The sequence below is a fragment of the Oncorhynchus mykiss genome, chromosome 21 (genome assembly GCF_057628025.1).
Source record: "Oncorhynchus mykiss isolate SJ-2025 chromosome 21, ASM5762802v1, whole genome shotgun sequence".
In the NCBI taxonomy this organism is placed as follows: domain Eukaryota; kingdom Metazoa; phylum Chordata; class Actinopteri; order Salmoniformes; family Salmonidae; genus Oncorhynchus; species Oncorhynchus mykiss.
The window spans coordinates 31,107,165-31,179,253 of record NC_143042.1 but is presented as its reverse complement, the minus strand read 5'-3'; the positions used below and the strand labels follow the sequence as shown (position 1 = coordinate 31,179,253).

General features: G+C 43.4%; 3 protein-coding genes across 5 annotated transcripts in view; 1 reads left to right on the top strand and 2 right to left on the bottom strand.

Annotated features, from left to right (window-relative positions):
- Window positions 1-36,537: 36,537 nt before the first annotated feature.
- On the bottom strand, window positions 36,538-44,380 carry LOC110500301 (ras-like protein family member 11A-like). Its single transcript, XM_021577605.3, has 5 exons — window positions 43,690-44,380; window positions 42,777-42,833; window positions 39,553-39,635; window positions 37,595-37,765; window positions 36,538-37,341 (listed from the first exon to the last, which is right to left on the bottom strand). The coding sequence occupies exons 1-5, from the start codon at window positions 43,838-43,840 to the stop codon at window positions 37,039-37,041; spliced, it is 765 nt and encodes a 254-aa protein (XP_021433280.1). The 5' UTR covers window positions 43,841-44,380; the 3' UTR covers window positions 36,538-37,038.
- A 7,910-nt stretch (window positions 44,381-52,290) lies between these two features.
- usp12b (ubiquitin specific peptidase 12b) lies at window positions 52,291-70,447 on the top strand. Its single transcript, XM_021577607.3, has 10 exons — window positions 52,291-52,738; window positions 54,798-54,878; window positions 57,103-57,242; window positions 57,398-57,471; window positions 57,618-57,877; window positions 58,076-58,152; window positions 58,397-58,480; window positions 59,472-59,669; window positions 59,891-59,969; window positions 65,333-70,447. Exons 1-10 carry the CDS (start codon window positions 52,691-52,693, stop codon window positions 65,432-65,434), a joined length of 1,143 nt encoding a protein of 380 aa, XP_021433282.1. The 5' UTR covers window positions 52,291-52,690; the 3' UTR covers window positions 65,435-70,447.
- Window positions 70,448-70,733: 286 nt separating this feature from the next.
- arhgap36 (Rho GTPase activating protein 36) overlaps window positions 70,734-72,089 on the bottom strand; it is a 94,869-nt gene continuing 93,513 nt past the window's right edge. For all 3 annotated transcript variants that reach the window (XM_036957753.2, XM_036957755.2, XM_036957754.2), the window contains one exon: window positions 70,734-72,089. This exon is cut by the window's right edge and continues 206 nt beyond it. In XM_036957753.2, coding sequence (XP_036813648.1) covers window positions 71,964-72,089 — 126 coding nt within the window. In that variant the 3' untranslated portion in view covers window positions 70,734-71,963.

Here is a 72,089-nt window from a genome sequence, read left to right as displayed (position 1 = left end):
ACCCCATAACGACAAAGCAAAAACAGGTTTTTAGAAACTTCTTGGGTATGATGCTTGGGTTTCTCACATTCTTCTCTGCAGATCCTCTCAAGCTCTGTCGGGTTGTATTGGGAGCGTTGATCGGTTTCAAGTCCGGGCCTCAAGGACATTCAGAGACTTGTCCTGAAGCCACTCTTGCTTTGGCTTGACTGCGTTTCAGGTTGTTGTCCTGTTGGAAGGGGAAACTTCACCCCAGTCGGAGGTCCTGAGTGCTCCGGAGAAGGTTTTCAGAAAGACAACCATCTCCACTGAGGAACTGTAGAGCTCTGTCAGAGTGACCATCTCTAGGAAGAGTTTATTTTACACCTTTATTTAACTAGGCAAGTCAGTTAACTCTAAAGGGTCGGTTGAGCTAACGTAGGCTAATGTGATCAGCATGAGGTTGTTAAGTAACATGAAAATCTCCCAGGACATAGACATATCTGATATGGGCAGAAAGCGTACATTTTTGTTAATCTAACTGCATTGTCCAATTTACAGTAGCTATTGCAGTGAAATAATACCATGCTATTGTTTGAGGATAGTGCACAGTTAGGACCTTGAAAATGCATTAAACCAATTAGGCACATTCGGGCAGTCTTGATACACATTTTTTGAACATAAATGGAATGGTTCATTGGATCAGTCAAACGTTGCAAACACACAGATGCCATCTAGTAGCCAAAATCTAAATTGCCCCTAGGCTGGAATAATACACTACAGCCTTTCAAAGATGGAAAAAAAATGTGCATGTTTTTTTTTGTATTCTCTTTTACTATATCTAATGTGTTATATTCTGCTAAAATAATTTCACATTTCCACAAACGTCAGTCTTTCCTTTCAAATGCTATCAAGAATATGCATATCCTTGCTTCAGGTCCTTTGCTACAGGCAGTTAGATTTGTCATTTTAGGCGAAAATTAAAAGGGGCTGATCCTTAAGAGGTTTTAAGAACAAATTCTTATTTACAATGATGGCCTACCCCGGCCAAACCTGGACGATGCTGGGTCACTTGTGCGCCGCCCTATGGGACTCCCAATCACGGCCGGTTGTGATACAGCCTGGAATTGAACCAGGGTCTGTAGTGACACCTCTAGCACCGAAATGCTGTGCCTTACACCACTGCGGAGTCTAGGTGGTTCCAAACATCTTCCATTTAAGAATAATGGAGGCCACTGTGATCTTGGGGACCTTCAATGCTGCAGAAATGTTTTGGTACCCTTCGACACAATCCTGTCTCAGAGCTCTACGGACAATGCCTCATGGCTTGGTTTTTTCTCTGCCATGCACTATGAACCCTTATATAGACAGGTGTGTGCCTTTCCAAATCATGTCACAGGTGGACTCCAATCAAGTTGTAGAAACATCTCAAGGATGATCAATGGAAACAGGATGCACCGGAGCTCAATTTCGAGTCTCATAGCAAAGGGCCTGAATACTTATGTAAATAAGATATTTTTCATAAAAGTGCAAAAATTCTACAAACCTGTTTTCGCTTTGTCATTATGGGGGTATTGTGTAGATTGCTGAGGATTATTATTTTTAAAATCCTTTTTAGAATAAGGCTGTAACATAACAAAAAATTGAAGGGGGTCAAGGGGTCTGAATATTTTCCCAAGGCACTGTATTGGCAGGTTGTAGAGCTTTACGTGATACAGTGGCTTGTACTTTATACAGCAGGGCTGTCCAACCCTGCTCCTGAAGAACTACCATACTGTAGGTTTTTGCTCCAACCCCAGTTTTAACTAACCAGATTCAGCTTATCAACCAGCTAATTATTAGAATCAGATACACTAGATTAGGGTTGGAGTGAAAACCTACAGGATGGTAGCTCTCCAGGAACAGGGTTGGAGAGCAGCAGCTATATACTGTGTATAGGAAGATAATGTTAGAGATTACTTGATGCAGTAGGTCAAAATAAACAAGACAAAAACAAGCTGGGCAAATCCCATCCCAACATTTCAGCATTTTATAACATAGCATTATGTTACTAAAACCATGCTGTATGCAAACTGTGGAGTATTGCATGTATTGTGGAGCATTTCCATATGTGTGTGTATGTGTGTGTGTGTGTGTGTGCCTCCAGTGCAGATGAAGCAGCAGTTGATGAAGCAGCAGTTGATGAAGCAGCAGTTGATGAAGCAGCAGTTGATGAAGCAGCAGTTGATGAAGCAGCAGTTGATGAAGCAGCAGTTGATGAAGCAGCAGTTGATGAAGCAGCAGTTGATGAAGCAGCAGTTGGAGTCAGTCTTGGGGGAAATACTGGTAGGCGGGGGGGGGATGTCTCGACCCAGAAACCTCACCATGTCAGCAACCATATCTATCCTGTAGGGGACGGGGTTATGGTTAACATAAACAGTATTACTACAGTAGCACTAGTGCTAACCCTAACCTCATGTCTGCTCTCACGTCTAGCCTGTTGAACCATAACCTATATCATCAATACACCATCATAACCATAAACCAGGAATTGTGGATGTCTCTACCCAGGAACCTCAACCAATATTACAACAGTAATATAACTAACCCTAAACTCAACATGTCAGCCACTATGTCTATCTTGTAGGCATACAGTAGTGTTAGGGCCATACACACACCACCACCTCTAACCCACTCCTCCATTCCAACCTGTGTGTGTGGGCCTGAGGTCCCAGGTCTTCCCGTCTGTGTCCAGTACCAGATAGTCAGCCAAGCTAGCACCAGAGCTGTTGGTCCTCATGGGGTGGCTGAAGCCCTGGAAAGGAGTGGGCGTGTGTGTCATCCAGATCGGTCATAATCCATTAAGGCTGTATCAGGTATGAAGATAAGACCCAGATGCAGACAAATAACGAATTAACAATGGTTTAATCATCCAACAGGGGCAGGCAATGGACAGGTCAAGGCAGGCAGGGGTCAGTAAACCAGAGGTGGGGCAACGGTAACGGGCGGCAGGCAGACTCAGAGTCAGGACAGTCAAGGGTCAAAACCAGGAGGGCGAGAAAAAGAGCATCTGGGAAAAGCAGGCGCTGAGACAAAACCACTTGTTACTTGACAAACTGGGAACAGATGAACAGAGAACACAGGTATAAATACATAGGGGGTAATGGGGAAGATGGGCAACACCTGGAGGGGGGTGGAGACAATCACAAAGACAGGTGAAACAGATCAGGGTGTGACAGGCTGAGTCACAAATGGCACACTATTTTCCTATATAGTGCACTACTTTTCACCAGCGCCCTATTTGTATTTGTATTCATTATGGATCTCCATTAGCTGCTGCCAAGGCAGCAGATACTACTCTTCCTGTGGGTCTGGTAAAATTAAGGCAGTTACACAATTTTAAAAACATTACAACATTCATTACAGAATTCACAACACACTAAGTGTGTGCCCTCAGGCCCACACTCCACTACCACATATCTTTAACACAAAATACATGTGTGTAGAGTGTGTGTGTATGCATGTGTCTGTGCCTATGTTGGTGTTGCTTCACAGTTCCCGCTGTTCCATAAGGTGTATTATCTGTTTTAAAAAATCTGATTCTACTGCTTGCACCAGTTACCTAATGTGGAATAGAGTTCCATGTAGTCATGGCTCTATGTAGTACTGTGCGCCTCCCATAGTCTGCTCTGGACTTGAGGACTGTGAAGAGACCTCTGGTGGCATGTCTTGTGGGGTATGCATGGGTGTCTGAGCTGCGTGGGTCCTCCACCTTCTTGAGCTTGGCCAGGGTCGTTCTGACGCTACCTGGCATCGTTACCGATGGTAACCACCAGTCTCACCGGCATCCCATGACTTCTCAGAGAGTTGGCCACCTTCAGAGAGGTCAGAGGTCACAGTTCAGAGTTCCTTATTGGACAGAAGTATAAAAACATGACATGTATTCTTAGTGCCCAACACAGTAACATTCTGTTTAAAAATAAATAAAATAAATACCGAAATAAATCATCATCATCATAATGATAATCCAGAATAAAGTTGAAATGTCATAGCTAATGCAAAACTGGCTGAAAAAGTAGGTACACTTCAAGTACACATCTGGCTACCAGGCTGTTATAAAAGAGGAATGTACTCTGCTAACCTCCCTGGCAGTCTCCACCCAGCTGTCCTCTGCAGAGGCGGTGATGCCAACGTGTGCCCAGCGAAAGTGCTGCATGAGGCTGAGCAGCACTCAGGTGGGCCGGGGCATAGAGTGGGCAAAGGTAGGGTGACTCCGGCTCATAGCCAACACCCCCCCACGAGAACAACGCCTGAGAAAAGGATTGCATTGAATGAATCGGAAAGAAATAGAATGGAATAGAATGGAACAGAATATATATTACATGAATAGAATCCATCTATTACATTCACATTTACTACCACCACCGCTCACCGACATTGTCCTAGCCCATGCCCAGTAGCAATGCAGCGTCACAGTACCCAGGGTTGGCTGGCCCATGAACCCATCCAGAGCCCTGGATGTCTCACACTTCTCCTCCAGGGTGACACAATCAAAAGTTGCCGCCAGTGAGAGGGCTGTTGATACGGTCGACCACCAGCCAAGCCGCCCCGCTCGGCAGCGCCCTAACGAAGAGAGGGTCTCATGACCACAGCCCCACCACCCCGACACGGAAGCGGGCGGTATGAGCAGAGGATGGGCCAAGGGGACCAAGAGGTCCACTGACATTCCTGTCTTGCAGGAAATCACGCACAGAACGAGCAGTATGGCTGGTAGCATTGTCATGCTGGAGGGTGATGTCAGGATGAGCCTGAAGGAAGGGTACCACATGAGGGAGGAGGATGTCTTCCCTGTAACGCACAGCTTTGAGTTTGCCTGCAATGAAAACCAGCTCAGTCCAATGATGCTGTGACACACCGCCCCAGACCATGACGGACCCTCCACCTCCAAATCGATCCTGCTCCAGAGTACAGGCCTCGGTGTAACGCTCATTCCTTTGACGATAAACACGAATCCGACCATCAACCCTGGTGAGACAAAACCGCGACTCGTCAGTGAAGAGCACTTTTTGCCAGTCCTGTCTGGTCCAGTGACGGTGTGTTTGTGCCCATAGGCAACGTTGTTGCCGGTGATGTCTGGTGAGGACCTGCCTTACAACAGGCCTACAAGCCCTCAGTCCGTCCTCTCTCAGCCTATTGCGGACAGTCTGAGCACCGATGAAGGGATTGTGCGATCCTGGTGTAACTCAGGCAGTTGTTGTGCCACCCTGTGCTTGTCCCGCAGGTGTGACGTTCAGATGTACCGATCCTGTGCAGGTGTTGTTACACGTGGTCTGCCACTGTGAGGTCAATCAGCTGTCCATCTAGTCTCCCTGTAGCGCTGTCTTAGGCATCTCACAGTACAGACATTGCATTTTATTGCCCTGGCCACATTTGCAAGCCTCATGCCTCCTTGCAGCATACCTAAGGTACATTCACACAGATGAGCAGGGACCCTGGGCATTATTCTTTTGGTGTTTTTCAGTAGAAAGGCCTCTTTAGTGTCCTAAGTTTTCATAACTGTGACCATAATTGCCTACCATCTGTAAGCTGTTAATGTCTTAACGACAGGTCGACAGGTGCATGTTCATTAATTGTTTATGGTTCATTGAACACATATGGGAAACAGTGTTTAAACTCTTCACAATGAAGATCTGTGAAGTTATTTAGATTTTTACGAATTATCTTTGAAAGACAGGGTCCTGTTTATTTTTTTTGTTGAGTTTACGTATGAGATGAGTAATGCCAGATATGTAAACATTATTAAAGTGACTAGTGTTCCATTCCCTAAAGTGGCCAGTGATTCCTAGTCTATGCCTACAGGCAGCAGCCTCTAATGTGCTAGTGATGACTGTTTAACAATTGAATGGCCTTAAGATAGGATTGCTGTGGAAGGCACAGAGATGTGGTCTGATCTCAAGGAGGCTAACACACACTACAAGCTGCTATAAGCAGACTGCCACAGCAGAGTCAAAGACGATGTTTTTAACATGTAGTCCCCATCTCCCCGTCAACATAGAAACAGAAAGACAAGAAGAGAATCATTATACAAATGCATTATGAATGCATTATAAATCAATCAACCAATCAATATTTGTTCTTAATGTAAGAATATTTAGGACGAGAGTACGTAGAACTTTGAAAGTTTCTTCAAGTGCAGTCGCAAAAACCATCAAGCACTGGGATGAAACTGGCTCTCATGAGACTGGCTCTCATGAGGACCGCCACAGGAATGGAAGACCCAGAGTTACCTCTGCTACAGAGGATAAGTTTATTAGTTACCAGCCTCAGAAATTGCAGCCCAAATCAATATGAGATTTTTGGTTCCAACCGCTGTGTCTTTGTGAGACGAGGTGCGGGTGAACGGAAGATCTCTGCATGTATATTTCCCACCGTAAAGCATGGAGGAGGTGTTAATAACGTGTGGGAGTGCTTTGCTGGTGACACTGTCTGTGATTTATTGATAATTCAAGGCACACTTAACCAGCATGGCTACCACAGCATTCTGTAGCGATACGCCATCCCATCTCATTTGTTTTTCAACAGGACAATGACCCAACACCCCTCCAGGCTGTGTAAGGGCTATTTTACTAAGAAGGAGAGTGATGGAGTGCTACATCAGATGACCTGGCCTCCACAATACCCCGACCTCGACCAAATTGAGATGGAGAGCGAAGGAAAAGCAGGAAAAGCAGCCAACAAGCATTGTCATGAATATCACCAAAGGTGGCTCCCCTTCCCGTTTGGGTGGCGCTCGGCGGTCGTCGTCACCGGTCTACTAGCTGCCACCGATCCCTTTTTCCTTTTCGTTTGGTTTTGTCTAATTGTTTTCACCTGTTCCTTGTTGGGGTTTTGGGGTTGGTGTTATTTAAGTTTGATTAGCCCGCTTGTGTTTGTGTGGGCTTGTTTCTGTTATGTAAGCGGCGTCCTTTATTATTGTGGGTTTTCCGCTATCCGGTTAGATACCAATGTGTACTTAGGTGGAGTGTATTACGCCTGTGTTCGGCGTCACCTATTGTATGTTTTCGGTTGGACATTAAAGCATGTTTTTTCCCGTATCCTCTGCTCTCTGCGCCTGACTCCAACACCCATTCACTCTTTGAGCGTTACAAGCATATGTGGGAACTCGTTCAAGACTGTTGGAAAAGCATTCCAGGTGAAGCTGGTGGAGAGAATGCCAAGGGTGTGCAAAGCTGTCATCAAGGCAAAGGGTGGCTAATATAAAATATATTTAGATTTGTTTAACCCTTTTTTGTGTTATTTTCATATTTTTGATGTCTTCACTATTATTCTGCAATGTAGAAAATAGTGAAAATAAACAAAAACCCTTGAATGAGTATGTGTTCTAAAACAGGAAATGTTTTTACATTAGGCCTACCTTTAACCTTTATCTTCAACCTTATTTTGCTCTTTGTAGGTAGGCCTACTTCAGCTGACCAGACACATCTGCCCAGGTAGTGTGGGGCCGAAGTTACTTTGTAGTGTTACTTTGTACTTTGTACAAAGTTACTTTGTACTTTGTTACTTTGTAGTGGGACAAATCATGTATTTCAATCTCAACATAATAACCCTATTGTTCTACCACTGGACGTTCTGGAACAGAGCACAGCACCAAGCACATGATACGCAGGCTCTAACCTAACATTCCATCTTGTTTTTCCATGTCCAGCCTGGCCATGGAGACATTCTGATTTATTCTGTATTTTACAACTCTGGAACTCTCTTTGAAACAGATAGAAAAGAGGAAACTGTCTGTACTCAGTTGCAAGAGTTGTAAAACTCACTGCTGAGTTCCAAACTGCCTCTGGGAGTAACATCAGCACAAGAACTGTTCTTCGGGAGCTTCATGAAATGGGTTTCCATGGCCCGAGCAGCCGCACACAAGCCTAAGATCACCATGCACCATGCACAGATCACCGCCATTGGACTCTGCAGTGATGAATCACGCTTCACCATCTGGCAGTTCGATGGACGAATCTGGGTTTGGTGGATGCCAGGAGAACCCTACCAGCCCCAATGCATAGTGCTAACTGTAACGTTTGGAAGAAGAGGAATATTGGTCTGCGGCTGTTTTTAATGGTTTGGGAAATCTAACGCTACAGCATTCGCTGACTTTCTAGACCCTTTCTGTGATTACAACTTAGTGGAAACAGTTTGGGGAAGGCCCTTTCCTGTTCCAGCATGACAATGCCCCCGTGCACAAAGTGAGGTCCATACAGAAAAAGGTTGTCAAGATAGGTGTGGAAGAACTTTACTGGCCTGCACAGATCCCTGACCTCAACCCCAACGAACACCTTTGTGATGAATTGAAATGCCGACAGTGATGTTCCAACATCTAATGGAAAGCGTTCTCAGAAGAGTGGAGGTTGTTCTAGCAGCAAAGGAGGGACCAGCTCCATATTAATACCCATGATTTTGGAATGATGTTTTGGAACGAGCAGGTGTCCACATACTTTTGGTCATGTAGTGTGTCTTCTAGCCATACTAAGGGAATGGGAAAGGGAAAGGGGGATACCTAGTCAGTTCAACAGGATGCCTTCAACTGAAATGTGTCTTCAGTATTTTACCCAACCCCTCTGATTGGATTGGTGTGTGTGTGTCAGTCAGGATAGCAAAGTTAGGCTACAAAACATTGTATGACACCAGGATGCACTTAGGTCAGTGTTGTGTTTTTTTACTTTATAATTTACACCTTCAGATTTGAGAGTAAGTTGATCCTAGACCTGCTCCTATCTTTGGGCAACTTCTACCTACAGCATCCGGATTTTCAGTTATTCTTCTTGAAGCTAGAGGGCAGCACAAGATAGCAACTTCAGTGGTTCATTCTCATTGGGTAACTGTTCTTCAATGGAGTTCCCATTTGGAACTCTGAGTATAGAGTTACATTCTGGAACTCTATAATGATAGAAAACAGATTCTGATTTTGCAGGCCCTTTCCTCATTCACCCAGACTTACTTAACCAACTCACTGTGATAAGCTAGCTTGTACTATGTGGTGTTGGGAACAAACAACAAGATTTAAGTGAGTTTTGGGCTTGGCAAGCACTGTTGAACATAATCTGTAGCATCGGTTCCCTTGTTCCCCTCTCTCTTTCTTTGTCCCACCCCTCGCTCACTCTCTCTCTTCCTCACCTCCTCTCTCTCTTACCAGTTCTCTCATTCTGAAAATGTCATCATCATGAATCTGTCACGTGACAGAGAGAATGAACTGTGTGAAAAACCATTAGAGAGGGAAACAGATTGGCAGAAAAGAGTGATGTGAGTGAGTGTGGGAGAGAAAGAGAATGAAAGACAGAAAGCCGAACACCCGAGAGGTTGTATCCAAGTCCTTATTAAGGATGACAGAGGTGACATGCTCTCTCTCTCTCTCTCTCTCTCTCTCTCTCTCTCTCTCTCTCTCTCTCTCTCTCTCTCTCTCTCTCTCTCTTTCTCTTTCTCTCTCTCTCTCTCTCTCCCCCTTCCCCTGACATTAGTAACAGCAGCAGTCTGCCAATACTAACAGGTCCAGATGTTAGTAGGGAGACTGACTACCAAGGGTCTGCATCCCAAATGGCACCCTATTCTCTACGTATATAGTGCAGAACTTTTGACCAGGGCCCATAGGACTAATGTCAAAAGTAGTGCACTACACTCTAAGAAAAAATAGTTTTTTGATTACCATAGGATAACCCTTTTTGATTCCAGGTAAAACCCATTTTTGGTTCCAGGTAAAACCATTTTGGGTTCCATGTAGAACCCCAAAAAGTAGAACCCAAAACAGCTCTACTTGGAACCAAAAGGGTTCTACCTAGAACTGACAAGGATTCTTCAAAGGGTTCTCCTATGGGGACAGCCGAAGATCCCTTTTAGGTTCTAGATAGCACCTTTTTTTCTAAGAGTGTAACTATTTTTATTCTTTATCTGCATCGTTGGGAAGGGCTCGTAAACAAGCATTTCATAGTGAAGTCTACACCCGTTGTATTCGGCACATGTGACTAACATGTGACTAACAACTAACATTTTATTTGATAACATTTTCAGTCAAAGGTTGTTCCCTACATAGGGAATAGGGTGCCATTTGGGACGATACACCGAGCCACGTACTGTCAGTGATGGGTGGTTCCCGAAGACATGGCTATCTCCTAGTAAGACCATATTGAGACATCATCGCCCATTGTCCCTTGAGTCTTGTCTGATGCTGTCCACAACAGTCTGGCTCTCTTCTTAGGGAGGATGATGTTTGAACAATAATAATAATAATGGCAATGACAATCTGGACCTCAAAGATTGTAGTGTTATTTTTGAGGATATTGCTTTATTGTAATGTGGGTTCATTGTAATGATTTTGATGAGCAAGGCCACACTTCCAAGACTTTGAGCTTGAACCACAGAGTTTAAAGGGGCAATCTGCACTTTGTACATCCATTTTTGGACTTTTAAATGAATGATACATACATACCCATTGATTCTTGAAGAATATAACTTATAAATGCCTCAGGAGCTTAGTTCAACTGTCGTACCCCATCCGAACTCAAAATATAAGCTTGTTTTACACAATTGTAAACAAACACTGTAATGCCTCAAAACATGGTTAAAACTATCATTTTGAAATCATGGATGGTCACTCCTTGCACCCATAGCTCTGTCTGTGAATTTTAGTGGTTACATTTCTCCAGCCCCATGCCTCAGCCTTTTTATCAAAACAGTTGTGGGGTAGCCACTTTGTTATTGTGTGAACTGCAGATTGCATTCAGAATCGCCTACAGGCTCAAGAAAACACATTAAAACTAATTTTGTGTTGTATGAATGGTTGCAGTGATGTTTCACTGCTTCAGGACTTCTGGAGATGTTTCTCGGTCAAAGAAAGATCTATTCTTCCCCCTCAAGGAAAACATTTTTGGAGAGGATGAACGGGTAAACAAGTGCCCCTCCCTCTTTATTTTTTTCTTCCTCTCTCTGTTTGTTTTACTCGGAGATGAGGGATGTGGGGGAGGGAGGAGAGGATAGGGTCAGTTGGAGTTGGTGATTACGAAACACTCTCGAAGGAAAGAAAATATTGGCCTCAGCTGCAAAATAGCAAGTGACATCACTGATGTTTCAAAAGGCAGAATGTGTAATAAAATGCTCAAAACAATATTATGTGTGAAGTGAATTTGAAGTACCATTGAATTCACAGAAAATTGCAAATAAAAATGCGGTCGTCTTTCTTGGGTGGTAAGTGTAATATCTCTCTCTCCCTCACCCATATTGTCCATTATGTTAATGCTGGATGTCCTGATGTCCTGTGAAGCCCTGTAATAGGCCTATATGTGGATAGATAATCACTGAAGCCTGTACGTTTGAGTTTCCATAGCTGACAGATGTATTAGATGAAATATGTTTTACACACCAGATTGGTGCAGTGAAATGTTCTGTATTACAAGGTCAGCCATTGTAGTTCAGCGGCCCTGCAGCAAATTAGGGTTTTAAGTGCCTTTGCTCAAGGGTACATCGACAGCTTGTCGAGGCACTGACCGCCAGACTAGCTGCTGCCCTGATAGGACTTTTGTCAGGACCAAACAAGGTTCTCGTATGTGTGCTTAAATCACATTGCTTGCATCCCAAATGGCATTCTTTTCCCTATATAGGGCACTACTTCTGACCAGAGCCCTATGGGCTTACACGTATGTTCCCTGGCCAAAAGTTGTGCACTCTAAAGGGAATAGGCACCCATTTGAGACACATCCATTGACTCTCTCTATTTGTTTGTGGTAGCAACCAACAGACCATCCCTATTCCTCAACTCACTTTGGCACTCAGAAGCAAATTTGTCATCAGAGACTGTGGCTACATCCCAAATGCCACGGTATTCCTTATATAGCACACTTCTTTTGACCAGGCCCCATAAGACTCTGGTCAAAAGTGGTGCGCTGTAAAGGGAATAGGGTGCCACTTGGAATGCTGACTATCCCCTAACAACACAGTCATACATCACAGAGCTATTGTAGAGTTGAGTGTTGTTGAGTTCTCTTGAAAACAATTTAGAGAGACAATCTCAAATCAAATCTGATTTTATATGTTACATGCGCTGAATACAATAGGTGTAGACCTTACCGTGAAATGCTTACTTACAAGCCTTTAACCAACAATGCAGTTCAAGAAATAGAGAGAATATTTACTAAATAAACAAAAGAAAATTACATAACAATAACGAGGCTATATCGAGTCAATGTGCGGGGGTACAGGTTAGTCGAGGTAATTTGTAAAGTGACTATGCATAGATAATACACAGTAAGTAGCAGCAGTGTAAAAACTAAGGGGGGTGGTAGATAGTCATGGGGGGGTAGATAGTCAGGGTGGCCATTTGATTAATTGTTCAGCAGTCTTATGGCTTGGGGGTAGAAGCTGTTAAGGAGCCTTTTGGTCCTAGACTTGGCACTCCGGTACCGCTTGCTGTGCGATGTGCAGAGAGAACAGTCTATGACTTGGATGACGGGAGACTGACAATTTTGGGGTCTTCCTCTGACACCGCTTAGTATATAGGTCCTGGATGTCAGGAAGCTCTGCCCCAGTGATGTACTGGGCCGTACGCACTACCCTCTGTAGCGCCTTACGGTCAGATGCCGAGCAATTACCATACCAGGCCATGATGCAACCTGTCAGGATGCTCTCATTGGTTTAGCTGTAGAACGTTTTGAGGATCTGGGGACCCAGGCCAAATCTTTTCAGTCTCCAGAGGGGGAAAAGGTGTTGTTGTGACTTATTCACAACTGTCTTGGTGTGTTTGGACTATGATAGTTTGTTGATGATGTGGACACCAAGGAACTTGAAACTCTCAACCCGCTCCACTTCAGCCCCGTCAATGTTAATGGGAGCTCCTGTTCGGGGCTCCTTTTCCTATAGTCCACGACCAGCTCCTTTGTCTTGCTCACATTGAGGGAGAGGCTGTTGTCAGCAAACTTAATGATGGTGTTGGAGTCGTTGGAGTCGTACAGGAGGAGAATAAGCACGCACCCCAGTGTTGAGGATCAGCGTGTTGCATGTGTTGAGGTCTACCCTTACCACCTGGGGGTGGCCCGTCATGAAGTCCAGGATCCAGTTGCAGAGGGAGGTGTTTAGTCCCAGGGTCCTTAGCTTAGTGGCTTTGGGGGCACTATGGTGTTGCACTATGGAGTGCAATTGAGATTGCATCATCTGTGGATCTGTTGGGGCGGTATGCAAATTGGAGTGGGTCTAGGGTTTCCGGCATTATGGTGTTGATGTGAGACATGACCAGCCTTTCAAAGCACTTCATGACTACCGATGTGAGTGCTACAGGGCAGTAATAATTTAGGCAGGTTATCTTCACTTTCTTGGCCACATGGACTATGGTGGTCTGTTTGAAACATATAAGTATTACAGACTAAGTCAGGGAGAGGCTGAAAATGTCAGTGAAGACACTTGCCAAAAGGCTACCTAAGTATGATTCTCAATCAGAGACAACGATAGACAGCTGCCTCTGATTGAGAACCACACCCGGCCAAACACAAAGAAAGAGAAAACATAGAAATAACAAAACTAGAATGCCCACCCTAGGCGTGACACTGTGGGGATGACGTCATCAATACAATTATTGATGAAACCTGTGACTGAGGTGGTATACCCCTCAATTTTTTTTATTTTTTTTTACCTTCAAAAACTCACTCATTTTTATGTTTAATAAATGTATTGCATAGTGTGTGTGTGTGGCAGGCTTACAATGATGGCAAAAAACTACATTTGAGAGTGCGCTGACCCTGGTGCCTAGAGGGGGTACGCAACTGTAGGTTGAATGTTTGAAGGGGTACTGGACTATAAAAAGTTTGGGAACCACTGATCTAGGTTAAGTTTTGTGGTGATCCGTGTATGGTTAAGGTAAGGCTTTAGGAGACTGAGGTGATCATAGACCTGTGCATATACTGACAACATCTTTGATATTGTGGTATCAGATAAATCAGTCAACTGACAAAATGTGCGCACACACACACACACACACACCACACAGAGGAACAGCCCACATTCAGTTAAACCTAGCAGCTAGTCTCTGAACTACAAACGATTGCACAGAGAAGCAAATATGTCCAGACGTAATTCACACAGTAGATAAGGAAGCAAACCAGTCCAGTTGTAGTTTTTTTATGTCACAAGTAGTATGTGGATTCATTTCACAACTCTTGGTACAAAACTCCAAACTAGTCACTCTTGTAACACAGGCAGTCTTTTATTCAAAACATGTCATTGTGTGTTCATTTGGATTTCAAACATCTCTCACCACACAACCCTTGATTCAAAATATGTTTATAGTGAAATGTAAGAACATTGGTTTAATCACCAAAACACAATATAAGGATATCTTTTCAATTTAGTCGTTTTAACTGCCAGTTAATCCAATTGTAAACATTGCAAGATAATTGTTTCAAATCACCCTTAGAAGTGATGAAAGTCATATGCTCCAGTACTATAAATTACAATAGACTACACAGTTCACATTAGGCAATACACATGGATTACCCAACAAAATTGACAGAAAATCTATAATTTCCATTACATCTATCAAAGGTTGTGATCAATGAATCATTAATACAAAAAAACATTGTACTTTTCAGATAAAATTGCAACATAGATGTACTGTCTGTAATCAAATGTAACAAAATGAAATGCAACAAATGAAAGGAATGAAAATAAAACATGATGTTTAGCACACATTCATTTGCATTAAGTGTTTGAGCATTTGGCCATAAATTCTCATCCACATCACAGTGAATGTCCTCATTGTTCACGCACCGTGGGAAAAACATCTTGGCATGGCGAATCCAAGCTTGACATCGGTCTGCATTGATGTTGTCGTATGACTCATCCTTGGCCAGAAGGAGGGTGGCATGTTCATGGGGATGGTGACCGTACACCTTCCACCTCCATGCTGAAAAAAAATATTCAGTAGCTTTGAGGAAAGGAGAGTATGCTGGCAGGTATAGGGTCACGAATCGGGAATGGGCCCGAAACCTTGCCTGAACCAACTCTGCACGGTGGAACCTGACATTGTACCACACAGTGACATAGGTGACCCTTTCACCTGGACAGGCCTGCTCTATTTTAATTGAGAAACACAATGAGGTGTGCAGCGTTGTCGTCTCCAAGAAATGGCCTACATCCTACCACACCATTTTCAGAGATAGCTGTGCACATGGAGATGTTTCCCTCAAGTGGTCCAGGCACTTGGGGGGGGGGGGGTCGCCCATTGGCTGATGAGGCTCTGCCCACGATGCCGAGTTTTGGCCAGTTTGAAACCTGCTTCACTCACAAAGATATACTTGTGATGGTTCACAACAACATCAATCACCCTCTTTCTACAGTATAGTTCCAATATGATATTGTGAAGTAGCATGTGCATCAAATAGTAACGGCAATACAGTATATATTGCTGTACCTGAACATACTCGGCCCGCTGTTGTTTCACCCGGTCGTTGTTTCTTTTAAAAGGCACCAGGTAAATGTGTTTCATAGATACTTGGTGCCTCTTCAAAAGACAGGCAATTGTTGGTAGGCTGATGGATGCCACATTAGCAAAGATGTCATCGTTCTCTATCAATCAATCAGTCAAATGTATTTATAAAGCCCTTTTTACATCAGCCGATGTCACAAAGTGCTGTACAGAAACCCAGCCTAAAACCCCAAACAGCAAGCAATGCAGAAGCACGGCGGCTAGGAAAAACTCCCTAGAAAGGCAGGAACTTAGGAAGAAACCTGGAGAGGAACCATGCTCTGAGGGGTGGACAGTCCTCTTCTGGCTGTGCCAGGTGGAGATTATAACTGTTACGCCCTGATCTGTTTCACCTGTTTCTGTGATTGTCTCCACCCCCTCCAGGTGTGGCTTATTTTCCCCAGTGTATTTATCCCTGTGTTTCCTGTCTCTCTGTGCCAGTTCGTCTTGTATGTTAGTAAAGTCAATCAGCGTGGTTTTTCCCCGTACTCCTTTTGCTATTCTATTTTTGTTAGTCTTCCTGCTTTTGACCCCTGCCTGACTCTGGACTACTTTCCCGCCTGCCTGCCCTGACCTTGATTCCGCCTGCCCTTCGGTACCTTTGGGGCTCTGAACTGGTTTGGACTTTTTTGCCTGTCCACAACCATTCTCTTGCCTTACCCTGTTGGATTAATAAATATTGTAAGACTCCAACCATCTGCCTCCTGTGTCTGCATCTGGGTCTTGCCTTGTGTCATGATAATAACAGTACATGTCCAAGATGTTCAAATGTTCAAAGATGACCAACAATGGCCTGCTTTATTTCGGACAGCTGTATGTCATTCCTTTCCATCACCATTTCCACCACTGCCCACTCCTGTTGGTCGGTCAGCACACGGCCGCATGCATTTACAATATATAATTTACTGTAAATGTAATGGTAAATTCTCATTATCGAATTGACAGTTGATATTTCCAGATTGGGGTGAACTAATCCGGTAGCCTCTGCCATGTTAAGGCCTATGTTAACTACATGGTCAACAAATTTGGCACGGACTTCATTAGACACAACAGTTCCCGGCTGTCTGCCTCCCCCTCTCTGATGTCCACCTCTTTGACGGGGCCCATGCCCACCTCTTTGACGGGGCCCATGCCCACCTCTTTGACGGGGCCCATGCCCACCTCTTTGACGGGGCCCATGCCCACCTCTTTGAACACTTTGATGGGGCACATACCCACCGCTCTGACAGGCCTCTTGTCCACAAGCTTTTATTTCTTCATCTCCCTTGCTGTCTATCCTGCTCCATGTTGAAAGAAATTGCAAGTGTTCACACACTGCCTTTTATTGGCGACCAATTGTGGTAACCTCTATGTGAAATGGTTATCATGTACCATATATGTCATTTAGATGTTTATACTTTACAAACACACATTTTATTTCTGTATTTCTCCAAATCCAAATATAGTAGACAAACCAGCTTCAAATCTATAGGTTTACCAAACGGTTAAGCGATTAACCATTAAGCGCAGTTGGAATAAGTGATGGTCAAATGTATTTAAACAAATGACAAGGGAATCATATGAAAAGTATTGTGAGCATTGCATTGTGAAAGGCAATTGCTTTACATGAAAGGTATTTCTAGATTAAACCCTGATAAGGTTTGGTGAAAAAGTTACTGTGTGATTTTCTGTGTTGTACTTAGTCCATTGAAAATGTGCTTAAAGTTGTGAGAAAAAAACAGCTTTTTTGATGATCTGTTTTGATTTTTGCACTAAGAGTTGTGAAATTTGACCACATACTTGTGAAAATAGTAACAAAGCCATAAACAACTGTAATAACTCAACATCAGCAAGTTGTTTTTCAAATCAAATCAAATTGTATTTACCACACGCGCCGAATACAACAGGTGTAGAGACCTTACCGTGAAATGCTTACTTACAAGTCCTTAACCAACAATGCAGTTCAAGCAATAGAGTTAAGAAAATATTTACTGAATAAAAAAATACAATAAAAAGTAACACATAAAATAACAATAATGAGACCATATACAGGGGGTACCAGTATCGAGTCAATGTGCAGGGGTACAGGTTAGTCGAAGTAATTTGTACATGAAGGTAGGGGTAAAATGACTATGCATAGATAATAGACAGCAAGCAGCAGCATGCCAGCAGCAGCATGCCAGCAACAGCATACCAGCAACAGCATACCAGCAGCAGCATACCAGCAGCAGCATACCAGCAGCAGCATACCAGCAGCAGCATACAAGCATGCCAGCAACAGCATACCAGCAGCAGCATACCAGCAACAGCATGCCAGCAATAGCATGCCAGCAACAGCATGCCAGCAGCAGCATGCCAGCAGCAGCATACCAGCAGCAGCATACAAGCATGCCAGCAGCAGCAAACCACCATGCATCCCACTGCTGGCTTGCTTCTGAAGCTAAGCAGGGTTAGTCCTGGTTAGTCCCTGTCAACGGGGGGGGGGGGGGGGGGGGGGGGGGTTGGGGGGTGACCATTTGATTAATTGTTCAGCAGTCTTCTTGCTTGCGGGTAGAAGCTGTTAAGGAGCCTTTCGGACCTAGACTTGACGATTCTTTCTACCGCTTGCCGTGCGGTTGCAGAAAGAACACTCGGGTGACTGGAGTCTTTGACAATTTCTTGGACTAGCCTGGTATAGAGGTCCTGGATGGCAGGAAGCTTGGCCCCAGTGATGTACTGGCCATATGCACTACCGTCTGTAGTGCCTTACGGCCAGATGCCGAGCAGTTGCCATACCAGGCGGTGACGCAACCGGTCAGGATGCTCTCGATGGTGCAGCTGTAGAACATTTTGAGGATCTGGGGACCCATGCCAAATATTTTTAGTCTCATGAGGGGGAAAAGGTTTTTGTTGTGCCCTCTTCACGACTCTCTTGGTGTGTTTGGACCATGATAGTTTGTTGGTGATGTGGACACCAAGGAGCTTGAAACTGTATATTCGATACATATTGTATGTGTGATTGCTATTGCATTCTTATATGTTTCATTTAATAGACGGGTTCGGTGTTCACCGACAAAACCGATGTGTGCGCAACTTCGAGGCAAAACAGACAGGGTTGGCTTACAATCAAAGGATTATTGACAATCTGTAAACTATATTTTGTCCGCAAATGTTAATTGAAAACATAAATACATTTGAAAAGAGGGTTCCAAAAGGATTCTCCAGCTGTCTCCATACGAGAACCCTTTTTGGTTCCATATAGAACCCTCTGTGGAAAGGGTTGCTACCTGGTAGCAAAAAGTGTTCTATAAATGGTTTTCCTATGGGGAATGCCGAATAACCCTTTTTGGTTCTAGATAGCAATGGTTGGCCATAAGAGTGTAATATGGCCAACCATTCCACAGAGGGCTACATAAAACCAAAAAGTGTTCTACCTGGAACCAAAAACAGTTCTCCTATGGGGACAGCCAAAGAACCATTTTGGAATCATTTTTACTAGAGTGTAGCAAAAACATGGCATAGGTAAAAAAAAAAAAGACTTCAAAACAAGAGATGATTTCAAGAACAAGATACACAGCAGCTTCTTGTCATTGTTGCTAGTAATCTGACCGCTCAGAATCATGACAACACACAGCCTTTAGCCTCTGAGTTGCGCGTGCGTCATTGTCGTGAAGTTGTCAACCTACCCTTCTATAGGCAGTGGTTGAAAGTGGACAGTTATCTGATGAGACACTCTTATTGTCTGTCTGCTAAGTTGTGTTCCTTTATTCCTTATCTAAAACCCAGATACAGAAGTAAGCCCAAAGTCTTGTGTAGGGAAAAGTGGTGTGTGTGTGTCTGTGTGTGCATGTGTGCGTGTGTGTGTGTGTTGGGCGCTGCAGAGTTTGACTGATGGACTCACAGGTAATTCCAGACCAGCACACTGACATGAGTTCTACTCCAGGCCCATCTATCTCTCTCTCTCTCACACTTTCTTTCTTTCTTTTCTGCTGCCCTGCCCTTTCACTCTCTTTTGCTCACCACATCTCAATCGCCCTCTAGCTCTGCTTGTCCCCCTCTGCTCTGGCCTCTCTCTCACTCTCTCCCAACCCTCCTCCCCTGCCCCCTGCTCTCTATCCCTCTAACCCCCTCTCCCTTGGCCTTTCTCTCCCCCCCTCATCCATTTCCCTCTCTCATCCTAGGAGGTTAGTGTTTCTCTCTCTCTCTCTCTCTCTCTCTCTCTCTCTCTGTCTTTTGCTCTCTTGCTCTCTTTCTCTCTCCTCCTCCCCCTCTCCCCTCATCCCAGGCGGTAAGTAGCCTAGTGGTTAGAGAGTTGGACTTGTAACCGAAAGGTTGCATAATCGAATCCCTGAGCTGACAAGGTGAAAATCTGTCATTCTGCCACTGAACAAGGCAGTTAACCCACTGTTCCTAGGCTGTCATTGACAATATGAAGTTGTTCTAAACTGACTAGTTAAATAAAGGTAAAAAAAAAAAATCCCTGGCCTCCGAACCCCCACATCCTGCCTCACCTGATAACGAGGCAAAGCGTTAACAACCTCGCCCACTCTAACACACGCACACACACACTAACAAGACCAACAGCTGTTCCATGTCCAGCAACACATTTCCTTAGAAGACGTTCCACGTTCCATGTTCTAATCCCTCTCATAACGAGCTCTCTCCCACCATCTATCATGCTTTCACAGACTGATAGAGGCATACTACATATGCTAGTTTACATGCTTTATTTTTGAGTTAGCTGATAACCCCCTTTACAGTTAAAAGAGCTTGTTTTCTTTATTTACATTTAAAAAAAAAAAATCATCTCTCTAAGGATTGCGAGGAGTAGGAGGAAGTTGCCACAAGAAAGATCTAAGACTAATCTACGGTTAGAATTCAGAGAGGGTAAACAGATCCTAGATCTGCGGGGAAGTTTCTGCCCCAAGCAAGAGCGAGGCCCATCATCAGAAGACAGGAAGTGATCCATTTTAATCTGTCAAAGGGGAGTGGTCTCATTGGTTAATCTGTCAAATGGAGTGATCTCATTGTTTATGTTGTTGTCAGCGGTGTCAGTGGGACGTGAGGGACAGGAGAGAGCTGGCCAGTGAAGGATGAAGGAGGAGACCATCAACAACTGCTTATTAGGGTATAGGAAAGGAGAGGGTCATCATCACATGCATCTCTCTGAGATCCTTGAGCTTCTCTGTGTCATGTTTTGACTTTCTTTGCAGTAACTTCTGGGTATATACTGGTAAATTATCTTTAATGAATACTTTAGTCAGTGAAAGCATTGGCAATGTATCGTTTTGGATAAGATGTATCTTATTGTTGTACCATTTCAGTAATCTTTTATTTGTATAATGCTATTTATCTAGATTAAACATATATCAAAATACATGCAATGTAAGGGCTGTAAAAAACAATGTGTGTAGAATTTGTTACGGTGCGTGAATGAGGACCCAAAAGCGAATTAACGTAAACAGAACTTCTTTAATAACAAAACATAGGTAGGCTCAGATGGACCGGCAGATTCCGACAGGACAAGGTTGCAGCAAACATGACGATAGTCTGGTTCAGGCATGAAAAACACAAACAAGAATCCGACAAAGACAGGAACAGGAACAGAGAGAGATATAGAGACCTAATCAGAGGGAAAAAGGGAACAGGTGGGAAAAGGGGTGAACGAGGTAGTTTAGAGAAGACAAGGAACAGCTGGGGGAAAGAGGGGAAGAACAGGTAACCTAATAGGACCAGCAGAGGGAGACGGAGTGAAGAGAAAGGACAGGAACAAGACAATACATGACAGTACCCCCCCACTCACCGAGCGCCTCCTGGCGCACTCGAGGAGGAAACCTGGCGGCAACGGAGGAAATCATCGATCAGCGCACGGTCCAGCACGTCCCGAGAGGGAACCCAACTCCTCTCCTCAGGACCGTACCCCTCCCAATCTACTAGGTACTGATGACCACGGCCCCGAGGACGCATGTCCAAAATCCTACGGACCCTGTAGATGGGTGTGCCCTCGACAAGGATGGGGGGGGGGGGAAGACGAGCGGGGGCGCGAAGAACGGGCTTGACACAGGAGACATGGAAGACCGGGTGGACGCGACGAAGATATCGCGGAAGAAGAAGTCGCACTGCGACAGGATTAATGATCCGAGAAATACGGAACGGACCAATGAACCGCGGGGTCAACTTGCGAGAAGCGGTCTTAAGGGGAAGGTTCTGAGTGGAGAGCCAAACTCTCTGACCGCGACAATATCTAGGACTCTTAGTTCTACGCTTATTAGCAGCTCTCACAGTCTGCGCCCTATAACGGCAAAGTGCAGACCTGACCCTCTTCCAGGTGCGCTCGCAACGTTGGACAAAAGCCTGAGCGGAGGGGACGCTGGACTCGGCGAACTGAGATGAGAACAGCGGAGGCTGGTACCCGAGGCTACTCTGAAAAGGAGATAGCCCGGTCGCAGACGAAGGAAGCGAGTTGTGGGCGTATTCTGCCCAGGGGAGCTGTTCTGACCAAGACGCAGGGTTGCGAAAAGAAAGACTGCGTAAGATGCGACCAATAGTCTGATTGGCCCGTTCTGCTTGACCGTTAGACTGGGGGTGAAAGCCGGAAGAGAGACTGACGGAAGCCCCAATCAAACGGCAAAACTCCCTCCAAAATTGAGACGTGAATTGCGGACCTCTGTCCGAAACGACGTCTGACGGAAGGCCATGAATTCTGAAAACATTCTCGATGATGATTTGTGCCGTCTCTTTAGCAGAAGGAAGCTTAGCAAGGGGAATAAAATGAGCCGCCTTAGAGAACCTGTCGACAACCGTAAGAATAACAGTCTTCCCCGCTGACGAAGGCAGTCCGGTGACAAAATCTAAGGCGATGTGAGACCACGGTCGAGAGGGAATGGGAAGCGGCCTGAGACGGCCGGCAGGAGGGGAGTTACCGGACTTAGTCTGCGCGCAGACCGAACAAGCAGCCACGAAGCGACGCGTGTCATGCTCCCGGGTGGGCCACCAAAAACGCTGGCGAATGGAAGCAAGCATACCCCGAACGCCAGGATGGCCGGCTAACTTGGCAGAGTGAGCCCACTGAAGAACGGCCAGACGAGTAGGAACGGGAACAAAAAGAAGGTTCATAGGACAAGCGCGCGGCGACGGAGTTTGAGTGAGTGCTTGCTTTACCTGCCTCTCAATTCCCCAGACAGTCAACCCGACAACACGCCCCTCAGGGAGAATCCCCTCGGGGTCAGTGGAGGCTACTGAAGAACTGAAGAGACGAGATAAAGCATCAGGCTTGGTGTTCTTAGAGCCCGGACGATAAGAAATCACGAACTCGAAACGAGCGAAAAACAGCGCCCAGCGCGCCTGACGCGCATTAAGTCGTTTGGCAGAACGGATGTACTCAAGGTTCCTATGGTCAGTCCAAACGACAAAAGGAACGGTCGCCCCCTCCAACCACTGTCGCCATTCGCCTAGGGCTAAGCGGATGGCGAGCAGTTCGCGGTTTCCCACATCATAGTTACGTTCCGACGGCGACAGGCGATGAGAAAAATACGCGCAAGGGTGGACCTTGTCGTCAGAGAGGGAGCGCTGAGAAAGAATGGCTCCCACGCCCACCTCTGACGCGTCAACCTCGACAACGAACTGTCTAGTGACGTCAGGTGTAACAAGGATAGGTGCGGATGTAAAACGATTCTTGAGGAGATCAAAAGCTCCCTGGGCGGAAACGGACCACTTAAAGCACGTCTTGACAGAAGTAAGGGCTGTGAGAGGAGCTGCCACCTGACCGAAATTACGGATGAAACGACGATAGAAGTTCGCGAAGCCGAGAAAGCGCTGCAGCTCGACGCGTGACTTAGGGACGGGCCAATCAATGACAGCTTGGACCTTAGCGGCATCCATCTTAATGCCTTCAGCGGAAATAACAGAACCGAGAAATGTGACGGAGGAGGCATGAAAAGAGCACTTCTCAGCCTTCACAAAAAGACAATTCTCTAAAAGGTGCTGGAGGACACGTCGAACGTGCTGAACATGAATCTGGAGTGACGGTGAAAAAATCAGGATATCGTCAAGGTAAACGAAAACAAAGATGTTCAGCATGTCTCTCAGGACATCATTGACTAATGCCTGAAAGACAGCTGGAGCGTTAGCGAGGCCGAAAGGAAGAACCCGGTATTCAAAGTGCCCTAACGGAGTGTTAAACGCCGTCTTCCACTCGTCCCCCTCCCTGATGCGCACGAGATGGTAAGCGTTACGAAGGTCCAACTTAGTGAAAAACCTGGCTCCCTGCAGGATCTCGAAGGCTGAAGACATAAGAGGAAGCGGATAACGATTCTTCACTGTTATGTCGTTCAGCCCTCGATAATCTATGCAGGGGCGCAGGGACCCGTCCTTCTTCTTAACAAAAAAAAACCCCGCTCCGGCGGGAGAGGAGGAGGGGACTATGGTACCGGCGGCAAGAGCTACAGACAAATAATCTTCGAGAGCCTTACGTTCGGGAGCCGACAGAGAGTATAGTCTACCCCGGGGGGGAGTGGTTCCCGGAAGGAGATCAATACTACAATCATACGACCGGTGTGGGGGAAGAGAGGTGGCCCTGGACCGACTGAACACCGTGCGCAGATCGTGATATTCCTCCGGCACCCCTGTCAAATCACCAGGCTCCTCCTGTGAAGAAGAGACAGAGGAAACAGGAGGGATAGCAGACATTAAACATTTCACATGACAAGAGACGTTCCAGGAGAGGATAGAATTACTAGACCAATTAATGGAAGAATTATGACAAACTAGCCAGGGATGGCCCAAAACAACAGGTGTAAAAGGTGAACGAAAAATTAAAAAAGAAATGGTTTCGCTATGATTACCAGAAACAGTGAGGGTTAAAGGTAGCGTCTCACGCTGAATCCTGGGGAGAGGACTACCATCCAGGGCGAACAAGGCCGTGGACTCCCTTAACTGTCTGAGAGGAATGTCATGTTCCCGAGCCCAGGTCTCGTCCATAAAACAGCCCTCCGCCCCAGAGTCTATTAAGGCACTGCAGGAAGCTGACGAACCGGTCCAGCGTAGATGGACCGACAAGGTAGTGCAGGATCTTGAAGGAGAGACAGGAGTAGTAGCGCTCACCAGTAGCCCTCCGCTTACTGATGAGCTCTGGATTTTACTGGACATGAAGTGACAAAATGACCAGCAGAACCGCAATAGAGACAGAGGCGGTTGGTGATTCTCCGTTCCCTCTCCTTAGTCGAGATGCGGATACCTCCCAGCTGCATAGGCTCAGCACCCGAGCCGGCAGAGGAAGATGGTAGTGATGCGGAGAGGGGGGCAACGGAGAACGCGAGCTCCTTTCCACGAGCTCGGTGACGAAGATCAACCCGTCGCTCAATGCGAATAGCGAGTTCAATCAAGGAATCCACGCTGGAAGGAACCTCCCGGGAGAGAATCTCATCCTTTACCTCTGCGCGGAGACCCTCCAGAAAACGAGCGAGCAAAGCCGGCTCGTTCCAGCCACTGGAGGCAGCAAGAGTGCGAAACTCAATAGAGTAGTCTGTTATGGATCGATTACCTTGACATAGGGAAGACAGGGCCCTGGAAGCCTCCTCCCCAAAAACAGATCGATCAAAAACCCGTATCATCTCCTCCTTAAAGTCCTGATACTGGTTAGTACACTCAGCCCTTGCCTCCCAGATTGCCGTGCCCCACTCACGAGCCCGTCCAGTAAGGAGAGATATGACGTAGGCGACACGAGCAGTGCTCCTGGAGTAAGTGTTGGGCTGGAGAGAAAACACAATATCACACTGGGTGAGGAACGAGCGGCATTCAGTGGGCTCCCCAGAGTAACACGGCGGGTTATTGATTCTGGGCTCCGGAGATTCGAAAGCCCTGGAAGTGGCCGGTGGATCGAGGCGGAGATGGTGAACCTGTTCTGTGAGGTTGGAGACTTGGGTGGCCAGGGTCTCAACGGCATGTCGAGCAGCAGACAATTCCTGCTCGTGTCTGCCTAGCATCGCTCCCTGGATCTCGACGGCTGAGTGGAGAGGATCCGAAGTCGCTGGGTCCATTCTTGGTCGGATTCTTCTGTTACGGTGCGTGAATGAGGACCCAAAAGCGAATTAACGTAAACAGAACTTCTTTAATAACAAAACATAGGTAGGCTCAGATGGACCGGCAGATTCCGACAGGACAAGGTTGCAGCAAACATGACGATAGTCTGGTTCAGGCATGAAAAACACAAACAAGAATCCGACAAAGACAGGAACAGGAACAGAGAGAGATATAGAGACCTAATCAGAGGGAAAAGGGAACAGGTGGGAAAAGGGGTGAACGAGGTAGTTTAGAGAAGACAAGGAACAGCTGGGGGAAAGAGGGGAAGAACAGGTAACCTAATAGGACCAGCAGAGGGAGACGGAGTGAAGAGAAAGGACAGGAACAAGACAATACATGACAGAATTGGGTTGAGGTCATGGCTCTGTGCAGGCCAATCATGTTCTTATACACCAATCTCGACAAACCATTTCTGTACGGACCTCACTTTGTGCACGGAGGCATTGTCATGCTGAAACAGGAAATGGCCTTCCTCAAACTGTTGCCACAAAGTTGGAAGCACAGAATCGTCTAGAATTTCGTTGTATCCTGTAGCGTTAAGATTTCCCTTCACTGGAACTAAGGGGCTTAGCCTGAACCATGAAAAACAGTCCAACCATTATTCCTCTTCCACCAAACTTTACAGTTGGCACTATGCATTCGGGTAGCATTCTCCTGGCATCCGCAATACACAGATTCATCCATCAGACTGCCAGATGGTGAAGTGTGATTCATCACTCCAGAGAAAGCGTTTCTACTGCTCCAGAGTCCAGTGGCGGCGAGCTTTACACCACTCCAGCCGATGCTTGCAATTGTGCATGGTGATCTTAGGCTTGTGTGCAGCTGCTTGACCATGGAAACCCATTTCATGAAGCTCCCGATTAACAGTTATTGTGCTGACGTTGCTTCCAGAGAAAGTTTGGTAATCGGTAGTGAGTGTTGCAACCGAGGACAGACGATTTTTACACGCTGCGTGCTTCAACACTCTGCAGTCCCGTTCTGTGAACTTGTGTGGCCTACCACTTGACGGCTGACCGTTGTTGCTCCTAGATGATTCCACTTCTCAATAACAGCATTTACAGCTGACTGGGGCAGCTCTATCAGGGCAGAAATTTGACGAACTGACTTGTTGGAATTGTGGCATCCCATGACGGTACCACATTGAAAGTCACTGAGCTCAACTATTTGTCTATGGAGATTGCATGGCTGTGTGCTCGATTTTATACACCTGTAAGCAACGGGTGTGGCTGAAATAGCCACTTATTTGAAGGGGTGTCCACATCGTTTTTTATTTTTTATTATTGAATATTAAAACATACAATCTACTTGTAGTGAAGCCGCTCAAGATTTACATTACATTCAATCATCTAACAGAAGCAACCAGGGTCAATGCCCTGCTCAGGGGCACATTGACAGATTTCCCACAAGGTCAAAAACGGGGAGCCAAACTAGCGACCTGTCAGCCACCGGCCCAAACTCCCAACCACCAGGCCATCAGCCCTCCACAGTTCCCCGAGAGCTGCTCCTCAACCATCTGAGATCCCCCCCACAATCCCCACCCTCCAGAATTGTTTTTATAATAAAGTTAAATAATTCCTTTCCCCACCTCCAAGACCCCCGCCCCCCCAAGCCCCCATCCTCGAATGCACTAACAACCAAAAAAATGAACAAAAGAGAAAAAGGAGGGGGGAAAACGAAAACAACACTGCAAAAAATAAATCAAGGACAACAAAAATCATAACAGCAAAGCCAAATTAATACGTTTGAGTGCATGTATGGCACTATTTACATGTGTGTTTCTGTGTTGTGTGTGTGAGTTTGAATGCAAGTGTGTGTATATTTTAGATCAATGTTATGCTTTTCGATCCATTCCTGAACCTGAGACCAGAAACAGGCTACCTGAAGGCAATACCAAAACAAATGGTCTACTGAATCTGTGACTAACAACAAAATATGCAGAGCTGCGATGATTGTATGCCCCAAATATTCTGTTGGTGGCAATAATTCTCTACAATAATTTTAGCTGAAAAGCACAAAGTCTTGAATCTTGTGTCATTTGAACTATTTTGCAATCTGAATGGCACAGCTGTCAACATCCTGGTCATCAAATGAAACTGGTATACTTTCCTATTCATGCTATTTTTATTCCTCTGACCGTTTTTATCCTTTATATTGGGAAGACAGACTAGTTCCCTACCTCCTCCCGCTGCCACTTGCCTCCTCTATTTTTGGGGTAATGCTGTAATCAATTGGTTGTACTCTTGGATTGAGCAGACCTTCCCGTACAATTCTGATAACTCCATGAAGGACATAACTCTACCATTCCAATTTAAAATGTAACTTTTAAACAAAATACCCTTTTAAACACCTTTTCCATAAATACAGGTATTTTACCAGCCAGCACATTTGAGTTCAACCATAATATTTGTTCTGTTTTCAGGGGGATGAAATTTAAATGCTTCAGCCGTCAGCCCAAGCTTTGAGTATATAAAAAAATGTATGCCATCTAGCCTTGGGGTTTTTACAGACTGAAAGGATTCAATAGCCTCAAAAAGTTAATAAAAAGTTAATACTTTGTCAGTTGGCCTTTGCACTGATCTTTTTGTATGTTTGTTACTTTTCCATTTTTTTTACTTTTGGAAAGAATTCCTTACAGTAATCGTCATTGAGAGCTGGAGGGGGAGACGGAAAAGAGAACATCTGCTTAAAATATTTAGCTTCTTGTTTTAAAATATAATTAGGAAAATCTTAGATGACTCCACCTTTAGTAACTAGTTTTTGCTAATTATTTTTGGTAGTGTTACTGAGTTGGAGATTCAGGAAGAATTTGGTGCATTTTTCTCCATATTCCATCCAGTTTGCTTTATGTTTGTAATAGATTACGTTAGGTCATTCTTGAATAAGTTCCTCTCGTTTTTTGTTTTTACTCTAACTTATTTTGTATCTTTGTAGTACTGTTTTTATTGCTATCTACCCGTAGTATTTGTCACATCTGTTCCTGCAATGCCCTCTAATGCTCATCCTGTGTATCCTTGACCTGCCGCCACTCCCCCGGTACTCTCTCCCTCTCTCTCTCTGTGTGGGATTGTGTGGTTGGAGACATGTGTGCTGGAGTCAGAGCAGATCCCCACCAGCTGCAACCTGTTCCACAATCAAGAACTCTACAAATACTCAGCCCTGCCACTTACCAGATCGTAATCTCTGCTCATTCTGCCCGCTCTGACTCTGGTCCCTGTCTCTTGTCCCACGTCTCATCATCCTGCGTCTCTGTCCTGGATTCCCCACTCTACTACTCCATTGGATTCCCCTCCGGACCTGCTTACCCTGTCCCAACCCCTCTCACTCCAGCCTCAGCCTCCGCACCTGGTTTCCAGCAACCAGCCCGAGCTTCCCCTGACCTGTACTCCATCTCCCACCTGTGTTTCAATAAATACCTTGGTTACTTCATCCCAGTCTCCCCGTCTGAGTCTGCTCTTATGTTCCCCTGTTCCACTCCACATAACACTATTTGTTCATGTATTTCCCTTGTTAGTCTTGTCTCATTAGACAGAAATGCTTTCTTCTTATTATTATTGATGAATATTGAATGATCTCTGAAGGTATATTTAAAGGTATCCCAAACAGTAAGGGGATTTGTTGAACCTATATAGTTCTGGAAAAATTCAGTTATAAATTATTTTGTCTTGACCACATACTTTTGTATATATAATGTGTATACAGTGTATTCTTTGTGGCACTATTGAAACAAAGCAACTCAGATAAGGCCCTAGGCAGCCAGCCTGATCACTAGAAATAAACTTTGATTTCAGACGTTTGAAAAGGTCCTGAGAATGTTGATATGTGCCTAGTTCGGGTGCTCACCAAATTTTTGTAAAAAAATACAGGCCACTGTGCCACCACACTTCACAATGCTCTAGCAAGCCGTGAGAATACGGATGGTACCTGATGGTAATAGCGTATAGTTTTGTATTATTATTCTGTTTTAAGCGTTCCCCAAACCATAGCCCTAACCCCAACATCAGGCCATGCCAGAGACCATTACACACACACACAGTCTTGTACAGCTAACCTTGTGGGGGGACATAATTCAGTCCCATTCACAATCCTATTTTCCGTAACCCCTAACCCGCAGGTAGCCTAGTGGTTAGTGCATTGGACTAGTAACTGAAAGGTTGCAAGATTGACTCCCTGAGACAAGGTGAAAATAAGAATTTGTTATTAACTGACTTGCCTAGTTAAATAAAGATAAAAAATAAATAACCTGTATGCTTACCCTAACACAAATTCTAACCATAAACCCCCTAAAAATAGCATTTCACCTTGTGTAGCCTAACAATATTTCTTCAGTTGGTTATACTGTGGTTTGTTTACTATTCTTGTGGGGACCAGAAGCCCCCACAAGAATAGTTAAACACGTCCACACACAGAGAGAGAACAGTTAGTCCTAGCTAGTGATATCCATGACAGATTTGACCCTGTTGTGCAAGCCCACTATTCTGAAGACAGGAAGATGCACTGAGCTAGAAGAAGAGGCTTGCAGAGCTCTTTTTCTATGGTGGGCTGGGGACATGTTACTACTGTCAGGCTCTTCTTCTATAGTGGGCTGGGGCCATGTTGCTACTATCTGCTCTTCTTCTATGGTGGGCTGGGGCGATGTTGCTACTGTTTGGCTCATCTGGTAGACTGGGTGGACTAAAGGTATTCAGGCACACTTGGAGGGAAATAAGAGTACGGTTGCCTCCCAAATGGCATCCTATTCCCCACATAGTGCACTTCTTTTGACCATAGCCTATTCCCCATGTAGTGCAATACTTCTGACAACCAGGGTCCATACGGGTTATGTAGGGAATAAGGTTCCATTTGGGAGAAAACCTCAAATATAACGCATCAGATTGTCCTGTTAAAAACAAATATATAGGTTTTTGTTGTTTCTCTCTAATACTACTAGCCAACAGGCAATTTTATGAAGTTGGGTTTAGCTGGCTCAGATAAGTTTCCAATCTCTCAACCTCATAACTAGCTATCAAGAAGCCATAAATGTAGAGTAGCTAGCTTGTCTAACTATCTTAGCTGGGATGCCTGCTGGCAAGATTGGTAAACTTGCAATGCAATATGCAATATTGTCGTTAAATGAAGACCAAGGTGCAGCATGGTAGGCGTTCATGATTTTTAATAAACTGAACACCGCAACAAAATAACAAAACAGAAAATAACTCCCCCCAAAATCACAACTTATATATGATCCCCAATCAGAGACAACGATAGACAGCTGCCTCTGATTGGGAACCACACATGGCAAAAACAACAAAGAAATCGAAAAACCTAGAAAACAGAAAACCTAGAATGCCCACCCTAATCTAACCAAAAATAGAGAAATAAAAGGCTCTCTAAGGTCAGGGCGTGACACAATAACTAAATATACTGAATAAAACTCACATTCCTTTTAATCTTTGACCAAGATTTTAGCAGAGAAGCATATTCAGTTTATTAAAAAATAAATAAACACCACTCAGGAGGATACAGACAGCTCAAGAGGTATGCTTAGATATGCAGAAAATAAACATATGTCTGTCATAGAATGAAGCATAATGATTATGGCTCTATATTGCAAGAAGAAGCTGTTTAAGGTGTTTTACAACCCCCTACAGACCACCCACCAGCCATCCTCATGTACTTCATGCCCTCTCGTGTGTGTGTGTGTGTGTGTGTGTGTGTGTGTGTGTGTGTGTGTGTGTGTGTGTGTGTGTGTGTGTGTGTGTGTGTGTGTGTGTGTGTGTGTGTGTGTGCGTGTGTGTGTGTGTGTGGAGGGGGGGGGGGGGTGGAAGTAGTCAGGGAGCTTAAATACTCAGAGACAGGAAGAGAAGGACATTAAAATGTAAAGAATCCAGTCAATGACTTCTCTCTCATTTTTTCTTTATTTGCATTTCTAAACTACATCTCAAACATCAGTGTCTTGTTTAATAGGGCACTCAGCGGAAAACTGAAAATAAAAAGGCACCGTTTCAGTCCGTTTGGTCCCTAATGGGCATGACCCAGTATAGCGATACTCGGTCAGCCACCACTGTGAGATGAATCCTTGTACTGCCACATACTGAGACTGATTCATTTTATAGGTTAAAGGCCAGGGCTCAAGGGGTTAAAAGGTTTTGAAGTGTGTGTGTGTGTGCGTGTGTGTGTGTGTGTGTGCGTTTAGGGTTGGGGAGTTACATGTCTGATATGATCACAATTTTTGGGGGGACTGTAATCAGTTACGTTACCAGCAAAGACATTGTCTCACCTAGCTATCTTAATTTACTGCAGTGGGCTAAATCAGTGTCACAGAGTGGTTCTTGGTAGTCTTCAACAAATCTACTTTGAATCTACTCACTCACATGGTTATGGGCTTAGAAAACCTGTACCATGTCAGAAATAGAGTTGAAATGTATGACATTTTCAGTTTGCATCCCGATATTACACTTTATATATCACAGAAGACTATAAAATATAACAAAGGGACAGATGTGACAAATATAAATAACGTTTCGCCCATGAGACCACTATTTGGTCATTTGACTGCAGGAAAGGGTTAAAGGGATACTTTGGGAAGGAAGTTTTGTCAAGGAAGCCCTTTATCTACTTCACAAATGGTATTCATGAGTTCATCTGACTCTGGGGAAGTAGATAAAATACATATTGCCAAAATCCTGAAGTATCCCTTTAAGATGAATGGACCAACTAAGTCGCTCTGGATAAGTGCGTCTGCTAAATGACTAAAACGTACATGTAAAATGTAAGTGAAGTTACTGATGGCAATTTTGGACAGGTAACTAACGTAAACTCACCCCATTCCGTACAAATGTGCGCAACAGCGACATTCAAACGAGGCTACAAAGAAAACTGATGGGACTGTAGTGACTGTGTTGACGTCAAAATCTGGGGTGTGAACTAGGTTTCTATTAATGCGTTGATCGACATGGTAATGGCACTATAGTATTGGAGAAGCCCTGAAGTTGAAAGAAACTGACCCTCCGTTACATCGTGACGTGTCATGCCGTAACGTACAGCACGCATATAGCAACTATTTCTGTCTTACAATCTCTCTCCACCAGGTGTAGCACTTCTCTCATCGTTTAAAAACAAGAGATGGACAGTGACGGGGGTAAGGGGGGGGATACCCAGTCATTTTTTGCGTCATCACTGTAAGCGATCATGACTCTCAAAGCCGCTGTTTACTTCTGAAGATCACTTTAGCACCGCCCTAAAAACCCGATTCAAATTCCACACAAACCTTCAAATAGGTATGTAATGACACATTATATAAACTCTTTCTATTGTTTATTTACATTTTAGAGGCGATAAGGTGATAAGTTGGACAGATCGAGTGAAAAAAAAGCCATTTCCCCACACCTCTCCTTCTCACTACCACGCATTAGTTTCGCTTCCCCACCCGCCATTTAAAAAAAAGACCCGGCGGAGCTCATTGCCTGCTTGAATAATGCAGAAACGGGCAGCTTAGAGGTCATATCATTAATTGTGTTGGAAAGGGGAGAAATTGTGCTTTACATTGGTATTGACATTACAGTTGATCTGGAAGTATTACGTTTTTGGGGCGCTAAAATGAGGTTCAATTGTACGAACCAAGGCGATGTCCAAAAGTGAGTGAGTTTACGTTAGTACCTGTAAAGGATTACGTTAGTACCTGTAAAGGATTACATTAGTACCTGTAAAGGATTACATTAGTACCTGTAAAGGATTACGTTAGTACCTGTAAAGGATTACATTAGTACCTGTAAAGGATTACGTTAGTACCTGTAAAGGATTACATTAGTACCTGTAAAGGATTACGTTAGTACCTGTAAAGGATTACATTTTGAAAGTCAAGCGTGTTTAATGGAGGAGGTTGGGGGCAACGACCAGATTCGCAAAGAATAATTCCAGGTGCCGAGGAATTTCTCATTATCAGAGCACTGTACCTCTGGCGTCCTAGCGTGTTGTCATTTCTGCGTCTCTCTTCTGGTTGTGTGTCACAGTCTTGCTTCCGTCCCTCTCCTTGCCCCAACCTGGGCTCGAATCAAGGACCCTCTGAACACATCAATAACTTGCCTCCCACAAAGCATCATTACCTATCGCTCCACAAAAGCCGCAGTCATTACAGAACAAGGGAAACAATTACTCTGAGCGAGTGACATTACCGATTGAAACGCTACTAGCTAATTAGCTAGCCATTTCACACCGATTACACTCACCCCCTTTGAACAGTCACCCATGAAGCATCGTTACCTATCGCTCCAAAGAGCAAGGGAAACAACTACCTCAAGGTTTCAGAGCGAGTGACGTTCTGGGGGAACTGGGCACTCCCTTACCTCTGGTGCAGGGTTCCCCAACTGGAGTTTTCTGGGTCCCAAAAATATATTTTACTTTTATTGATGGACATAAAAGATTAAAAACACCAGCAAATCAGCTCCAAGTGATTTTAATTTTGGAAATCCGTTCCAAAGTATTCCCACGCATAACAGAGAAACTGTATATACAGTGCCTTGCGAAAGTATTCGGCCCCCTTGAACTTTGAGACCTTTTGCCACATTTCAGGCTTCAAACATAAAGATATAAAACTGTATTTTTTTGTGAAGAATCAACAACAAGTGGGACACAATCATGAAGTGGAATGACATTTATTGGATATTTCAAACTTTTTTAACAAATCAAAAACTGAAAAATTGGGCGTGCAAAATTATTCAGCCCCTTTACTTTCAGTGCAGCAAACTCTCTCCAGAAGTTCAGTGAGGATCTCTGAATGATCCAATGTTGACCTAAATGACTAATGATGATAAATACAATCCACCTGTGTGTAATCAAGTCTCCGTATAAATGCACCTGCACTGTGATAGTCTCAGAGGTCCGTTAAAAGCCCAGAGAGCATCATGAAGAACAAGGAACACACCAGGCAGGTCCGAGATACTGTTGTGAAGAAGTTTAAAGCCGGATTTGGATACAAAAAGATTTCCCAAGCTTTAAACATCCCAAGGAGCACTGTGCAAGCGATAATATTGAAATGGAAGGAGTATCAGACCACTGCAAATCTACCAAGACCTGGCCGTCCCTCTAAACTTTCAGCTCATACAAGGAGAAGACTGATCAGAGATGCAGCCAAGAGGCCTATGATCACTCTGGATGAACTGCAGAGATCTACAGCTGAGGTGGGAGACTCTGTCCATAGGACAACAATCAGTTGTATATTGCACAAATCTGGCCTTTATGGAAGAGTGGCAAGAAGAAAGCCATTTCTTAAAGATATCCATAAAAAGTGTCGTTTAAAGTTTGCCACAAGCCACCTGGGAGACACACCAAACATGTGGAAGAAGGTGCTCTGGTCAGATGAAACCAAAATTGAACTTTTTGGCAACAATGCAAAATGTTATGTTTGGCGTAAAAGCAACACAGCTGAACACACCATCCCCACTGTCAAACATGGTGGTGGCAGCATCATGGTTTGGGCCTGCTTTTCTTCAGCAGGGACAGGGAAGATGGTTAAAATTGATGGGAAGATGGATGGAGCCAAATACAGGACCATTCTGGAAGAAAACCTGATGGAGTCTGCAAAAGACCTGAGACTGGGACGGAGATTTGTCTTCCAACAAGACAATGATCCAAAACATAAAGCAAAATCTACAATGGAATGGTTCAAAAATAAACATATCCAGGTGTTAGAATGGCCAAGTCAAAGTCCAGACCTGAATCCAATCGAGAATCTGTGGAAAGAACTGAAAACTGCTGTTCACAAATGCTCTCCATCCAACCTCACTGAGCTCGAGCTGTTTTGCAAGGAGGAATGGGAAAACATTTCAGTCTCTCGATGTGCAAAACTGATAGAGACATACCCCAAGCGACTTACAGCTGTAATCGCAGGAATAGGTGGCGCTACAAAGTATTAACTTAAGGGGGCTGAATAATTTTGCACGCCCAATTTTTCAGTTTTTGATTTGTTAAAAAAGTTTGAAATATCCAATAAATGTCGTTCCACTTCATGATTGTGTCCCACTTGTTGTTGATTCTTCACAAAAAAAATACAGTTTTATATCTTTATGTTTGAAGCCTGAAATGTGGCAAATGGTCGCAAAGTTCAAGGGGGCCGAATACTTTCGCAAGGCACTGTATGTGATTGTATACAAATGTAAACAAGGTTTGATATATTATATCTGTTTGGGAGTCTTGTGGTCTACAGCATTTGCGTTTTTCAAATTATTTGTAATTTTGTTTCGGCCCCCTGACCATTCGCTCAAGAAAAAAAAAATCAGCCTTCAGCTGAATCTAGTGGGTGATCCCTGCTCTGGTGTGTGTTAAACTCTGACACAGCAGATAGAGGTGAAAGGTCATGAGAACTCGTGGTTGCATCCCAAATGGCACCCTGTTCCCTATATAGTGCATTCCTTTTGATGGGCCCTGGTCAAAAGTAGTGCACTATATAGGGAATACAGTGCCATTTAGGACGCAGCCCAAGTCTCTCCCTTTCCAGACTCATATTAAAAAACACAGACAGAAAGATACATCTGTAGGACATAGAGCCTCCACATGTGTTACCTTAAAGGGGCCTGAGTAGGGTTGCAAAATTCCTGTATTTTTCCAATAATTCCCAGGTTTTTCTGAAATTCTGGTTGAAGGATTCAAAGTGTCCTGCTTATTCCCTCCTGATTCCAGGAATCTTCCAACCGACTTTTGCAGCCATAGGCATCACAGTGGTTTGATGTAGGATGGAGTTTCCCCTAAGAACTGGTCTGTGGTCTGTTTTATCTATTGCCTTCATGATGGTTGAAGTTGGGTTGGGGTAGGGTAAACGGATCCTGTGGTTCGTGACTGTTCAGGGGAACCAAGCTGGTATAGATTAGTACAGACCAGGATGTCAAGGACTGTGGTTGAGCGCATTTTTTAGCAATTCAATTGAATTAAGCATGGCCCGTCCATTTGAAATGTTTCATTGAGAAAATACATAGGTTCAATCTCTAATGGCACTCTACTATAATATAGCCTAGAGCACAACCTTTGACCAGGGCTCGTAGAATGCCATTAGAGATGAAGTGTCCCTTCATTATAGGTAATCTGTGATGACAACATAATTTTTCTTTGCCTCTGGGTACAGTTTATTTTAGATTACATTATTTAAATACAAATGTATCAAAAGCAAGGAGAGTTGACTACTGCATAATCGCTTAGTACGAATAGCGATCTCAGAGAAGCCTACGAATGGTCCGTTAGACCTGTCAGTCGTAGTCTGTTTTTCAGTCTCCTCAGTCACCATTGGTTGAATCGGCAGACAGGCTTCTTGACGTCACATACCAACGAAGCCCACTCCGTTGTTGGAAGCGTTTGGTCTTGCTGTCTCTGTGCCATTCCTTCCGCAAGTGGAATATAGATTTCCTTATCTCAATGTTCCATTCCAATAGAATGAAATAGAATATAGAACCGTTTATCTCTTCTCTGTGTTCCAATTGAAACTGTTACATTTATTCTCATACAATGACATCACAAGAGAGTCAACTGGGCTAAATCCATAATTCCAATTCTGGAACCAGAACTAGAACCGTCAGAACCAGAACCATCTCTTTTTTCCATTATCATCACAGCGTGGTAGTGGAAGACTTCCCCTTGGAAGAGAGCACCTGTCGGAACCTTCTTTTGAGCTCTTGCATGTTGGGGGACTTAGGCCGGGCTAGGTGCAGCCCCCCTCTCCTCTTCTCCCCGTTCCCCCCACCCAGCGCTCGGCTCACCTCGCCACAGAGGTGCAGGAAGGCGGAGTGGACCCCCTCGTGGTTCTCCCGGGCAGAGACCTCGAAATACGCACCACCCAGAGAGGCTGCCAAAGTCTCTCCCTCATCAGCTGGCACCTGGCGGGCACGGAGGAGGTCACTCTTGTTGCCCACCTGGGAGAAGATGAGAGATGGATTAGACCAATGTTAAGGCAATGTCCAGAAATACTTCCGGATAAAATAAAGGTTATTGAGCCACCAGTATGACGAGGACATATACCGGGAGAGTTAAATATGACATATAATTTAATGTATCGCTATGAACATGGATGTAATAGATGGGTAACAGATACTGTATAGTTAAATACTAATAATAATAGGATCCAGCTCCCGTTACTAATAGATGTAATATAACGGTCAGACCCACCAGTATGACAGGTATATTCCCTGCAGGGTGGATGCGTCTGACGTGCTGGTAGAGAGGCTGGATGGTTCTATAGCTGCTGTGATCTGTGATGGAGAAGACCAGGACGTATCCATCCGCCCAGTAGATAGACCTGTTGATCTGCTCCTGACAATAAAGTCCCTCTGCATCGTCCTGGATGGAAGGGTGAGGGGAGGAAAGGGGTAAAGGGTAGAGGAGAGAAAGAGAGGAAAGAAAGAGGGAAAGTCAGTGGTATGTAGCTAGTGATGTGTTCATCCGAACTCCTACAGTAGTCTGCACGGTTATTATTATGGGATTATGGAGCAGACAGAAAGACAACACACACTCTTTATCTCAGGCATAGTCTGTTTACAAGACCAGGCCTTTGAATGGGTGGTGGAAGTGAGTTTGATAAATGAATGGGAGCCTCCCCTAGGCCTGGCACTGAATTATCAAATAACACTTTAGGAGGGAGAAGAATAATTGAGATATGCCCTGATACTGGATGTAGGCCTGTTCTACTGCATCATAACTTCTTACTGGTAGTGAACTAGTGATGAACTGTAAATAAGATGTTTCCACTTTATTATTATATCCAGACCGGGATCAAATATATAAGCTACCGTATGTATGTCAAACACCTTTTTGCGATGGAGTCAATACAATGTAATAGTCCCAAAAGTGCAAACTGAGATACTGTTTTATTTACGGTAACTTTTTGTTTATTGAACCAGAAAGTCCCATGGAGGTCAAAAAAACCTATTTCCCAAGGGAGACTTGGCAAGTAATTTACAGTACTTGACATTTGAAAGGATTTCACATATATTTCACCCAGGTCTGGTTACATACACCCTTAGACTGTAGAGAGGACTTGGAGTTACCTGTAGGGTAGCCTAGTGGTTAGAGCATTGGACTAGTAACCGAAAGGTTGCAAGTTCGAATCCCCGAGCTGACAAGGTACAAATCTGTCGTTCTGCCCCTGAACAGGCAGTTAACCCACTGTTCCTAAGACGTCATTGAAAATAAGAATTTGTTCTTAACTGACTTGCCTAGTTAAATAAAGGTTAAAAAAAAATATTTAAAAAAAACAGAGATACAGGGGCTGTGTTCTAAATGGCACCATACTCCCTATGGAGACCAGGGCCCATAAGGCTCCATAATGCCTGAGACTCCAGTCACTCTGTTATCATTTGGCAAGTGGTATCGGAGCATCACGTCTCGGACCAACAGGCTCAGAGACAGCTACAACCACCTGGCCATCAGACTGCTGAACAGCTAACCCTAACTGACTCCCTGCACAGACTTGTGACTATTTGCACCTAAGAGACAATCTGCACCTTAGACATTATTTGCACTGACGAACATAAACCCCACGCACCCACACCTCACACACACATACAACACAATCAATGTTGCTGTTCTATTATATACTATTTACAGTATTCCACTGTGTGAACAAGTCACTGCCCACTTTACATTTGTAAATACAGTGTAATACAGTCCTATGCTACCTCTCTTATTACTTCTATTACTTGTTATTTTTGACTTGACTCTTTTTATTGTTATTAATGTTATTGACTGATGTGCTGCATTGTTGAGGGAGCTTGCACATAAGCATTTCACCACACCTTTTATGCCTGCTGTAAACTGTGTATGTGATGTGACTAATAAAATGTCATTTGATTTGAAAAGTAGTGCAACATATAGAAAAGAGTGCTGAATCGAAATCTGTTGTTCTGCCCCTGAGCAAGGCAGTTAACCCACAGTTCCCCGGGCCCCCGAAGACGTGGATGTCGATTAAGGCAGCCCCCCTCGCCTCTCTGATTCAGAGGTTGAGTTAAATGCAGAAGACACATTCAGTTGTACAACTGACTAGGTATCCCCACTTTCCCTTTCCCATTCCTTAATGTGCAATTTGGGACTCAGCCCTTGTGTGGAGAGAGAGAGAGAGAGAGACCGACCTGTAGAGAGACGCAGGGCGTGTCCTGAACCTGTAGTGAAACCTGTTCTCCATCTAGATTGATCTTTCTGGAGTACAGGGCCCCTGGGGACAGAGATAAGCAAAACATTACTGACTATGCACAATGGATTGCTATGCAAGAAATGTAAAACAGATTTAAAAGGTATAAGTTGCCTGTATTATTAGGGTGGGTGTTTACAGTATAAGTTAATAAAGAGAGACTAACGTCTCAGCATCACAGTGCCTACTTCACTGTTTAGTGCCCTGTATAGTGCCCTACACAAGGATGCCGAAACGTTATTGTTTATCCAATAAATTACTGGGAGCCTATAGAGTGTGTGACTCCATTTATTTTTATAGCCTACAGTTAACTCGCCATTAGTCAGCACTTGTACTAACTTTTTTGGGTGTGCTCCAGCTCAGGCTTTTCACTGGGTGTTTATAAGTGAAATTGTTTCTAAATGTGTAGTAAACTAGTATGGGGTTCTTACCAGGTTATAACAATGTGAAATGACGAGTTCACGTTTTATTGTCACATGCACAAGTACAGTGAAATGCTTCATTTGCAAGCTCTACCCAACAGTGCAGTAATCAATATCAAAATAGTATAACTAATACGAAAATAAATATACATAACAAAGAAAAACACAAACATAACATACATATAGGGTGAGTGGCAATAACAAATGTACAAGATTATGCATATTACGCAGGGATACTGGAGTAATTTGAGATAGATATGTAAATGCTCTAACTCCTGGAGTAATTTGAGATAGATATGTAAATGCTCTAACTCCTCTAGCTCCACAATGAAATAGGGTGCAGGCCAGGCAGCAGGCTGTTAGCCAGCCTGCCAGCATAGTGGAGTCTGCCACTAGCACAGTCAATGTAGTCAGCTCAGCTATCACCATTGAGACCGTGTCTGTGCCTCGACCTAGGTTGGGCAAAACTAAACATGGCGGTGTTCGCCTTAGCAATCTCACTAGGATAAAGACCACCTCCATTCCTGTCATTATTGAAAGAGATCATGATACCTCACATCTCAAAATAGGGCTACTTAATGTTAGATCCCTTACTTCAAAGGCAATTATAGTCAATGAACTAATCACTGATCATAATCTTGATGTGATTGGCCTGACTGAAACATGGCTTAAGCCTGATGAATTTACTGTGTTAAATGAGGCCTCACCTCCTGGCTACACTAGTGACCATATCCCCCGTGCATCCCGCAAAGGCGGAGGTGTTGCTAACATTTACGATAGCAAATTTCAATTTACAAAAAAAAAAATGACGTTTTCGTCTTTTGAGCTTCTAGTCATGAAATCTATGCAGCCTACTCAATCACTTTTTATAGCTACTGTTTACAGGCCTCCTGGGCCATATACAGCGTTCCTCACTGAGTTCCCTGAATTCCTATCGGACCTTGTAGTCATAGCGGATAATATTCTAATCTTTGGTGACTTTAATAGTCACATGGAAAAGTCCACAGACCCACTCCAAAAGGCTTTCGGAGCCTCTCTGCCTCTAACCCTATTACAGGGGCTGAGTCACTGGCTTTACTGGGGCTCTCTCATGCCGTCCCAGGAGGGGGTGCGTCACCTGAGTGGGTTGAGTCACTGATGTGGTCATCCTGTCTGGGTTGGCGCCCCCCCCCCTTAAGTTGTGCCGTGGCGGAGGTCTTTGTGGGCTATACTCAGCCTTGTCTCAGGATGGTATGTTGGTGGTTGAAGATATCCCTCTAGTGGTGTGGGGGCTGTGCTTTGGCAAAGTGGGTGGGGTTATATCCTTCCTGTTTGGCCCTGTCCGGGGGTGTCCTCGGAGTGGGCCACAGTGTCTCCTGACCCCTCCTGTCTCAGCCTCCAGTATTTATGCTGCAGTAGTTTATGTGTCGGGGGGCTAGGGTCAGTTTGTTATATCTGGAGTACTTCTCCTGTCCTATTCGGTGTCCTGTGTGAATCTAAGTGTGCGTTCTCTAATTCTCTCCTTCTCTCTTTCTCTCTCTCGGAGGACCTGAGCCCTAGGACCATGCCCCAGGACTACCTGACATGATGACTCATTGCTGTCCCCAGTCCACCTGGCTGTGCTGCTGCTCCAGTTTCAACTGTTCTGCCTTATTATTATTCAACCATGCTGATCATTTATGAACATTTGAACATCTTGGCCATGTTCTGTTATAATCTCCACCCGGCACAGCCAGAAGAGGACTGGCCATCCCACATATGCTCTCTCTAATTCTCTCTTTCTTTCTCTCTCTCGGAGGACCTGAGCCCTAGGACCATGCCCCAGGAATACCTGACATGATGACTCCTTGCTGTCCCCAGTCCACCTGACTGTGCTGCTGCTCCAGTTTCAACTATTCTGCCTTATTATTATTCGACCATGCTGGTCATTTATGAACATTTGAACATCTTGACCATGTTTTGTTATAATCTCCACCCGGCACAGCCAGAAGAGGACTGGCCACCCCACATAGCCTGGTTCCTCTCTAGGTTTCTTCCTAGGTTTTGGCCTTTCTAGGGAGTTTTTCCCAGCCACCGTGCTTCTTCACCTGCATTGCTTGCTGTTTGGGGTTTTAGGCTGGGTTTCTGTACAGCACTTTGAGATATCAGCTGATGTACGAAGGGCTATATAAAATAAATTTGATTGATTGATTGATTGATTGAATGTAAGAGGGGATTAGGAGAAAGTGACTGGTTGCCATGGTTCCACCTGTCACCAGAGGGCAATAGAGACCATCCTAGAGACAATAACGACACGCAGGTGTGTTCTATTACTCATTCTGATTTCCCTGTTAAAAGAGCTGTGTTTTCTGTTGTACTTTGCAGAAGCTTGAGTTGTTTACTGTGTGCGGTCGTTTCCTGAGTGAGTTTTCGAGACTTAGTGTTTGTTGTTTTTTCCAAGTGTACTGGGATCCTGTGGCTACCGTTCTTAGTAAAGAATTATGTTTATCCTTAACCACTGATTCCTCGTTTAGTCTCTTCTCTGCACCTGGGTCCAACCTCGCCACGTCACACTGGTAGCAGGATAAATAATGATAATAATAAACCGTATGGCAGCAGCATAAGTGGTAGGTGGGTGAGTGCATGGTGGTGAGTGTGTGTGTGTGTGTGTGTGTGTGTGTGTGTGTGTGTGTGTGTGTGTGTGTGTGTGTGTGTGTGTGTGTGTGTGTGTGTGTGTGTGTGTGTGTTTTATATGAACGGGACTGTTAAAATTATAAAACCTTACCTGTGTTTGCCTCATAGTCCCCGATGAACCTCTTAGTCAGAAACCTGACTATCAACGCTGTGAATGGAAACAAGGAGAAGAATAGTCTCCAATGAGAAACACTTTGAGAATAATAATGTAGTTGACTACATATTTTCACAGTTGCCATTGAAGAATACTGTACTCCTAGTTGGCATAGGCCAACAACATCCTAAACATGGAAAAATATTGATGTACCCTTGATCAAGGCACCTAACCCTAATTACTCCTTTAAATTGCTCTGGGTAAGAGTGTCTACTAAATGAAAAAAATTGAAATATAAACACCTTGAGAAGAATACTAGAAGGCCACACATATGTTATAGTCGCTGTAAGAGAATACTGCATGCTACATACTGTATATTTTTCACTGCTGACATAGCCTGCTCCTTAGTTGGCATAGGCTGTCTTCATCCTAAACCAAATAGTACCCTCTTCCCTCCGTACTGCAACTACTTTTCAAAAGTAGGTCACTTTAATAAGGAATAGGGTGCCATTTGGGACATGCCCTCAGCCTGTCTGTCCTGGTCGAGTCTGTGAACGTACACGTCGCCCCCTGGCGAGATTGTTTACCTCTCACTGTTCAACTGGCACACCAGTGTGTAGCCTATCCCAAATACATAATAAAATATTTAGGTGGAAATATTAATAAGTAGACGTTTTTCCAAAATCGAAATTTGTATAGGCTATATAGGCTACTTGTATGGCCAATCCGTTTGTGCCAAACTGATGCAAATAAAGTATTTCCATTCTAGCATACATTTTCTATTAGGACCCGATTAATAAGCCTCGATAGATTCATTCAAAGAGTCGGACATTAAAAACCTCCGGACTTTCACGACAACGGTGCGATTCAGACTACTTTTGCACACTTCTCGTAAAGCTTGCTCTCCTACCTGTTTTCCCCACGTTGCTCGCTCCCAAAACCACGATCTTGACGTTTTTGTTGGGTACGCAGTCTAGAACGGGATACTCCTGTATTGGAACTAGCAGAAAGTTGCTAGAACCACTATTCATTGTTGTCGTTGGGTCAACAGGAAGACGCATTTAGGAGTCCTTATCGGTCCAGTCTGGGAATGCAGTGCCTCTCTCTTCGTCTTCGTCCCCCCACTGCTAAAACAATCCTGAGCCTCGGGAGCTGAGGCTTAGTGTGTCTCGCCCATGATGATAACTGAAATTATAATCGTCCACTTTGGCTGCTACTCGAAACAATTCTAATTACCACTTGTAGTTCCACTGCATTGAGTGCGCAACAAGTTGACAGAATCCAGTTATTTTGGCGCACCCTGACCAGAACCGTTATTTGACCGTAGGTTTTATATTGTCCCGGTTATTTCACGTTGGCTAAGTATACCGAGACAGAGCAGCAAATAGTCCACAAGTCTATCCCTCCTGTTCCAGAGCCCGCAGCAGTGGTTCGTCTAGTGAGAGAAGAGAGACAAGTCTATCCCTCCTGTTCCAGAGCCCGCAGCAGTGGTTCGTCTAGTGAGAGAAGAGAGACAGAGCAGCCGGAGAGGGATGAGAGAGAAGAATGAGTAGGCTAGAGTTGCTGAAGAGGCACAACTCCGAACTGAAATACGTGTTTTTGTCTCACAAATGGCACCCTATTCCGTAGCCTATATAGTGCACTACTTCAGAACAGAATCCTATTGGTCCCTGGACCAAAGTAGTGCACTATATAGGGAATAGGGTGCCATGTAGGATCCATGTACTTCACCAACTCAAGGTGTCATAAAAAAAATGCACACCCCTCCCCAACATAAAACAATATATTCACACCACCCTTCCCTTGTACTGTAAAATAAATGTAACACCCTCGCGCCTCACATAATTAACCCAAAATGATGTTAATACTCACAAATAAGCTCTCGAGTGGCACAGCTGTCTAAGGCAGCTCAGTGCAAGAGGTGCCACTGCAGTCCCTGTTTCAAATCTAGGCTGCATCACATCTGGCGGCGCACAATTGGCCCAGCGTCGTCTGCGTTTGGCTGGGCTATACTCAGCCTTGTCTCTGGATGGTAAGTTGGTGGTTGAAGATATCCCTCTAGTGGTGTGGGAGCTGTGCTTTGGCAAAGTGGGTGGGGTTATATCCTGCCTGTTTGGCCCTGTCCGGGGGTGTCCTCGGACGGGGCCACAGTGTCTCCTGACCCCTCCTGTCTCAGCCTCCAGTATTTATGCTGCAGTAGTTTATGTGTCGGGGGGCTAGGGTCAGTCTGTTATATCTGGAGTACTTCTCCTGTCCTATTCGGTGTCCTGTGTGAATTTAAGTGTGCTCTCTCTAATTCTCTCTTTCTCTCTTTCTTTCTCTCTCTCAGAGGACCTGAGCCCTAGGACCATGCCCCAGGACTACCTGACATGATGACTCCTTGCTGTCCCCAGTCCACCTGGCCGTGCTGCTGCTCCAGTTTCAACTGTTCTGCCTTATTATTATTGGACCATGCTGGTCATTTATGAACATTTGAACATCTTGGTCATGTTCTGTTATAATCTCCACCCGGCACAGCCAGAAGAGGACTGGCCACCCCACATAGCCTGGTTCCTCTCTAGGTTTCTTCCTAGGTTTTGGCTTTTCTAGGGAGTTTTTCCTAGCCACCATGCTTCTACACCTGCATTGCTTGCTGTTTGGGGTTTTAGGGTGGGTTTCTGTACAGCACTTTGAGATATCAGCTGATGTACGAAGGGCTATATAAATACATTTGATTTGATTTGGGGTAGGCCGTCATTGCAAATTATAATTTGTTCTTAACTGACTCGTCTAGTTAAATGAAGGAAAAAATAACAATACCACAGTTGATGCCACACAGAGCTACGGGCCAGAAGGTTGAGGGTTCGCCAACCACCGCAGTTGAGCTCACGCTCCCTGACTGTTTCATTACTTCACGATCAGAGCCGGTTACAGAGAATGGTCAACTAGGAGGGAGTCAGATTATCATCATATTGTTGCCATATTTATAATTATATAAAAGAGATGCAACACATTTTACCCCAATAGGTTTCTGTGCAAATCCACCACGCAACCGATTAAACAAAACATACCGACTTCAGACACTTCAATAACATGGTTTCTGTTTTCAACACCACAACAAATAGACTATGTCAATCTAGACAAATAGAAAATACATCCCTCCTTTCCTTGAAGGTTTACCAAGTATCGAAGGCTTGGTTTGACAATCTCCGAATGTCATGACATTTGTTGGTGTATTGTAACAGATGTCTCTTTCACCAATTTGCCAGTGCACAGTTTGGATTGATTGATTTCTTTATTTTGTCAACAAAAAAAAAATACTACAGTACCAGTCAAAAGTTTGGACACATTCAAGAGTTTTTAGAATAATAGTAAATACATCAAAACTATGAAATAACAGATGTGGAATCATGTAGTAAGCCAAAAAGTGTTAAACAAATAAAAATATTTAATATTCTTCAAAGTAGCAACTCTTTGCTAGATACTCTAATGCGCTGTACTTGTCCTCTTGCTCAGTTGTGCACCGGGGCCTCTCACTCCTCTTTCTCTTCTGGTTAGAGCCAGTTCACGCTGTTCTGTGAAGGGAGTAGTACACAGTGTTGCAGATCTTCAGTTTCTTGGCAATTTCTTTAATGGAAAAGTCTTCATTTCTCAGAACAAGAACAGACTGATGAGTTTCAGAAGAAAGTTATTTGTTTCTGGCCATTTTGAGCCTGTAATCGAACCCACAAATGCTGATGCTCCAGATACTCAACTAGTCTAAAGAAGGACAGTTTTATTGCTTCTTTATCAGCACAACAGTTTTCAGCTGTGCTAACATTGCAAAAGTGTTTTCCAATGATCAATTAACCTTTTAAAATTATACACTTGGATTAGCTAGCACAACATGCCATTTGGGACACAGGAGTGACGGTTGCTGGTAATGGGCCTCTGTACGCCTATGTAGATATTCCACTAAAAAAATCAGCCGTTTCCAGCTACAATAGTCATTTACAAAATTAACAATGTCTACACTGTATTTCTGATCAATTTTATGTTATTTTAATGGACAAATTTTTTTTGCTTTTCTTTCAACAACAAGGTCATTTCCAAGTTACACTACCGTTCAAAAGTTTGGGGTATGTCCCAGCCTACGTCTTCAGGTAATAATTTCAGGTAATAAATTCAATGCAGTTTTTAGCCTTATATTTAGCTAATGAATGATGTGCTATGCATAAGCTTCTAATGTATAGCCTCTGTATCTTGCGCTATATGCACCAGGTGCTCTGCTGTCCTCTCTCCTTAAAAAAATGCTCTTTAGCTCTTGGAGTCTTAGGAAAAGCTAGACTAGAAATAACTTGCTGGAATAATTTATTTGTAGCATTTCTTATACCAATAGACTATTGGAAGAGGGATGCAAGCTCTTGTTTGGTGAATGTTAAGTACCTCAGCCAATAGAACTCACAGCCACGGGCCGGGAAGTTTGAAAGAATTGAGAATTGGGGAGTTTGAAACAAGAGAGAATGCAGAATGGCGGTAGGCTAGAGCAGTTCTTTGTTCAGACCTGTAACCATCCAATCTTTGTGAAGAGAAAAGAAAGCCATCGGCATCTTATTCTATATTATAAACTGGGTGGTTCGAGCCCTGAATGCTGATTGGCTGAAAGATGTGGTGTAAATAACATCTCAAATTTAAAATCAGACTGTATAACACCTGTATGACAAAACATTAATTACTTTGGTAATCAGTTTATAATAGCAATAACGCACCTTGGGGTTTTGTGGTATATGGCCATTACATCACGGCTAAGGGCTGTATCCAGGCATACCGCATTGCGTTGTGCATAAGAACAGTCCTTAGCCACGGTATATTGGTCATATACCACACCCCCTCAGGACTTACTGCTTAATTATTCAAGCATGTCATTACAATGATGAAGATCAGGACAAATAAACATTTAACTTAGGGTAACTGTTGAAAGTGAGGAAGGAATGAAGCAACAAAAGAGAAAGAGGAGGTAGGCATGCCACACAACATTAGGGGAAATATTATGAAAAGGTGTGCATGTGTCAGAGTACTAATTATACAAATGTAAAATAAGAGCCCTATTATATTTCCAAATTAAAATCTAAATCGCTAGCCTAAAATTGTAACTTTGTAGGCACATATCCTGCACCAGCATCACATGTTTTCTCCCAGGTTCATGGTTTGAAAGAGGTGTGTAACTGCAGTCCATATACAGTACCAGTCAAAAGTTTGGACACACCTACTCATTCAAAGGTTTTTCTTTATTTTTACTATTTTCTACATTGTAATAAAATAGTGAATATTTCAAAACTGTGAAATAAGACAAATGGAATCATGTAGTAACCAAAAAAGTGTTAAACAAATGAAAATATATGTTAGATTCTTCAAAGTAGCCACCTGTTGCCTTGATGATATAGGGGTGGTATACAAAAGATAGCCCTATTTGGTAAAGACCAAGTCCATATTATGGCAAGAACAGCTCAAATAAGCAAATAGAAATGAAAGTCCAACATTCCCCTAAGACATGAAGGTCAGTCAATCCAGAAAATATCAAGAACTTTGAAAGTGCAGTCGCAAAAACCATCAAGTGCTATGATGAAACTGGCTCTCATGAGGACCGCCACAGGAAAGGAAGACCCAGAGTTACCTCTGCTGCAGAGGATAAGTACATTAGAGTTACCAGCCTTAGAAATTGCAGTCCAAATAAATGCTTCCCAGAGGTCAAGTAACAGACACATCTCACCATCAACTGTTCAGAGGAGACTGCGTGAATCAGGCCTTCATGGTTGAATTGCTGCAAAGAAACTACAACTAAAGGACACCAATAAGAAGAAGAGACTTGTTGGGCATAGAAACACGAGTAATGGACATTTGACCTGTGGACATCTGTCCTTTGGTCCGATGAGTCCAAATTGGAGATTTTTGGTTCCAATCACCGTGTCTTTGTGAGACGCAGAGTAGGTGAACGGATGATCCCTACATGTGTGGTTCCCACCGTGAAACATGGAGGAGGAGGTGTGATGGTGTGGGGGTGCTTTGCTGGTGACACTGTTTGTGATTTATTTATAATTCAAGGCACAATTAACCAGCATGGTTACAACAGCATTCTGCAGCGATAGGCCATTCCATCTGGTTTCCGCTTAGTGGGACTATCATTTGTTTTTCACCAGGACAAAGACCAAAAACACACCTCCAGGCTGTGTAAGGGCTATTTGACCAAGAAGGAGAGTGATGGTGTGCTGCATCAGATAACCTGGCCTCCACAATCACCCGACCTCAACTAAATTGAGATGGTTTGGGATGAGTTGGGCCACAGAATGAAGAGAAAGCAGCCAATATGTGCTCAGCATATGTGGGAACTCATTCAAGACTGTTGGAAAAGCATTCCAGGTGAAGCTGGTTGAGAGAATGCCAAGAGTGTGCAAAGCTGTCATCAAGGCAAAGGGTGGCCACTTTGAAGAATATAACATACACTTTTTGGCTTACTACATGATTCCATATGTGTCATTTCATAGTGTTGATGTCTTCACTATTATTCTACAATGTACGGTAGAAAATAGTAAAAATAAAGGAAAACCCTTGAATGAGTAGGTGTCCAAACTTGTGACTGGTACTGTAATACAGTATAATACAGTGCAGTAATACAGTCCACACTCCAAAAGATTAACTTGCTGGAGCTAGTTTCATTTACTTACCCAATGGAATGGAACATTTGTAAAATGCAGGGCAAATATTCACCTTGATCTGTAGCTTATTCTTTAGATATTTGGGGCTGCTGGTGAACCATGATGTTTTGGGGCTGCTGGTGAACCATGATGTTTTGGGGCTGCCAGGGAACCATGATGTTTTGGGGCTGCTGGTGAACCATGATGTGCAGGCATAATCAAAGTGACACTGGACTAGCACACCTGCCACAGTCTTTAGAATGTCTATAGCTAGGTTTTCATCAAATTGGCAACATATTTTTATGTGAATATTCTAAAATCTGCATGTAAAGCGCATTATGAGCAAAAAAAGATATGGCTTGTATAAAGAAAGGAAGAGAAGCTTTAGGCCTATCCCCAGAGAGATAGAGATATTCTAGCAGCATGCGACCACACTGACTGAGTCTGCTATATAGTTATAGACTTACAGAAGAAGGTTCATTGGTTAATTTTTGATTAGCATATTTTGTATAAAGATAAGCATTATATTGTTAGATGATAGGAGAAACTCTGGTAGGCCTGAAACATTCTTCCTCAAGTCCATTTCAACTGTCAGAGGTAGTTGGAGCATCGGTGAGGCACTGCCTTCCTATCATATGCTTGCAGTTGCTAAAGCTTAATAATGGCCACACCACACCAAATCTTCACAAAAATGTATAAACTTTATTAGGATAATATCAAAAGCAGGCTATTATATTGCGGCAAACACAGCACTACAGTTGGTACTTAATTTAGCCAAAGAAAATGCTCAACATAATGAAACAAAACAATTGCGAACTGGTTTAAACCTTCACAAAAGTTTAGAACAGGCAATATTGCAGCAATTAGCAACAAATGCAAGTGCCTACCATACCCAACAAATGACAGAAATAGGCTGATGTTATTTATTTTACAACAGACCTAGTTAAAACCTATTTTAAACTAAATATGGAGCACACAAAGAAATTTAATTTAGCCAATGAAAATGTCTTAACAAAATTAAACAGGACAGGTTTTGCATATTTAAAAACTGGTTTCAATTAATAAATAGTATTAAAATAACAACAATTATGTACAGTAAAAATAATGATTTGAAAAAATTATAAATAAATGTAAGTTTCAAAATTCCATCCTTCCTGAATAGGATGGATAGTAGCCTGCATTTGGCCTGAACAACCTTCTAATCTTCCACTACAATATTAAAACATATATTAAATTAGCCTTGTAAGCTATGATAGACAGCCTCTCCTGGACAATTTGGCCTACTACAATTTTATTTATTGGCATTTCATTTTTGATCAGCCAAAAGCCAGAATTACTAAGGTAAACCCTGGAGCATTTCCCAATCAGAGTTTTGGTTTTGTTACAATTTTTTTTTTGCATAGGTATAGTGAATGTGCCCACTCTGGTATTGCCACGTGTGCTCTAGCCAACAGCTTGCAGATACAGTGCAGGTATAGCCTACTACACAATGAGATTATTATGGACAAAAGAGCTAGATTATTTTTACCTGTCAAATGGCAGCCAAGCATCGATCATCACGTCACCAGAATAAAACCTTTTGAAAGGAGCATCGACCTCATCACTGTGCACTTTCACCACCCTCTGAAGTTCATTATAATTGATTTCATCTGTAGCCTAATAAATTCCATGCTTTTTCATGACATCTTGACATTTTTTTATTGCATAAAAAGGTTGAATGGAAACCTGGTTAATGTCAAGCCATTTTGAGGATGCTGAAGTTATATTTTGGAAGAATGTACATATGCCTACAGGAGACTATTGAAGTAGCCTAATCAGATTAAAACATCGTGACTGGTTGTGTTGATGTCACATATAAAAGGTAATACATTTTAAAAGTGAAATGATAAATATTTAGGCTATATTAAAGCATTAGGTTCTCAGTGTGCGAGGAACAGCCATTTGGATTGGAGAGGAGGCAGAGCACATGTTAAGCTTTCCTAACTGGGCCTGCCAGGAGCATATGTGGCACATTATTATGGGATGACTTGGGATAATGATGATCTGAAACAGACAATGATTCTTCTGATACTTTTACTTCAGTATCAGAAGTAAAAAATACAGTCTTCCGGGCCTGCAAGAACTTATAAACTTTTGAGAGTAGTCCCACAACTGATCCAAATCGAATTAAACAGTCAAATCACAGGACTTTTGCGCCATTATTCAAATGACATTTTCACTGCGGCCTAGAGTAGAATGTTGTACTCACTTGAAAACAATAATTGCATTGTGGTGTTGTGTATACTACTATTATAGTCTAGGTAGGATAATTGTATTGTTTCTAAACAAGATCAATAGGGGAGCTGTGTAAGGTTTTGAGCTGTGTGTTTGATGTCTTCACTGCTCTTTCATGCACAATGATGCACCTGGCCTGTCTGCTGCCTATCAGCTATTCCTATTGGTTCTTATCGATTCAAATTGATGCAGCTTGGAACGCTTTTATGTGTGTTATGATTGCTAGTCAGCCTATTGTCACCATGAATGGTGGATAGAGGGCAGGATAGACCTTAGACTGGTAGATTATACTGACCTGTAGTAAAAAATGTGCACACAAAAGAGTAGTGCATAAGGGAAGTACCAAAACATCCTTGATATAGGGGTGGCGCATGCAAGCAGATGAGAAAATGTGGCTAGGATGGAAGAAATGCTGTAGTAAAACCTGCAAAAGAGCAAATGTTAAGCAGGAAAAAATAGGCACTACCCTCCCCTGTGCCCAATAAAAAAAACGCACAACCCTCCCCAAAGCAAATAACAAGTTTCACAACCCTCCCCTGTTTTGGACCACTTCTCCCCTCGAATAAATTGCGATCTGTCCCTAATTTAGTTCAACCAGGACAGTTCCACGTCGTTTAACGGTTTTGCCTCTCTATGTCCATGCATTCTTAGATCTGCATTCGTGCATGACTGATCTATGACACATCCTGAGAGTGAGTTGCATAGGCTACGATTTAGCCTGCTTCGGTGTATTATCTGCGCAGCGACCAGTCAATTATAATCCACCCAGTGCTAGTGCACAAACGTGTGTGCGCGTGTACTTTCTCTGCGAGCCTCGTTCTCGCCACGAAGCTGGCCTGAGAGGAAACAGTACAGAGTCAGAGCCGTGCATCAACACTCCCTCGTCCCCAAACTGGACGGTGCAAAAAGGGCTCCCCTGAACTCAAACAGCCCCAGCGGCTGTCAACGTTTTCAAATTGGGGTTCGGTCCAATATGGCGACAGACGGATGGAAATACTGATGACAGTCCGAAAGATCGCCTCGATTTGTACGATGGTACGGTATTTTTTTTTATGTTTAAAATCCGTTATTTTCTATGTGACTAGCTAGTTGGCTAATGCTAGCTAACCTGTCGAACAGGACATGACTGAGGTTTTCCAGGAAGTTGGTTAGCTAGCTAGGCACATCTCTCTAGAGAAGCAAACATAGGTGGCCGTTATTGATGCGTTTAGTTGTTGGGTTTCAAGAAGGTAAAGTATCACTTGACTGCACGGTCTTTAGATATGGGTGGATCAACAGGGGTAGCTAACTTTAGCTAGTTAGCAAATAAGAGCCAGCTAACTAGTTAGCATATAACGTTAGCCTAGCCACAAGCTAATGCTAGTTTTATCAAATCCACAAAGTGTTGACAGAGTTAGCTAAATTTTACGTTACTTGTCTTGCTAACTAACTTAGGTAGTTGTGTTGCTTTCGCTGTCATCTTAGGCGTTTTATTTGATAAATTATTTTATGCTACTAACATTAGCTAGCGAAATCATATTGGTCAACCTTTCAACTTAAACTAGCTAGCTACATTAAGGTAACTAAAATATTAGCCAGCTACTGAATAGATGCTTGCCAGCAACATTTATCTGGCAAGTTAACTACCTACATAGTGAGTTAGTTGTGTTCTGCTAATCTCGCTCTAGATGTTTCGTTTTCATATACCTCAAGGCAGCAATGAAGTTGCAGAGGTCAGTGCTTGTTAGCTAGCTAACGTTAGCTTGGGCTTCAATGGTTTGTTGTGTAGCGATCAGCAGTAACTGAATTCTATGGATTGAAAGAACTCTGGCTGTGTCATTCAGTAATTCCCGGAGAGATGCTCCACCTGAAATGCAACTCAACCAATTTCCTCACCTGTCCCTCTGCCAAAACATAAAAAATGTCAGGGAACGTGCCACCCTGTGTGACATAATCTTACTCTTACGGATCCCCACATTGACAAGTGACAGGTTATCTACTTAGCCTACCAGTCGCTGATAAAGAAGTGCATTATCCGGTGACAGATTGATTTTGAACCCGCATTTCATCCCTCTGCCGCTGCACCAAGCTTTTATCAGACCAACAGCTAGTTGAGATGAATGGCTGGGGTGTTTTCATTATGGCGATTCTGTAACAAAGCATTTTGTCTGTTGCACAACCTTTTGCAACAGAGGCCTTTTACTCCAAACGGATAACTTTTTGAGAGTTTCTATTGGACAAATTCAGTTAGTTCTCTCCCAGTGATGTGCATATATACATCATTAGTTCCTCCCCGTTTCTTTCAATTTACTCTTATTTGGTTCTTAAACAGTTTGCAAGACGTAATGAATGCACCCCAGATGTCAGGGAGAAATCTTTCACGCAGCCTTTAAATAAAAAATGTGTGCTGAGTGTGTTTAAGCCCTGCTACTGCTAGTCATATTCATAGCCTTTGGTTTTCATTCACAGGGGTTAGCTAGTCAGTTCACCAGCATCTTCTGTCTGCGTCTTGTAGATCAGTTGTATCGTATGGGAACATCTCACACATGAGACACACACACCTTTTTAGTTATTTCAGTCAGCAGTGGTCATTCTTATATGATGACAGAGCACCATAATGAATTCATAAATGTGTAATCATGGACAAGGACTAGGAGGACCACACCTTCTGTCCCAAGATGATACTGGACAGGTCTCGGGCAGACTGTGCACTTGATACCGTGTAAAATCATTACATAATGATACGTACCAGACCCAGGGGTCAAATGGGATTGGTGAGCATACAGTCCAAGCAGTGTGTTGGGCAGGCCTTCAGTCAATCTAACTAGGCTATATCCCAATATTAATACTAGTAGACCTGCTACATGATATGCTAGAAGCCAAGCATATGAAATAGTGTGAGGGCAGGCCTATAGCCAATCTAACTAGGCTATATCACAATATTCATACTGCATGAAAAGTTATTAGAGCATACTAAAAAGTATTCCAGTGTGGATATTATTGGCACTCTTGGCTAGAATACATGGTTCGTTGACTCTTACTGATTTGTAAGTCACTCTGGACGATAGATGGTCATTTGGCAGACACTATATAAATTCAATACTTTGCTTTCCAGGGCGCCAATGCCTCAGCTTTGGAGAAGGAGATCGGACCGGAACAGTTTCCAGTTAATGAACACTACTTTGGATTGGTCAACGTAAGTGCCCACTCAACAATATAAACCATAGCTGTTGGTCAATGTACAGTTGAAGTCGGAAGTTTACATACACCTTAGCCAAATACAGTTAAACTCATTTTTTTCACAATTCCTGGCATTTAATTCTAGTAAAAATTCCCTGTCTTAGGTCAGTTAGGATCACCACTTTATTTTAAGAATGTGAAATGTCAGAATAATAGTAGAGATTTATTTCAGCTTTTATTTTTTTCATCACATTCCCAGTGGGTCAGAAGTTTACATGCACTCAATTAGTGTTTGGTAGCATTGCCTTCAAATGGGTTAACTCGGGTCAAATGTTTTGGGTATCCTTCTACAAGCTCCCAAAAATAAGTTGGGTGAATTTTGGCCCATTCCTCCTGATAGAGCCAGTGTAACTGAGTCAGGTTTGTAGGCATTCTTGCTCGCACATGCTTTTTCAGTTCTGCCCACAAATATTCTATAGGATTGAGGTCAGGGCTTTGTGATGGCCACTCTAATATCTTGACTTTGTTGTCATTAAGCCATTTTGCCACAACTTTGGAAGTATGCTTGGGGTCATTGTCCATTCGGGAAGACCCATTTGCAACCAAGCTTTAACTTCTTGACTAATGTCTTGAGATGTTACTTCAATATATCCACAATTTTCCTTCTCATGATGCCATCTATTTTGTGAAGTGCACCAGTCCCTCCTGCAGCAAAGCACCCCCACAACATGATGCTGCCACCCCTGTGCTTCATGGTTGTCCCCATGTGCCCGTAGTCTGACTTTTTTAATTAAGGCGGTTTTGGAACAGTGGCTTCTTCCTTGCTGAGCGGCGTTTCAGGTTATGTCGATATAGGACTTGTTTTACTGTGGATATAGATACTTTTGAACCTGTTTCCTCCAGCATCTTCACAAGGTCCGTTGCTGCTGTTCTGGGATTGATTTGCGCTTTTCGCACCAAAGTACGTTAATCTCTAGCAGATAGAACACATCTCCTTCCTGAGCGGTATGACGGCTGCGTGGTACTATTGTTTGTATAGATGAACATTGTACCTTCAGACATTTGGAAATTGCTCCCAAGGATGAACCAGACTTGTGGAGGTCTACACCTTTTTCTGCTGTCTTGGCTGATTTCTTTTGATTTTCCCATGATGTCAAGGAAAGAGGCACTGAGTTTGAAGGTAGGCCTTGAACTACATCCACAGGTACACCTCCAATTGACTCAAATGATGTCAATTAGCCTATCAGAAGCTTCTAAAGCCATGACATAATTTTCTGGAATTTCCATGCTGTTTAAAGGCACAGTAAACTGGCCTCCCGGGTGGCGCAGTGGTTAAGGGCGCTGTACTGCAGCGCCAGCTGTGCCATCAGAGTCTGGGTTCGCGCCCAGGCTCTGTCGTAACCGGCCGCGACCGGGAGGTCCGTGGGGCGACGCACAATTGGCCTAGCGTCGCCCGGGTTATGGAGGGCTTGGTCGGTAGGGGTGTCCTTCGCGCACCAGCGACTCCTGTGGCGGGCTGGGCGCAGTGTGCGCTAACCAAGGTGGCCAGGTGCACAGTGTTTCCTCTGGCGCATTGGTGCGGCTGGCTTCCGGGTTGGATGTGCGCTGTGTTAAGAAGCACTGCGGCTTGGTTGGGTTGTGTATCGGAGGACGCACGACTTTCAACCTTCGTCTCTCCCGAGCCCGTACGGGTGTTGTAGCGATGAGACAAGATAGTAGCTACTACAACAATTGGATACCACGAAATTGGGGAGAAAAAGGGGTAAAAAAAAAAAAAAAAAAAAAAAAGGCACACAAGTGTACTTAGTGTATGTAAACTTCTGACCCACTGGAATTGTGATACAGTTAATTAATTATAAGTGAAATAATCTGTCTGTAAACAATTGTTGGAAAAATTACATGTCTTGCCATGACTTGCCAAAACTATAGTTTGTTAACTATACATTTGTGGAGTGGTTGAAAAACGAGTTTAATGACTCCAACATAAGTCTATGTAAACTTCCGACTTCAACTGTAAGTTTCCCAGCATGCACCTGCACAAACACAATATATAACCATAGCTACAGTACCATGGATTTCAGTGTTAGTGTGTTTGCTTTTGAATCAAGATTGAATTACCTTTTTCCAACTATCAAAACACAAGACTTATCAAATGTTCTCACACTTCTACCTCTCTCTCTCTCTCTCCTCACTCTCTCCTCTCCTTTCGTCTTGTCTTCTCCCTCTCTCCTCTCCTCTAGTTTGGGAACACCTGCTACTGTAACTCGGTGCTGCAGGCCCTCTACTTCTGCCGTCCTTTTAGGGAAAAGGTCTTGGCCTACAAGGTCCAGCCCAGACGTAAAGAGTCCCTGCTCACCTGTCTGTCTGACCTCTTCAACAGGTAAAGGGGAGAGAATGTGCCCCACTCGTAGACTCTTGCATAAACACATGAAATGGTTTTTGGAACCAAAAATAGATCAGAAATGGGGGAAAACATTACAATTGGAACTTAGTTACAATTTTCTTTAACTCATGGCAACATGTCCTGTTCAACAGCATCGCTACACAAAAGAAGAAGGTCGGCGTCATCCCTCCCAAGAAGTTCATCTCCCGTCTGAGGAAGGAGAATGGTGAGAAGGAGTGCAAAGGAGAAAAACAAGTTAATCTCACTCCTGAAAAAGAAAGGATAGATGGAGATTGGAGAAAATGTAGCAACTTTAGACAGCTCATTACTCTTCCATCATCCCCTCTTTCTCTATCCTCTCCCTCCCTCCAGAGCTGTTTGACAACTACATGCAGCAAGATGCCCATGAGTTCCTCAACTACCTCCTCAACACTATCGCTGACCTGCTCCAGGAGGAGAAGGGCCAGGAGCGACAGCAGAACGGAAAACTGGTGCAGAACGGAGGAGGTGGGGGGAGCAGCGGGACAGGAGGAGGAGAGGGAGAGGAAGGGGAGAAGATACAGCAGACCTGGGTCCATGAGATCTTCCAGGGCACCCTGACCAACGAGACGCGTTGCCTCAACTGTGAAGCTGTAAGTGGAGGGAGATCCAAGATGGAGGCTGTTAATGCCGACACTATTGTAATGGTAAAGGCAGATTCAAAATGGAGACTGTCGTTGTTTTTTAAATGAAGGAGAGGAATGGGGCCAGGAGCTGTAAGTTATGCCAGTTTCCTATTACTGAACAGTGTTTAAACAGAGGTAGATGTCACCAATGTAGTTCTTGTCCAGGTGAGCAGTAAAGATGAGGACTTCCTGGACCTGTCTGTCGACGTGGAGCAGAACACCTCCATCACGCACTGTCTTAGGTAGGTGTGTGTGTGTGTGTGTACTGCCAGAGAGAGAGACACTGTGGGGATGGAGAAAGGGATAGAGGTAAATAAGAGAGAGGAAAATATAAATGAATGAATGGATGGAGGAAAAACTGAAGAGTTCAGTAGGGCCGACTAGGAGGAAGCGTTATGAAAAAGTTATACATGTGCCAAATGACATCACCTTGTGGATGCTCCAGAACTCATCTGTGTGTGTTTCCGTCGTCTTTTCTCTCCACAGGGGTTTCAGCAACACTGAGACACTATGTAGTGAATACAAGTACTACTGTGAACAGTGTCGGAGTAAACAGGAAGCACAGAAAAGGTGAGCTGGCTGGTCTCTGAAAAACGTGGCCAAAAAGTGCATTTAAATGGCAGTTGGCGCAAACATACAGTAAGTAAGTAGGTGATTAGTAGACCGGATCGAAGCTTGCTGGTGATACAGCTAAAGAGGTTTAAATACTAACATTAAAGGCCCAGTGCAGTCAAAAAAAACAAAACAAAAATCCTATGTTTTAATGTTTCCCCACTGAGGTGGGAATAATACTTTGTGAAAATTTCAATAATGCTCTTTTAGTTTAAGAGCTTTTTGAAAAGACCACCTGAAATTTCAGTCTGTTTTGGTGAGAGGGAGTTTTTCCATTCCATGTTGACATCACCATGTGGTAAATTAGTTAGCAGACCAATAAGAAAGATTATACAACTCATTGTTTGGATGCTGATTGGACAAGCAGCATTCCAAGCCGTGCTCTATTGGCAGTCACAGGCACGCTATGCCTGCTAACAGTTCCATCTGAAAATTATCACTCTGCCGCCATAAGAATCTCATGTTGCTGTCTGAATCATCTCTTGTGTTTATCCCACATTATTTCCCCTTGCTTACATCCTAGCATTTAGTTTGGTACAGCGAGGTTAATATAAGTCTCCCTGTCTAGACTCGGAAACAATGCTTTACTTTTGAGTGTCGATCTCTGTACCATACATGGAGATTGAATGGTCCCCAGACAAGATGAGACAAAAAAAATTTGAGCCAGGCAAAATCAAGCATCAACATCGTTATCATGGACATATCCAAGTAAATGACGCTGTCGCTTCGGGCCAGACAATGCCATTGACCTTTGACCGTATTCATGATACAGCACTGCCTCTTGTGCCTTATTGCTTAAGTGTTCCAAACCTCTCTGCCTATAAAAGCTCATTTTTATTTTACCCAGAAATGATTTGTTATTGAGATTTAAAAAACGGCTACGTTGGAGCTTTAACCGTACTCCTTCCCCCTTTATATCATATATTATGATGTTCTTTATTATGATTAGGATGCGTGTGAAGAAGCTCCCTATGATCCTGGCGTTACACCTGAAGAGGTTTAAATACATGGACCAGTTGCATCGCTACACCAAGTTGTCCTATCGCGTCGTCTTCCCCCTGGAGCTCCGCCTCTTCAACACCTCAGGAGACGCCACCAACCCCGACCGCATGTACGATCTGGTCGCCGTGGTCGTCCACTGTGGAAGGTAAAGAGATAGAGAGAGAGACTGTGTGGTCGCTCGCTCAGATTGTGCCAGAGATCTGTGTGTGTCTGTTTTTTTTTGTAGACTGTTTCTCTCTCGGCTCTCCCCTTGTCTGTCACCTTTTCAATATTTCACTGTTTCTGTCCATCTCTCTCTTCTCAGCATAGTCTTTTAGTTGTACCTCCTGTCTATAACGTGTATATCTATGTTCCCCTCCTCTCCAGTGGTCCAAATCGTGGTCATTACATCACCATAGTGAAGAGTCATGGATTCTGGCTCTTGTTTGATGACGACATAGTAGAGGTAAGTAGAGCTTGTCTATACTCTATATATTATTTTCTAGTGATAACTCTTCTCTTTATATTCTAAGGGTTGTTTTCCTTCAATTAGTCTATATTCCGTATGTTTTAAGAGAAGAGTGAGATGCTGATCGGCTGTGGTACATGGGGCCCTCAAACACGCCAGCTGTGTTTTCAAAGACAGTTTTTAGTTGCAATACGGTATGAAAGCTGGAGACGGGCAAAACAGAAAGGCTAAATGAACTGTAGGTTCTCGCAAATTCCCAATAAATGCCTCCAATAACGACCTGTTGTCAACAAATGACACCATCTATTTATATGGTATAAACTGGTAGTTTGATTTTACTCACTCATTCACAGCATCCATAGAGACCCATCAGAGACGAGACTTAATCCAAGCTGCATTCCAGTCCATCCCCCTACTACATACCAGACCTGGGTTCAAATATGATTTGCAGTCATTTAAAATATTTGTGTCTGTGCTTAATTGATCTTGCCTGCCTCAATATAACCAATGAAATACTCGGAGGGAGTGTAAACACCGAACATCTGGCACTCCAGGCAGGCTAGAGCAAACGCTAAAAGTATTTGAACCCAGGTCTGATCCCTACTCGCTTCCAATGTTGTCTGGAATTCCATCCTTGCTCCACTTCGGTCGACCCAGATAGCTCCAGGTGGCTCTGTTAATAATGTGGAATCTTTATGAATAGGGAGTGGGAGACAGACTGGAAACACCAGTTTTAGATAAGTTAGTAGGATGAGCCGAAGGTGGGGGGGGGATCTTTCTGCCCGTGCATGGTAGTCTAGCTTTCTCTGTCCTCTCTCTCACACTCACCATAATCAACCTGCTTTTCTCAGGTAATGAGAATGCATTAAAACAATGCACAGCACACACTATGAAATACTTGAAAGTCGAGTAGGCCTACTGCGTCTGTTGAAATGCTTTCAGACCAGATCACATTCAGGGAATGAGTCCACACGGTAGTAGTATGTGGCCCTGTTTCAAATGTACCCACAGTGTAGAGGTATGTTATAGCAATCGAGGGGCCTGCTTTTTCCACTCCGGGTAGACACTTTCCACAGGCACAGATCTAGAATCAGCATACACTCAGTTTACCTAGCGTGACCATTAGAGTGGAACAATGCAAAACTGATCTTTGATCAGTGTCTAGGCTTTTTCCGCTATGGAAAGAGTCCCATTGTAACATCTGGTGGATGAGCAGAACCTGGCTGAGTGATGAAGTTTCCACTGGGCTTGGAAAGACACTGGTCTCAGATCAGCTGTGGGGTTTACTGTCTAATGGTTAAAGGGATAGTTAGACCTTTTGGCAGTTAAGCCCTTTTTTCTACTTACCCATAGTCCGTCTAGATGTCCAGTCATGAGCTTATACTAGTTACAATGGCTCCAGAAAATACCTTGAAACTGCACATGGAGACATTAAAAGGGTATCCATGAGTTAATCTGACTCTGGGTAAGTAGAAAAATTGCCAAAATGTCAAATTATCTCTTTAACACTAGAACTGCTGGGCTTCGAGGGAGCCCCTTCAAGCTAATCATTCTGACTGCAAACATTCTAACAGGTTAATACATTTAATTGGGGATGTGCATCGTTCCCTTTCAAGACAATTCCATACGTATCTTGATACGTCGGCTCCGATGTAATACAGGAACGATATGTTTTACTTTGAAACTATTTGGTTTGATTGGAGAACGAATCCATGCGATACGCTGCACTAACATTTCTCGCATAAGCACGTTCATTTTCCTTTCTATACTGAAAAAATATATAAACGCAACACTTACCGAGTTACAGTTCATAGAAGGTAATCAGACAATTGAAATCCATTTATTAGACTACCGTATCAAGCAAAAAGGCAGTAACTAATCATTTGGTCAAAAGTGCGCTATGTCATTTTTGCTACATTAAATACATGTATCCTGCCTCTATTGTGGTTTGGATAAAATGGACGTCATGTTAGCAGTTAACTGCATTAAGTTACTGTGAAACCAAGGTAAATCAAATCTATTTTTCTCAGTTCCACTCTTATGAGCAGCAAATTTGACAAACTGACATGTTGGGAAGGTGGCATCCTATGACGGTACCACGTTGAAAGTCACCGAGCTCTTCAGTACGGCTGTTCTTCCGCCAATGTTTGTCTATGGAGATTGCATGGCTGGGTGCTCTATTTCATACACTTGTCAGCAACGGGTGTGGCTGAAATAGCCGAATCCACTAATTTGAAGGGTTGTCCACATAGTTTTGTGTATATTGTGAGCCCCCCCCCCCAAAAAAACGTAGATTTTTATGCCATTGTACAATATATGGCCTTTATTTATTTTTTTCTTCAAGCTCTGTCAAGTTGGTTGTTGATCATTGCTGGACAGCCATTTTCAAGATGCTTTAAGGCAACTGTAACTAGGCCACTCGGGAACATTCAAAGTCGTCTTGGTAAGCAACTCCAGTATAGATTTGGCCTTGTGTTTTTAGGTTATTGTCCTGCAGAAAGACGAATGTGTCTGTTGGAAAGCAGACGAAACCAGGATTTCCTCTAGGATTTTTGTCTGTGGTTTCTTTTTATCCCCAAAACCTCCCTAGTCCTTGCAGATGACAAGCATACCCATAGCGTAATGCATCCACCACCATGCTTGAAAATATGAACACAATAGCGTTTTCATTAGTTTGGTACTGTAGGTTATGTAAAAAAAATAATAAACCACAAATGCATTCACGGGCATATGTCTTGGAACGTGGTAACAGCAACAAAATGTAAACTACACCATCCACCAAGATGCACGCTCAACAAGACGCACGGTCAAATAATGACAACATCAGTAGCCTACACATCATTCTAAGCGCCAAGTGTGCTTGTTAAATAGTGAAAATCAGCACATGGGCAATAATGGCCTTATATTTAATAGAAATGTCAAATTGACGGCAGTCAAAACTATTAAATTATTGTCAGCTCCTGATTTCATGTGTATCTACTAGGGTTACAAATCTCCGGGAACTTTCAAGAAATTCTGTTTTTCCTGAAATTCTGGTTGGAAGGTTTGCGGAATAAGCAGGAAATCCGGAATCCTATTGTAAGTTCCCGGAATTTTGCAACTGTAGCGTCTTCGTGACATGCAATGGCATCAGTTGGAGCATACCCATGTCACACAAACAAACAAAAAATGTGAGTGCGTTGATGATGTAGTTTTTTTGCTTGATATGTCGGGCCTGCTCTCTGTGGTAATCAACCTGTAGCATTGTCATCAGCTTGTTCTATCCAAATGGTGCCATCCCCTCTTCTGTCCCTGCCTCACAGTTTCATTTGGTGGTGGCTTCGACACCTGTTCAGTGCGCCCTTTTCTGCACTTGGGCCTCGGAGGTGTAGGTCAGGCTCAGAATCAGAAGAATAATCATCAGATGTCATGATTCATTTCTTCCCCGCCATCGGAGTCATTCTCATTCAGATTTTGTAGCAGCTTGAACGCGGTAGCATGTGCGTCCGTTTGTCTTCTTACCGTTGTAAATGACACACTCTCTCGCTGTGTACTCCCAAGTAGGCAAGTGTAGACTAATACGATTCAGTGGACTGCAGGGTAGCCTAGTGGTTAGAGCGTTGGACTAGTAACCGGTTGCAAGTTCAAACCCCCGAGCTGACAAGGTACAAATCTGTCATTCTGCCCCTGAACAGGCAGTTAAACCACTAGGCCGTCATTGAAAATAAGAATTTGTTCTTAACTGACTTGCCTTAAATAAAGGTAAAATAAATAAAAAATATTGGGCCCTATTAAAATCTGCGTTGTGGACAGAAGCACGGAATCCAGACATTAAAGCGGGGTTCAACAATATAAAGACATTTATTGAAGATATTAGAACATTTTATTAATATGCCCACATTTGATAAGACATTAACAAAATGCATCAGTGATTCACATTTTCCTTCAACTTTCTTTAGAGGCAATGCAGGAATGCCCATTTGTCTAGCACTTTGTATAGCGTCTTCTGGTAAATGGAAAGGCTTTCCTAAAAACCTTCTCACTTAATAAATGTTAACTACAAAGTAGCTAGTGCCCACTTGATATCATGATTGTTTGCGTCAATGCAGTGGCAATTTGTATTAGCAAACTCTACAATCACATGTATGCTACAGAAACCCCACCAATCAAAGAGTCTCTTGCTGGTGTGCAGTTAAATTAAAGGATATCTACACTCATAAATGAAAAGTTCTTTGATTTTTCTTTTCTTCCAGACCTCAAGTGGTCTCCTTGTGTAGTTTTAAGCATTGTTGAGGATTTAAAATATCCAATTTGGTTGTTTTTCTATTAAATATGTTGTTTTTTGAGAGCGTAAACCTAAAAAAAACGGGGAAACAGAAACCTGGGGAAAACAGCACTTTGGAAAAAATAATGGAATTAGCCAAAAAATAAAACTGATTTTCATAGGGACCTAGATATAGCATACATGCAATTTAGATATTTATAATTAGAACAGATCAATACAAAAGAATGGGCCTCCCTCTTCTTCATTCCCAATTGATGTTTACAATGTTTGGCATTGTTTGCTCCCCCTCACTCATCAACTCACACATTCTCCCCCATCATCCTTTAAACTTCATTTATTTAATCTGTTATACCTTGTGTAAAAATGTTTAGGTTAAGTTTCAAGGCAGTTATCAACTGGACACCTTCAACTGTCGGGAGAAGGAGGGGCGACGGGGGAAAACCATTCAAAACGAATTACAACTTTGAAAATGGCACTAATAATTGTTTTTAAATTCATGAGCAGTCAAATTACTGCTTTAGCTGTTCTAGTGTTACGGTTGGGGTTTGGAGAAGGGAAACTGATCCTAGATCTGTAGCTAAGGGGCAACTTGGAATGGGAGGGGATAGAAGAGTAGACATGGCTGCTGTGGGTTTGTTTTGAAATTCTTCTTCCTCTTTTCCTCCTCTCACTCTCGCACGCAGTCCACTCCGATTTCAGTTTCCAGGAGAAAGGGAGAGGTACCTTTTTTTTTCTCTCCTGGAAACCAACATTGGAATGAACTGCAAATAAACATTGTTGCCTCACTACTCTACCCTCACAAACTGGTCGACGCACTACCGATTTATTCTCTCTTTCGTCTGAGGGGATCCACATTTGTTCTACCGCAAACATATATTCTTAGATATTTCCAAAATGTGTATGACAAGTAACACAACACAGTAAAAAGATAGGGCTCTGGGCCAAAAGTAGCGCACTATATTGTGAACTCTGTCGCCATATGTTTGTGTCGTGACAGACACAAACACTTCCGATTTGTTTCTGCGATTTATATGGGGAATAGTAGGGTGTAATTTTGAGATTCGGCCTAACCTTAAACTCTTCTCCTCCTTTATAGAAAATCGACGCCCAGGCGATCGAGGAGTTCTACGGTCTAACGTCTGACATTTCTAAGAACTCTGAGTCAGGTTACATCCTGTTCTACCAGTCCCGGGACTGAACCAGCAAATGGCAGCGGCCCAAGGCTGAAACGGGCCATTGGGATTGGGACTCAGCATAGAGGGGAGGGGCTTGGGCAGCCACAGGCCCCGCCTAGCCCACCACCTGTTTTTAAATATTCAGGCTTTACAGCGGGAGCTGTGGAGCGCCGAGAGGATGCATAGAGGAGGATCTTCAGCAGACAGGAGCCAACGATGCCTGAGCAACTGATCAGTTGATATGACATCGTAGAACGAAGAGCAGGTACCGGGGATTGTTATGTTTCGTCATCCTCTCCTCCTTTTCATCATCATCGTCCTGGTTGTCTTTTTTGGGGGGTTTGACAGCAGATTAGAAATATATGGTGTGTTAGTTTGGCGAGCTCTCTGCTTACATGGTGTGCCGTTACTGATGTGGCGCCATTTACTGGTGTTTCATCAATTATTGGTGTCCTTGTCATATTTAGTGCCACTCAGAGGGGCTAAACAGGATTTGGGATTGATGAAAAGTGGATCTGCCATTTCTTGAATGTTCTCAATACTTTGTTGCCAGTTGTTGTTAGTTTGGAGAGTGGGGTGGAGAGTTGAGTTTGGTCCCTTTGCAGCTCACCGGGCCAGATCTGGCAGTGTTTTATTATATCATGGTTCAGATCCTGAAAGCTACACATCTATATTACCATCTGTTTAAAGGGACACACGCATATAAGCTCTCTAACTTCCCCCTCTGGCCACAACAGCAAACTACACCACCAACTACAAATAACCTGCCAACCAGATGTTTATCTTATATCTGTCTCCTAAGCAAGCAAGTATCTCACTGGTGTCAATGGCTGTGCTTCAAATGGCAGCATATTCCCTATGTACTGCACTCTATAAGTACAGCACTATATATGGAGTAGGCTGTCATTTGGGACATAACCCATCCATCCTCTTTTGTGTCGTCTTTAATGCAGTATAAACCTTATTGGCTGCTGCAACATTTAGCTCCTCTTCCTGTCACCTGATATGAAACTTCCAATCAGAGCCTGAGGTATACAAACATTTCCTGTTTATTTTTTTTTGACCGTAGAAGTAAACCAAACATAGCGGTTGTTTGGTTTATAATATTAAGTATGTGCTACACTGCCAGTTGGGGTAATAAACCTAACTTCACTCTTTTTAAAAGGCTTTGTCCCAATATCTATTCTAGCACAATACCAAGTATGCAGTCCCAATACATTCTAAGTAATACGCTGGTGTAGGTATTGGAACAGAGCCTGTACTCTCAACAGAAAGATACATTGATTAAGGACCACTATTCATAAAATGTCTCCAGAGCAGGAGTGCTGACCTAGGATCAGTTTTGCCTTTTTAAATCTGATCCTAGATCAACACTCTTACTCTGAGAAGCTTTATGAATACAGGCCCTGATCCATCGCTCTGACATGGGAGGTGTTTATGTTAGCTAGGCCCAGAGTGAGATCTGTATTAAAGTTGAATGTAAGACAGTCTGCCGTTTTGAAATATACAGTACGAAACTGGCTGCTTATTGGTTGGCCCATACTTAGGGCCTGGAGTTTTCACCAATCCTGACCAGTACTAGATATATAGGTTGTGTCTTAATGGCACCTGATTCTCTAACATATATTGTGCTATTTTTGACCAGGTCTCCTAGGGACTCAGCTGTGGTCTGACTAAGGCCCAGAGTTTTCTTAAATCTCAAACACACCCCACCAGTTGGAGACCTAGGCACCTTATTCACTACATAGTGCACTACCTTTGTCCAGAGCCCTAGTGGGTATAGGGTGCCATTTTGTGTTATTAGGCTATACTCTGCAACCATATATTAATTCATATTTTAACGCATAAACCATTCCTTTGCGAGCTCAAATCTAACTGTCTAAGACGTGCTGCTTGTTTTCAGGGTTAACTAATTACTAATATGAGGTTGACATTGGTGAAGGACTTAAACAAAACATTTTACGTTGTGTATAGAGTTGCAGAACTCTGGTAACTTTCCCAAAATTCTGTCTGGAAGATACGCAGAAACCGAGCTGACAAGGTACAGATCTGTCGTTCCGCAACCTGAAGAAGGCAGTTAACCCACTGTTCCTAGGCCGTCATTGAAAATAAGAATTTGTTCTTAAATGACTTGCCTAGTTAAATAACGGTAAAATACATTTCCTAACTCTTGAGATTTGCAGTGAAGTGCGGAGCAAGAAAATGCCCTCCCTCTGGCTAGATCAAAATATCTGTAACATGTGTTTGTTTTATGACAATGCAGAGAGGAGAAAAAGGAGAACCTGATTTAGAAAAATAATAACACGAGGAATAAACACACAATAACTTGGTACCAGTACCGAGGCTAAAAAGTGTTTTTGCATTACTTTAATCCTACCCTGTGATGTCACAGAGAAGATTTTTTTCCCCCCTTGTCTTTTTAACCAGAGATCATGGAAATTTGCTCTTTTCGCATATGTTCACACTGGTATGATGTTGGAGATATGAGGTTGAAAAGTGGAGGAATTGCCCTTTTTAAATGCTAGATTGTGTGACTTGCTACTCTACTTAGAACGTGTTTGGATGGTGAGGGAGCTAAACTCATTAATGATTGAACTTAGGCTATTACGATCTAGAGTATTTACCTAGTACACTCTTCTAGCCTATAGGGTTAAACTCTCACTGGGTGAGTCCCAAATGGAACTCTGTATCTTTTGTCGTGCACTACTTTTCACCGGGGCACGTAAGGAATAGGGTGCCATTTGGGACGCACACTCCTTCTACCCTGTCTGTCTGCGTCTCTGTACTCCCTAACCTTTGGTGTGTGTCGTAGGTGAGTGAAGTGAGGTGTGGCATACCAGAGGTGTGTGTGTGTATAACAGTGGTTTGACCCCTTTTCTTGCTGCTGACAGTGCAACTGACGCACGCACACACACACACACACACAGAGCCAATTATCACGTTTGGGTTGATTTGTGTTTGAAGTGAGTGATCGCGAGCACACGCCGCAGGACACGCATGGCTGGACACAGTGCAGAGAAACAGGTGTCACACAGCTTTCCATAGTGTGTATTCCAGCCTAACTGACAGAGGGACATGTAATGCAGCCTAATGTTAAAGGTAGACTCCGTGAAATGATGTTGCCACGAACAGCACTGCCGACATTTTGCGATGAGCAAGACATCGCTCCCACAGAGTCAGACGCAGTATTTGCGACTGTGCACGGGTTTGCTTCACGCCGAGATGTTTAGCCTCGCGCCTCAGCGCTCTTAGTTGCGGAAATCGACCCACTATGCTTTGTGCACCTACGTCATATCCCCGAGTCTCCCTTTTTAGCTGCATGAAATGGTGTTTAGATAAAGCAGCTTCGTCTGTAACTAACAAACTACACTGGTCTGCAATGTGTCCCGTTTTGCTTCCTGGGTGCGTATCAATAGTCTTAACGTGGCTTCCTCACCTCGTCTCCTTTCCTTCAGCTGCAGTGATGTGTAAAACCTGGGTAGGGGACAGCAACATTTTCTATCCATTTCTAGGTATTTGGTTTAACCAGTCCAGTTCTTTTCACCTCGGTGTAGATCATTGGTAGTTACTAATATTTCAGAGGGAGACACTTTAGTAAAACAAAATCGCTGGGCGAGCCGCACACCCGTCAGAGAATGGGGGTAGGGGGTGGTCACCAAAATAGTACGCTATAATAAATTGATCTATACATGATATTTAAGATACTATTAACAGACCGTCAATCTATTTGATGATCTGATTCTCTATTTTTGGACACTTGGAGGTATCCGAAACAAATGCATCAGGAAGGTATTGTAAAGTTCCAGAAAACATCAGGGATGATCATCAAGCAATGATATAAGATCATTTGTGGAGAATCGATTAATTTCCCTCAGTTATTCTGTGCAGACTCATCACTCTCCCTTCTAACGAGCCCTGCACAGCTTTTATAGGTGGTAATCACTCCAACCGTTCAAAATCCACAGCAAAATTTGTAGGAACAACGATTTCAAGATGCGCTGGAAACTATTTTTGCTCCTCTGTATGTCCCAGCCGCTGATAAGGTTTCTCACGTAACCAATGACTGTGCCCGGTTTAGGCGAAGGGAAGGACACGAGGAGAGTTGGCTGTTCTTTTTCTTCTAAAGAAATTCTGTGTACGTACTGACACACATACCATTTGTGTCCCAAATGGCACCCCATTCCCTATGTGTTGTACTACATAGGGAAAAGGGCACCATTTGGGACGCATACACCACCATACTTCCATAAACTTGATGAGAGGGGTAGTGATGGTTTAGAAGACACGGGTGGGAACAACAAATTAAAACTAGGGTCTGAAGTTAGTTTATTTTAAGTATTATTATTAACTTTTTCTATATATTTTGCTAATTTAGACCTACCATTCTTGTGTAGGCAGCTGAGATGAATGGGGTTGTGATTTATTTGGGGTTATATTTGAGAGAATGTTTATCCCAAATGTCACCTTATTCCCTATGTAGTGCACTACTTTTGACCAGTGCCCATAGGGCTGTCAAAAGTAGTGCACTATATAGGGAATAGGGTGCTGTTCAAAAGTAGTGCACTACATAGGGAATAGGGTGCCATTTGGGATGGAGACATTGAAAATGTGTAAATATAAAGATGTTATTGGAGTATAATTAATTGCTTGCTTGAAATAAGAGGTCTATACGATTGATCATATTCAATTACGACCAGGATGTTTTTCCTGATCAGGAAAAATCCCTTGTCCTAGAAACATTTCCTGGGGTGGTAATTTCATTTCAATCCCAGTCAACTGAATTTGCCATGGGGGATTTGTCCACAGATGTCCATTTCACTACTTTAACTCGCCAAGAATGTAATAGGAATTGAACCCGGCACTGCTCTGTGTAAAGTGATTTAAGTTGAAGTGCACTTTGAGAAGGGGAGGAGTGTTTATTGGGGTGCAAAGTGAGATGTAGTGAAAATGAGATGCAGTGAAAATTTGTATGTTTGGGGGGAAAAAGGTTTTGGTCTCAACTTTCTCCAATAAATAACTGGTTTAAGATGGAAAAAGTGTCTGTCTCTTTCTCTCTGTATGTGTGCACTGGTTCTGTTACATTTTCTAAGTAGAACATTTACAGAACTTTACTGGGAAAGCTGATGCTTTGTTCCCCTTAGGGGTTGTTGCTGTTCTACACGGTCATGTCTTATGGAAAAGTAGGTGAAATTCCAAAAATACAGAATTTCCCCAAACATTACACAAGGGACTTCTTGCTTCAGTAAGCTATGAATCAACAACCCTGTTTTGTGTTTCTAAATCTGTTTTACCCCCACTGGATTCAATAAAGGATAACGAAGCAACAATTGTACATTTAATTCAAATCTCGTACATAGATGCATTCCAAGATACAAGAAACACCTGTAAGAAAATAGACAGTTTGAAATCTAGCTACACCTTGAGGGGATATTGCTTGCTTGTTTACAAAGTATAGAAAAGTATTGCCCCAAAAAAATGTGCACATACTGTCTAATGGTACGAGAGTGAGATTAATATTTACAGGATAGCAAGCACCTCATGGAACAAGTCTTTTGTTGGATATCAATACTGCAATTCAACAAGGTCCAGAACAAATACAGAGACTGGATGCACACAAGCCTACATTTTTTATATACATGCAAAAAACAGACAATACTGCATTTACATGGTAGGGACAGGTTTACTATAAGAAGTTGTCTCAATCCTCAAGTGCAATTTAATTCTCAGGTAGTTCTTTAGTTATTGAATACATGGCCACATTGTCCCCGGTAGTTAGTTACTATAGTCCTGTGAAGCGTGATAAGTTCCAGACAGAAATGATGTGTGGGGTGACCTTTCACCAGAAGATGAAGCAAACGCATTGAACGATTTATATACTTTTCTGTACATATGAAAAATGTCACCTTTGTCATGGCAACCAATGTTTCAAACCCAATATATGAGATTCGAGAAAGCACTTGGGATTGAATTAATTTCCCGATTGAGCCGACATATGCAGCGGTTAACGTGAATGCAGTCTCGGCTAGCATGGGAACGTTGTCTTTAAAATGTCAATCAGGCTCCAACGCAGAACTTTATATGAATCGAGCCCATAGTCTTCACGGTTTAAAACACGATGTATTTACAGTGTGTTGCCCATCGTCTCCTTGGTCTTCAGCCGTATCAAACATTAAGTGTTCAGTTACCCAACAGAGGGTTCATAATATAGATGATCATAAAGGATACAGCCACTGATGTTTTTTTTCTGGCTGTTTGGATGGAGCTCAGTGTAGCATCACGAGAGATCATGGATAAGTTGAGGGATAGAGGGGAAGGGGATAGGCGCTAGAGTAAAAAATATAAGTTCACACGTTACAACAATGTGTGTGCGGTCTACGTTTGCACTCGTATGAATACGTATAAACACTACTCTACATCAGTGTCCCTCAACGTGGTCCAACCACCTCCCAGCCACCCAGAAATGACAATATGGCAGACCAGACAAAGGCATGGTGGGCCAATCCAACCATTTCTAGTCCCAATCCACCCCCCCCCCCCCAGTGTTCTATCCTGTCATACCATGGTCTCAGACCCTGAGCCCTTGCCTGTGAAGAAGTCCCAAAAATGACTTGTATGACTAGGAGAGGGTTTCTCTTTCTCCTCCTGGGGTGTCTGCCTCACCCAGATACTGTTTTCCCC

What these genes read in the sequence shown, in the direction of transcription:
- LOC110500301 (XM_021577605.3), bottom strand. Translation starts at nt 43,840, where the DNA reads ATGCGTCTTCCTGTTGACCCAACGACAACAATGAATAGTGGTTCTAGC. An exon ending in GGACTATGAGGCAAACACAG is followed by an intron (nt 39,636 to 42,776) that starts GTAAGGTTTTAT and finishes CTCTGTCCCCAG; the next exon opens with GGGCCCTGTACTCCAGAAAG. An exon ending in CGCCCTGCGTCTCTCTACAG is followed by an intron (nt 37,766 to 39,552) that starts GTCGGTCTCTCT and finishes CCTTCCATCCAG; the next exon opens with GACGATGCAGAGGGACTTTA.
- usp12b (XM_021577607.3), top strand. Translation starts at nt 52,691, where the DNA reads ATGGAAATACTGATGACAGTCCGAAAGATCGCCTCGATTTGTACGATG. An exon ending in ACTACTTTGGATTGGTCAAC is followed by an intron (nt 54,879 to 57,102) that starts GTAAGTGCCCAC and finishes CCTCTCCTCTAG; the next exon opens with TTTGGGAACACCTGCTACTG. An exon ending in TTGATGACGACATAGTAGAG is followed by an intron (nt 59,970 to 65,332) that starts GTAAGTAGAGCT and finishes CCTCCTTTATAG; the next exon opens with AAAATCGACGCCCAGGCGAT.